Source organism: Ornithorhynchus anatinus, chromosome X1, assembly GCF_004115215.2.
Source record: "Ornithorhynchus anatinus isolate Pmale09 chromosome X1, mOrnAna1.pri.v4, whole genome shotgun sequence".
Lineage (NCBI taxonomy): Eukaryota > Metazoa > Chordata > Mammalia > Monotremata > Ornithorhynchidae > Ornithorhynchus > Ornithorhynchus anatinus.
In genome coordinates this window covers 6668403-6740491 of record NC_041749.1, presented here as the reverse complement: position 1 = coordinate 6740491, position 72089 = coordinate 6668403, and the positions used below count along the sequence as shown (strand labels likewise).

General features: G+C 46.1%; 1 protein-coding gene and 1 long non-coding RNA gene across 2 annotated transcripts; one reads left to right on the top strand and one right to left on the bottom strand.

The window, feature by feature from the left end:
* Positions 1-25800: 25800 nt before the first annotated feature.
* LOC114806331 lies at positions 25801-27432 on the top strand. Its single transcript, XR_003754359.2, has 2 exons — positions 25801-25972; positions 27271-27432. It is a non-coding gene; the product is annotated as an uncharacterized LOC114806331 (long non-coding RNA).
* A 7062-nt stretch (positions 27433-34494) lies between these two features.
* FAM110C (family with sequence similarity 110 member C) lies at positions 34495-47799 on the bottom strand. The gene is made up of 2 exons (XM_007666023.4): positions 46376-47799; positions 34495-35351 (listed from the first exon to the last, which is right to left on the bottom strand). Exon 1 carries the CDS (start codon positions 47483-47485, stop codon positions 46409-46411), a length of 1077 nt encoding a protein of 358 aa, XP_007664213.1. The 5' UTR covers positions 47486-47799; the 3' UTR covers positions 34495-35351; positions 46376-46408.
* Between the last annotated feature and the right edge of the window lie 24290 nt (positions 47800-72089).

The following is a 72089-nucleotide window of genomic DNA, read 5'->3' as shown; positions in this document are numbered from 1 at the left end:
GTTATCCTTGAGACCGTGAGCTCATTGTGAGCAGGGATTGTCTCTCTTTGTTGCTTACTGTACTTTCCCAAGCACCTAGTACGGTGCTCTAGACCCAGTAAGCGGTCAATGAATACAATTGAATGAATGTATGAATATCCAAGCTCTTAGTACAGTGCTTTGCGCGTAGTAAACACAATAAATACGACTGAAAGAATGAATTCAAGATTTTCTCATCCATGCAGCCTGGTGTGAAAACCGTAAGCCTAAGAGTCAGAAGAGGTAGGTTTGACACTCAACTCTGTAATTTGGCTGCTGGGCGATCTTGAAATCATTTCATTTCTCTGGGCCTTAGTTCCCTCATTCGTAAAATGGGGTTGAGAGATTGTCAGCCCCATGTGGAACAGAGACCGTGAGTCTGATCTCATAATTTATCTATCCGAGTGCAAAGCACAGAAAAAGGACATAATGAATGTCATGATCAAACAGGCAGATATTCTAGTCTAGGAAGAATGTCTACTGTAAACATTATCTTGTTTCCTAAATAGACCTTTATGACTAAGCAACACTTTGTACCTTTAAAAGTTAATCCTATGACTGTCCCTATAATTCTGTCATACAATTTATGCATTTATTTGTTTTCATTTATTTCAAATATTGAAATATGATTTGGAGGAGTTAAGGGTATGATAGGAGTCAAAAAAAAAGAGAAGAAGGGGACACAAAATTTGGAACAAGACTAAAGAATAGGCTTGCAGATTAAGACCATGGCAAAATGTGTTAGAAAATAATTCATATTTCTTTTTTCTCTTGAAATTCCTTGAAATCCTCTTGATCAACACCTACCTTCAGTTGTTTTCTGAAGGAAATTTGATGTGTGCTGTGTGCTCTTGCATCAAACTTCCAAAGCAGGAGACAATAGCAGGAGTGTCAGGGAATGTGAGGCTGAGGTGTGTCCAGGACAGTAGCTTCTTTTGAGGAAGCCAGAGTCTGTAGGCCTGGTCTAGCCAGATCCAGAAAATGACAACGGAGCCTTGAGTCAATCAAGACATTCTGATGAAATAAGCTTATAGAAACATGTGCCTGATGCCTTTTCTTCTGGAGAAGTATTTCCTCTTCAGAACAAAGGCTGAGGGGTGAAGCCCTCTCTTCTAAAAATCACTCATCTCAAGCTTTACTAATTTGTCGGGTGGGATTTAATGATCATTCAGTAACAGTCTACTTAAGCCAGAAGCAGTCTGTTAAAGAGAAGCAGCTTGATTCTATTCAGTCTTGATTCTATTTAGTTGCCATTGTTTTTACGAGATGTTCTTCCCCTCGACTCTATTTATCGCCATCGTTCTCGTCTGTCCGTCTCCCCCGATTAGACCGTAAGCCCGTCAAACGGCAGGGACTGCCTCTATCTGTTGCCGACTTGTTCATTCCAAGCGCTTAGTACGGTGCTCTGCACATAGTAAGCGCTCAATAAATACTATTGAATGAATGAATGAATAGCAGAAGGAGCACAGGCCTGGGAGTCTAATTCCAGCTCTAATTCCAGCTCCGCCACTTGTCTGTTGTATGATCTTGGGCAAGTCATTTCACTTCCTCTGTGCTTCAGTTCCCTCATCTGTAAAATGGCGATTAAGAATGTGAGTCCCATGTGGGACATGGACTGTGTCCAGCCTGATTATCTCTACCCCAGCGCTTAGAACAGTACCTGGCACATAGTAAGGCCTTAACGAATGCCATAAAAAAATTGCCGGAGACAGTTGGGAGACAACAGAAGCAGCGTGGCTCAGTGGAAAGAGCCTGGGCTTCGGAGTCAGAGGTCACGGGTTCGACTCCCGGCTCTGCCACTTAGCTATGTGACTGTGGGCGAGTCACTTCACTTCTCTGGGCCTCGGTTACCTCATCTGTAAAATGGGGATTAACTGTGAGCCTCACGTGGGACAACCCGATTACCCTGGATCTACCCCAGCGCTTAGAACAGTGCTCTGCACATAGTAAGCGCTTAACAAATACCAAAACATTATTATTATTATTAACAGAAGCAGTGTGGCCTTGTAGAAAAAGCACAGAACCATGAGTCTGGAGATCTGTGCTCTAATCCTCATTCTGCTACTTGCACGACTTCACAAATTTATGCAGCAAGTCACTTAACTTTTCATTCAATTGTTCATCATTCAATCATATTTACTGAGCACTTACTGAGTGTAGAGCACTATACTAGACACGTGGTATAGTACAACTCAACAATAAACAGTCACATTCTCTGCCCTCAGTGAGTTTACAGTCAGAGTGGGGGAGACAGACATCGATACAAATAAATAAAATGACAGATGTGTACATAGAGAAGCAGCGTGGCTTAGTGGCAAGAGCAGGGGCTCGGGAGTCAGAAGTCGTGGGCTCTAATCCCGGCTCCACCACTCATCAACTGTATGACTTTGGGCAAGTCATTTAACTTCTCTGTGTCTCAGTTACCTCATCCGTAAAATAGGGATTAAGATTATTAGATCTATGTGGGACAACCTAACTACCTTGTATCGACCCCAGTGCTTAGAACAGTGCTCGGCACATACTAAGCACTTAACAAATACCGCTATTATTATTATTTATTACATATGTGCTGGGAGTTGGGGGTGGGGAGAGCAAAGGCAGCAAGTCAGGATGATACGGAAGGGAGTGGGAGATGAGGAAAAGTGGAGCTTAGTCTGGGAAGGCCTCTTGGAGGAGATGGAACTTCAAGAAGGCTTTGAGGGTGGGAGGAGAGTCACTGTCTGCCGGATTTGAGGAAGGAGGATATTCCAGGCCAGAGGCAGGCCGTGGGCTAGAGGTGGGCAGTGAGACGGGTGACATGGAGGGACAGTGAGAAGAGAGCAAAGTGTGTGGGCTGGGTTGTAGAAAGAGAGAAGCGAGGTGAGGTAGGAGGGCACAAGGTCGTGGACTGCTTTAAAGCCAATAGTGAGGAGCTTTTGTTTGATGCAGAGCTGGATGAGCAACCGCTGGAGATTTCTGAGAGTGGGGTGACATGTCCTGAACGTTTTTGTAGAAAAATGATCCAGGCAGCAGAGTGTAGTGTTGGACTGGAGTGGGGAGAGATAGAAGGCTGAGAGGTCAGCAAGGAGGCTGTTGCAGTAATCCAGGCAGGATAGGATGAGTGACTGTATTTCTTCGGTTGCAGTTTGGGTGGAGAGGAAAGGGCGTATTTTAAGCGACGTCGTGAAGGTGGGACCGACAGGACTTAGCGATGGATTGAAAATGTGGGTTGAATGACAGAGAGGAGTCAAGGATAAAGCCGAGGTTATGGCTCGTGAGACAGGAAGGTTGGTGGTGCTGCCTGCAGTGACGGGAAAGTCATGGGGAGGACAGGGTTTGGGTGGAAAGATAAGGAGCTCTCTTTTGGACATGGTAAGCTTGAGGTGAGGGGGAGGACATCCAAGTAAAGAGGTCTTGAAGGAGGGAGGAGATGCAAGACTGCAGAGAGAGAGAGAGAGAGATCAGGGCTAGAGATGTAAATTTGGGTATCATCTGCATAGAGGCATTATTTGAAGCCATGGGAGCGAATGAGTTCTCCAAGGGAAGGAGGTGTCATTGGAGACTAGAAGGGGACCCAGAACTGAACCTCGAGGGACCCCCACAGTTAGGGGGTGGGATGCAGAGGAGGAACCTGTGAAGGAGCCTGAGAATGAACAGTTGGGGAGATGAGGAGAACCAGGAGAGAGCAGTCAGTGAAGCCAAGGTTGGATAACGTTTCCAGGAGAAGGGGTCGGTCCACAGTGTCGAAGGCAGCTGAGCGGCTCGAGGAGGATCAGGATGGAGTAGAGGCCGTTGGATTTGGCGAGGAGATCCCTGGTGACCTTTTGAGAGGATGGTTCCTGTGGAGTGAAGGGGACAGAAGCCAGATTGGAAGGGGGAAAGGAGAGTATTGGAGGAGAGGAAGTTGAGACAGAAGGTGTAGAAAACTCGCTCAAGGAGTTTGGAGAGGAATGGTAGGAGGGAGATGGGGTGATAAGTGTTGGGAGCCATGCAGTGAAGGGGGGGTTTTTTTAGGGTAGGGAAGACACTGGCATGTTTGAAAGCAGTGGGAAAGAAGCCCCTGGACTGAAGATGGCTACTGAGGGAGGGAAAAAGGTAGGAGGTGAGAGTTTTGATAAGTTTCTCTTTCCTCATCGATGAAAATGGGTGTTTAACACCTGTTCTCCCTCTTCCTAAGACTGTGAGCTCCCCGTGAGACAGGGCAGAGTAAGATCTGATTATCCTTTATCAACTCAAAGGCTTGTCTTATAGCATTTGAAAAGTACCACAACAGAAGAAGGCAGGCTGGCCTGATGTTTGGGATTCAGAAACTTTTAGAGTAAAGGGAAGATTATGACATAAAAAGGGAGAAATGAAAATCATTGGGTGTTAAATGCCACTATGAAGTCAAGGGCATTTTACGCAGCTTGAAGTGAAAGCGACTGTCGGTCACAGATTGATCTCAAAATTGCACTCTGGCATATGGATGAAAACTTCTCACAGTAGGTAGTGTTATCTTTTGAACCTAACTCTCTGTAAAACAAGCTCACAAACGTATATGCGATGCAACTGAAGGTTAAAAGCTGGAAATGATGTCATATGGGAAAGGAGAAAGTCCAGCAGAATTTTGAAGAAAAACAAATGAAGCAGTAGGGAAAGGGAAATGAGAGATGTCAGAAAAAATGACGAAAATATTCTGAATTGCTTATAAATTTTGAGGTGGCAGCCTGATACCATCCTAATTTTTCTTCTCCCATTGAGTCTTGCTTGAGCAGAGAGTCGGAAGACAATGCCCAGGTTGTTTTGGTGAGGAAATATCCCAAAGGATTTATTTCATTGAGAAATATCCGTCGGATAATCTCACATGAGACTAGACCTGAAAAGAATTCCAATTTGATGCCAATAAATGCAGATTCACGTTTAAAGTTTCATTAAGTTTTATCATGGTACAGTGTAAATCATTCTTTAAATCAATCAATTATATTTATTGAGTGCTTACTGTGCATGGGAAGTTCAATTAAACAGAGTGGGTAGATATATTCCCTGCTCACAACGACCTTACAAGTCTAGAGGACTGTCTCTAGTTTGTAGCTAATTATTTAGACACGGATTGGTAATTCGGGATCCTAAGCAATGGGGTTCATTCATTCATTCAATAGTATTTATTGAGCGCTTACTATGTGCAGAGCACTGTACTAAGCGCTTGGAATGTACAAATCGGTAACACCTTCGTTCACCAGCTAGGTACAGAGGTGATGTCTGACCTGATTATCTTGGATCCCCTTCCCACCGCCCAGACTGTAAACTCGTAGTGGGTAGGGACTAGGTCTGTTGGTTGTTTTATTGTACTCTCCCAAACGCTTAGTATAGTGCTCTGCACACAGTCAGTGCTTAATAAGTACAATTGAATGATTGAATCTACTCCAGCACCCTAGAAAAATGCTTAGCGTACACTGAGCACTTAACAAAGAATAATAATAACGATGTTGGTATTTGTTAAGCGCTGACTATGTGCAGAGCACTGTTCTGAGCGCTGGGGTAGACAGAGGAGAATCAGGTTGTCCCACGTGGGGCTCACAGTCTTCATCCCCATTTTACAGATGAGGTAACTGAGGCCCAGAGAAGTTAAGTGACTTGCCCACAGTCACACAGCTAAGTGGCGGAGCCGGGATTCGAACCCATGACCTCTGACTCCAAAGCCCGGGCTCTTTCCACTGAGCCATGCTGCTTCTCCAATTCCTCCAACTCCAAATACCACAACTGTTATAACTATTACCAGTGCTTGTTGTTTTTCAGCTTAGCTGGATGGAATGGTGTGTGTGTGTGTGTGTGTGTGTGTGTGTGTGTGTGTGTGTGTGTGTGTGTGTGTGTGTGTGCGCGCACAGTGCTTGGCACATAGTAAGTGCTTAATAAATGCCATTATTATTATAGCAGTCTGTCTTTAAAAACTGTGCTTCCATCCAAGCAGTGTTTCATGGCGAATTGGTTAGAGCAAGGGCCTGGGAGTTATAAAGTCACGGGTTCTAATCGCAACTCCCACACTTATCTGCTGCGTGACCTTGGGTACGTCACTTTATTTCTCTGTGCCTCAGCTGTCTCATCTGTTAAATGGGGATTAAGATTTTGACATGTGGAACAGGGACAGTGCCTAAACCGATTAGCCTGTAATAATTATGTTGGTATTTGTTAAGCCCTTACTCTGTGCAGAGCACTGTTCTGAGCGCTGGGGGAGATACGGGGAAATCAGGTTGTCCCACGTGAGGCTCACAGTTAATCCCCATTTCACAGATGAGGTAACTGAGGCCCAGAGAAGTGAAGTGACTTGCCCGCAGTCACACAGCTGATAAGCGGCCGAGCCGGGAGTCGAACCCATGACCCCTGACTCCGAAGCCCAGGCTCTTTTCACTGAGCCACGCCGCTTCCCCCACCCCAGCCTGTATCCACCCCAGTGCTTAGTACGGTGCCTGGCACATAGTAAGCGTTTAACGAATACCATAATTAACTATCATTATTTTCTTCAAAGCAACCTTTCATTAGCAAGGGCTCTAACAGTTCAAACATTTCATCACCACCAAAGAAACTTTCCAAGTCCCCAACCCCCCCCCCCCCAAAAGCCAGTGTTATCGAGCACCTTTATTATCCCTTCGTGTTTCGATAAGGAGGGGACGTTCAGTTGGTGAGCTTTCATATCTCAAGTTTATGAAACATCCAGATATGTAACCAATTTACAAGTTTGTTTTTGCAGGGCATCTGTAGCTGAAAGCTTTTCACATTTTTGCTCTTGACTTCAAACTGTACCCAGCCACTCAGAACATTTTAGAGATACCCTGCCAGTTGGATTTTATTGCTTAATTATTATTTATTTTTTTTTTTTTTTGCCCGTCATTAATTAGATGGATCTAGCCTGTGCTTGTTCCAGGGCTGTTAGGAGCGGGTGACTTGCCAGGGCCCTGCTATCACATTTCTCCATTAATGATAAATTTGTTTTTAATGCTAATGAGGCTTGCAGAGAAGCTGAAGTGCAGAAAGGGCTGAGATGGCCCCAGAAGCGGCAATGGGATGGCAAAATTCTGAATCCTCATTTCCTATTGGGTGAAGGAGAGTTTGAATAAGGTGAGGCTTATTCTCACCAACGTCTGTGATTTCATTTTATTTTTTATGGGTGTGCTGGTGCCTCTCATTCATTCATTCGTTCATTCAATCATATTTTTTAAACATTTACCGTGTATTAAGGACTTGGGAGAGTAAAATACAAAAATAAAGAGACACATTCCCTGCTCACAGAGAGCTTTACAGTCCAGAGTCTTGTACAGTCTTGTACTCTCCGAAGCGCTTAGTACTTCTCTGGGCCTCAGTTCCCTCATCTGTAAAATGGGGATTAAGAGTGTGAGTCCCATGTGGGGCAGGGATCGTGTCCAAACTAAATAACTTGTATCCTCCCCATTGCTTAGAACAGTGCTTGTCACATAGTAGGAGCTTAACAAGTATCCTAATAATAATTATCGTTGCTATTATTACAATGCTCCAAATGCAGTAAGTGCTCAATAAATATGATTGAATGAATGGATAAATGAATATAGCAGACAAGGCCTTTTCATGGGGTGATAGTGAGAAGCCAAGCTTCTTTTCTTTTTTGGATTTTTGTTTCTCATCTCTTGATTCACCCATCAGAGTCATCCTTTCCTCAGACCTAAGGTTGAGCAATCTCTCTTCTCAGAGATAGTAATTTTGGGCAGAAATCCCCACATTTATCCCATTAAGTTTCTTTCACTTCAGGACTTAGGGGGAAACCCGTCCTAGACTTCAATGGATTCCCCATCGCATTAGCTGAGAGAAGGCCTTAAATCATCCTGAGGTGAGAGCCTGTTGCTATTCACTGATACATCTTTCTGCGGCAAGGAACATTCCTGTCTGGGAAGAGCATCTGCCTTTGAAATTCAATCCCCTGAATAACCCATCAAAGTCAGAAATCTTGATCCTTGAGGAAGAAGGCAGATCGCTAAAATCAGGCTAGCTCTGACTATTCGGTTTGCACGCAGGAACCCTAAGTGAAATACAGAGGGGCAGAACATAACGGGGCAATGGGCGAAAAAAGGAAAAGATGCAAATTTCCAAACCTTACTCTCCCCACCTTCAAAGCCTTATTAAAAGCACACTAGATCCTCATTTCCTCTCCTCCCATTCCCTTCTGCATAGCTTTTGCACTGGGATTTACATGCCGTCTTCACCCCTCCCTCAGCCCCACAGAACTTACGTCCGTATCTGTGATTTATTTATTTATTTATATTAATGTCTGTCTCCTACTCTAAACTAACTGTTAAGGTTGTCGTGGACTGGGAACTTGTCCACCAATTCTGCTTTAGTGCATTCTCCCAATCACATGTCTACCGATTCTGCTTTATTCTGCTTATTTCATTCTCCCGACGAATCACTCATATTGATTGCGTGCTTACTGCGTATAGAGCGGCGTACTAAGCGCTTGGGAGAGTACCGCTTAGTACAGTGCTCTGCACGCAGTAAACGCTTAATAAGTTTGATTGACTGATCCAGAAAATGGAAAAATGGCTAATTTTTTTCAGAGGACCCTTTCTCGCAGAAGGATCGGAAAAGGCTAAAGGAAGTAGGAAAACTGAAAAGAACGAAGTTGAAGCAATCTAGCTAAATAAAATCCATAGTATTTATCACGGTGGACCGTATTTACTGAGAACCATTTGTATACAGAACACTCTCTGAATTAGGTGCTTATAGGATGCATGACTGTGCTTGAAAAAGATCTGCCAAGGATACTTCAAGGGCACACGGGGGGGAGGGTAAGAGAGAGGAGAGAGTGGGAAAGACTTAGAAGTTACTGGGAGTTAAGCTTATATCTGAAATTAGTCTTCACACAGAGGCAGGGTGGCCTATTAGTGAAGTGACTTGCCCAGGGTAACGCAGCAGACGAGCAGCGTGGCTTAGTGGATGATAATAATAATAATAATGTTGGTATTTGTTAAGCGCTTACTATGTGCAGAGCACTGTTCTGAGCGCTGGGGTAGACACAGGGGAATCACGTTGTCCCACGTGGGGCTCACCGTCTTAATCCCCATTTTACAGATGAGGTCACTGAGGCCCGGAGAAGTGAAGCGACTCGCCCACAGCCACACAGCTGACAAGTGTGAACCCAGGACCTCCGGCTCCAAAGCCCGTGCTCTCTCCACAGAGCCACGCTGCTTCTCCTAGAGCCTGGGAGTCAGAAGGTACTGAGTTCTAAATGCAGCTTTGCCACTTGTCTGCTGTGTGACTTGGGCAGATCACTTTATTTCCCCGGCCTCAGTTCCCTCCTCTGTAAACTGGGGATTAAGACCGTGAGCCCCATGTGGGACATGGACTGGTCCAACCCGATTACTCTGTATCTAGCCCAGGGCTTAGAACAGTGTCCGGCGCATAGTAAGCACATAACAAATACCGGAAAATAAGGTCCGGTACTATATTCACTAACTAAGATCTGGTGCAGAGGGCAGGTGAATGAAAGGGAAGCCGAAGAGGCAAAGTGGGGAAGAATAAATTTTGAGCGGGCATTTGTGTGGATACATAACATCACCGCACAAGAAGAAAGGCTAAATGGCTTTGGTCCTTAATGGCATAGATTCCATAAAGGTGGAGAAAATGGGGCAATTCCTCTTGACCCTAACTAGCCCAGCCGGGCCCTAATTCTCATCACCACTCGGCAGGAATCCTGTAATAGACTCCTTTCTGATCTTCCAGCCTTTCTCCACTTCGTCTATATAAAACAACTAAAGGTATCATCTAAGAATGACCGTCGCTACCAGCTTTCCCTCACTCTCGCCTCACTCGCTGTTGAAACCTTGCGCAAACCCTCCGTCCCGCCCGGAGCTCCCTCCCCCTTCAAATCTGACAAACCAGCACTCTCTTCGTATTCAAGGCCCATGGGCAAGCACTTGCCCTCTTTATTGCCGAATTGTATTTTCCAAGAGCTCAGTACAGTGCTCTGTATACAGTAAGCGTTCAATAAATACGATTGAGTGAATGAATGAATAGCGAAAGCCTACCCGAGAAGCAGCGTGGCTCAGCGGCAAGAGCCCGGGCTTGGGAGTCCGAGGTCGTGGGTTCTAATCCCGGCTCTGCCACTTGTCAGCTGTCTGACTTTGGGCAAGTTGCTTAACATCTCTGTGCCTCGGTCACCGCGTGTCTAAAATGGGAATTAAGACTTTGAGCCCTACGTGGGACAACTGATGATCTTGTAACTACCCCAGTGCTTAGAACAGTGCTTGGTACATAGTAAGCGCTTGACAAATACCATCATACCTTCTCCGGGAAGCTTTCCCCTATTAAGCCTTCATCTCCCCACCCATTTTTCCCTCCTTACTGCTTCACCCGGCGTGATGAAGTGCATGGGAAGCAGCACTGCCCTTTGAATAGTGCACGGGCCTGGGTGAAAGAACGACCCGGGTTCTGATCCCAGCTCCACCACTTCTCTACTGCGTGACCTCGGGCAAGTCACTTCAGGTCTCCAGAGCCCAGTTACCTAATCTGGAAAGTGGGGTTTGAGACCGTGAACCCCATGTTGCTTAGACTGTAAGCCCATCAGTGGGCAGGGGTTGTCTCTATCTGTTGCTGAATTGTACATTCCAAGTGCTTAGTAGAGTGCTCTGCACAGAGTAAGCGCTCAGTAAATACTCCTGAATGAATGAATGTGGCTCAAGGACCGTGTCAACCTGATTCACTTGTCTTATTATCTACCCCAGCGCTTAGGGCAGTGCTTGGCACATGGTAAGAGCTTAACAAATATCATTCTTCTACTTCTTCTTATTTACCTACACACTTTGTTCCACCTCTAATCCCTTAGAAACTCACTCCACCCTCAACTGCACATCTCTATATAATGATTGTAGCATTTACTAAGTGCCTACTATGTGCCGAGGATTGTACTGAACACTGAGGTAGACACGAGAGAGTCAAGTCCCACGTGGGGCTCACGGTCTAAGTAAGAAGGAGACTGGGTATCAAATCCCCATTGTGCCGATGAGGGAACTGAGGCACAGAGAAGCGAAGCGACTGATCTACCTGATTAACTTATTTGTAACCCAGTGCTTAGTAGAGCGCCTGGCACATAGTAAGCGCTTAACAGATACCATTAAAAAAAAAAAAAGACAGAGAAGTTCGGTGACTTACCCAAGGTCTCACAGGATTTCTCCTTATCTTAAGGAGCCGCAGTATTAATTTGAGTGATATTCCACTTGGGGAGAGCGTAATACAACAGCGAACAGACATGTTCCCTGCCCAGATCATCCTATATCTTCTCCAGCATTTAGAACAGTGCTGTACTCCCCAAGTGCTTAGTACAGTGCTCTGCGCGTAGTAAGTACTCAATAAATACGACTGATTCATTGGCCGACACCCGGTAACTGCTCAACGAGTTCCACAGTTATTATAAAGAACTCTTCATATTGTTTCTGGACAAAATTAAACTTACCCACTTCCATTCATTCATTAAGTGTATTTATTGAGCACTTACTGTTTGCAAAGCACTGTACTAAGCACTTGGGAGAGGATGATATAACAATAAACAGAGACTTCCGTGGCCAGGGAATGTGTCCGTTTACCGTTATATCATCCTCTCCCAAGCGCTTAGTACAGTGCTTTGCACAGAGTAAGTGCTCAATAAATATGATTGAATGAATGAATGATGATGCAGTATAGGCCATGAGAAGCAGCATGGCCTAGTGGCAAGAGCCCGGGCTTGGGAGCCAGAGGATGTGGGTTCTAATCCCGGCTCTGCCACTTGTCTGCTGTGTGACCCTGGACAAGTCACTTCACTTCTCTGGACCTCAGGTACCTCATCTGGAAAATGGGGATTAAGACTGTGAGCCTGTGGGACAACCTGATTATCTTGTATCTACCCCACCTCTTGGAACTGTGCTTAGCACATAATAGGTGCTTAACAAATACCATATTTTTTTTAAATATAGGATTATTTTTGCTGGCTCTGATGACGGGTCAGAGACCATTCATTCATTCATTGCATTACTTGGACTTCTCCCACTCTAAATCTATCTGACAGTCATCATCATCCAGTCATTCAATCATATTTATTGAGCCCTTACTGTGCGCAAAGCACTGTACTAAATACTTGGAAAGTACAATTCGGCAGCAGATAGAGACAATCCCTACCCACCAACGGGCTCACAGTCTAGAAGGGGGAGACAGACAACGAAACAAAACAAGTAGAAAGGCATCGATAGCATCAAAATAGATAAATAGAATTATAGCTATATACTCATCATTAATAAAATCAATAGCATAGTAAATATGTGCAAAGATTTACAAATGCTGAGGGGCGGTGAAGGGGGAAGAGCAGAGGGAGGGAGTGGGGGCAGTGGAGGAGGTGAGCTCTCAGGAGGGTTTTGAAGAGGGGAAGAGGGTTAGTTTGGTGGATGTGAGGAGGGAGGACGTTCCGGGCCAGAGGGAGGACGTGGGCCGGGGGTCGACGGCGGGACGGGCGAGAAGGAGGCCCGGTGAGGAGTTTGGCGGCGGCAGAGGAGCGGAGTGCGCGGGCTGAGACGGAGAAGGGGAGAAGGGAGGTGAGGTAGGAGGGGGCCAGGGGACGGACGGCTCGGAAGCCAAGAGTGAGGAGTTTCAAAGCATACTTGGAGAGTGGCTTTAGAAGAGCAGGTTTCTACTATCATGCTCAACAAATCATCTTCTCGAAACTGTGTAATTCAAGGGTGCGTACAGGTACAAACCCACACTCAAAAGTGTTTCCTGATTGGCTGTTTTTGGAATTTTTGTTTGTGGTAAACAGTCATGGAGTGATTGGATTATTCCTTATCCGCCGCTCAGTGACTCTGTTTTGGACCCACAGTTTCAGCGAGGCCTTAATTACCCACATTACGGCACTTTATTGATTGCCGTTTGCCCCACAGCGCTTACCTACGTACCCGCCATTTCATTTATTTGCATTGTCTGTCTCCCCCACTCTAGACTGTAAACTCATTTTGGCCAGGGAATATGGCTGTTTATTGCTGTAATGAACTCACCCAATAATAATAACAATAATAATAATAACGATTTTGGTATTTGTTAAGCTCTTACTATGTGCCAAGCACTGTTCTAAGCGCTGGGGTAGATATGTGGCAATCAGCTTAGACACAGTCCCTGTTCCACATTGAGGCTCACGGTCTTAAACTCCATTTTACAGATGAGGTAACTGAGGCCCAGAGAAGTCAAGTGACTTGCCTAGGGTCACACAGCAGACGAGTGGCCGAGCCAGGATTAGAAACCCTGTCCTCTGACTCCCCAGCCGACGATCTTGCCACTGAGCCATAGCACGGTGCTCTACACACAGTAAGAGCTCAATAAATATGATTGAATGAATGAATAAATATAATTGAATGAATGAATGTTTTTGAAGGCGGGATCACCATTGCTTTTAGTGGTGGTATTTGTTCAGCGCTTACTATGTGCAAAGCACTGTCCTAAGCTCTGGGGGGATACAAGGTGATCAGGTTGTCCCACGTGGGGTTCCAAGTCTTCATCCCCATTTTACAGATGAGGGAACTGAGGCCCAGAGAAGCGAAGCGACTTGCCCACCGTCACACAGCTGGCAAGCGGCGGAGCCGGGATTCGAACCCATGACCTCCGACTCCCAAGCCCGGGGTCTTGCCACTGAGCCACGCCGCTTCTCTGTTTTTGTTGCTTGGTGGAAAGAGCAAGGGACTAGGAATTAGGAGACCCCGGGGTTCGGTGTTGACTCTGCCACTTGTCTGCTGTGCGATCTTGGGCAAGTCATTTGATCGGGCTGTGCCTCAGTTTTCTCATCTGTAGAATAGGGATAAAATACCTGTTCTAACTCCCTCCTAGACAGTAAACTCCATGTGGGACGGGGACTGTGTCCAATCTGCCTATCTGGTGTCTACCTCAGAGTCTAGTTCATTCATGCACGCGGTCAGTCGCATTTATCGAGCCCTTACTGTGTGCAGGGCACTGTACTAAGAGCTTGGGAGAGGACGATAGAACAAAAAATCAGACACATTCCCGTTAGTACGGGTAACGTTAGTAAGCACTAAACTAGTACCTTAGTTTTTATTATTAAAAAAAAAAATAGGGGCAAGATTATGCCTGTGTATCAGGAGGGAAGAAAGTGAGAGAGATGATCGAGGGGCGTGGAGATGATTTGAAAACATCCGTATGTTAGCCTGAATGATTCTTAAATATTATCCTAAAGGCATGGCATACATACCGGTATTCTTTCTTTCCTCATTTTATAGTTATCGACTGTTTCAGTCCCCGAACAGGTTTTTATCCGTGCGACGAACTGACTTTACCGAATAATCTTTCACGAAGTCCTTGGAAACCCAGCCGATAGAATCAAGAAGCTTCTGAGCCCTTTTCGTTATTTGTAAGGCTGGTGTTTAAAATGCTAGCAAACTTCGGGGAGCTGAACAAGAGTATTATGTTTTTGAGTCTCCTCAGCATTTTTGCCTGCTATAATTTTCTAACTGATGCGGGTTGACTGATCCGCAGCTCAATCTGATTTCTTTCGGAAGCTAAGACTGCGGTCCCCTGCTTGTTTTCAACCCGTAATAAAAGATTTCCTAAAAGCTATTATTGTCTCAGTATCGGCAAGGTTTAGTGGGAGTTTCTGGCTTTTTGATCAGTTTAGCGGGCGTTTCTGGCTTCTTGATCGGTTTAGTGGGAGTTTCTGGCTTTTTTTTAATCAGTCACTGATATTTATTGAGCAATCACTCTGTGCAGAGTGCTGTTCATTTATTGAGCAATCACTCTGTGCAGAGTGCTGTTCTAAGTGCTTGGGAGAATACAATAGAGAAGTTGACACCCTCAAGTAGCTTACTTTCTAGTGTAGTTTAAGTAGTAATAATAATGATAATAACACCAGTGTTTATTAAGTGCTTACTATATGCCAAACCCTGTTCTAAACTCTGGGGTCGATACAAGGTGATCAGGTTGTCCCACATGGGGCTCACAGTCTTAATCCCTATTTTACAGATGAGGTAACTGAGGCACAGAGAAGTCAAGTGACTCGACGAAGTCCCACAGCTGACAAGTGGCGGAGCTGCGATTAGAACCCGTGACCTCTGACTCCGAAGCCCTATTAGTAGTAGGTAATGGTAGTCCTCGTAGCGGTGGTGAAGCAGAGTCCTATTGGAAAGGACATAGGGCCTGGGAGACAGAGGACCTGGGTTCTAATTCTGGCTCCAGCAGATCTGATGGATGGCCTTGGACAAGTCACTTAGGTTCTCTGTTCCTCACTCTCCTCGTCTGTAAAACGGAGATTAAGACTGAGACCCCCTTGGGGGACAAGGAAGATGGCAGTTGTCAGTGTGCTTTTCTCGGCAGGAACGGAGGAGTCCAAGAACGTCCAAGACCATCACTCTCCCCACCTACGAAGCCCTCGTCAGATGACATCTCCTCCACGAGGCCTTCCCCAGCTGTACCCCAACTAAGACCGATAGAGTGGAGAGTGAGAAGCGGCTCAGTCTAGCGGCTAGAGCCCGGGCCTGGGAGTCGGAAGGACCTGGGTCCCGATCCCGGCTCTGCCACTTGTCTTCTGCGTGACCCTGGGCAAGTCACTTGGCTTCTCCGGACGTCAGTACCCCCATCCGTAGAATGGGGATTAAGACCGCGAGCCCCATGTGCGACACGGACGGGGTTCAACCTGACCAGCTTGGATCTATCCCAGCACTTTTAGAATAAACTAAAATGATGGCATCTGTTAAGCGCTCACTATGAGCAAAGCACTGTTCTAAGCGCTGGATAGTGCCTGGCACATAGCAAGCGCTCGGTAAATGCCACAGTGATTATTATTATTACTCTGACTGTTCCGGACCGGTGGGGAGGGAGGCACGGAGAAGCAGCGTGGCTCAGCGGAAAGAGCCTGGGCTTCGGAGTCGGAGGTCATGGGTTCGACTCCCGGCTCTGCCACTTGGCAGCCGTGGGACTGTGGGCGAGTCACTTCACCTCTCTGTGCCTCACTTCCCTCATCTGTAAAATGGGGATTAAAAGCGCTCAGAACGGTGCTCGGCACCTAGTAAGCGCTTAACAAATACCGACGTTTATTCTGAGCCACTGCTGAAACTGGGGTGGACATAAGTGGACATGGGTGAGGGGTTTGGGGTCCGACTGCTGCTCGTGCTTGCCCCGCATCCTGGAAAGGGTGAAGGACGCCCCTCCAAGGACCGCCAGCCGTCCTGTCGGCCCCGGAGGGGACAGTGGAATCACAGGCCGGTTCCCTCCCCTCTTCCGCCTGCCCTACCTCCGAGTGACCCTACCCCTACCTCCCGCATGCCCCCTCCATCCCACCGCACATCATCTGCAGCCGCTGAAGGAAAAGAAAATAGCCAGAGTTGTCGTATTTGGGAAGGGCTTACTGTCGGCTGAGCACTGTAATAATGTTGGTATTTGTTAAGCGCTTACTAGGTGCCGAGCACTGTCCTAAGCGCTGGGGGAGATACGGGGGAATCAGGTTGTCCCGCGTGAGGCTCACAGTTAATCCCCATTTGACAGATGAGGGAACTGAGGCCCAGAGAAGCGAAGTGACTCGCCCACAGTCCCACGGCCGACAAGTGGCAGAGCCAGGATTCGAACTCACGACCTCTGACTCCCAAGCCCGGGTTCTTTCCGCTGAGCCACGCACTGTACTAAGCGCCAAGGTAGATACCAAGGTGTTCTCGTCTGTCCGTTCTCCCCCGATCAGACCGTAAGCCCGTCAAACGGCGGGGACCGTCTCTATCTGTTGCCGGCTTGTTCATTCCAAGCGCTTGGTACAGTGCTCTGCACATAGTAAGCGCTCAATAAATACTATCGAATGAATGACCAGGACCCACGTGGGGCTCAGAATCTAGGTAGGGGGGAGAAGAGGTATTGAATTCTCATCTTTCCGATGAGGGAACAATAATAATAATAATAATAATAATTATGGAATTTGTTAAGTACTTGCTAGGTGCCAGGCACTGTACTAAGCCCTGGGGTGGATACTCGCAGACTGGGTCGGGCACAGTCCCTGTCCCACGTGGGGCTCACAGTCCCAAGCCTCATTTTACAGATGAGGTAACTGAGGCACAGGGATGTTAAGTGATTTGCCAAAGGTCACCCAGCAGATAAGTGGTGGAGGCGGGTTTAGAACCCTTGTCCTCTGACTCCCAGGCCCGGACTTTATCCGCTAGGCCGTGCCGCTTCTCAAGCAGTGGCTTGGAAATCATCCAAAGAGTCATTCCCCACCCCCTAGACTGTAAGCTCGTTGTGTGCGGGGAACGTGTCTACCGATGTGTTCTAGCGTACTCTCCCAAGCACTTAGTACCGTGCCCTGTGTACAGAAGCAACGTGGCTCCGTGGCAAGAGCCCGGGCTTGGGAGTCAGAGGTCATGGGTTCGAATCCCGGCTCCGACACTTGTCAGCTGTGTGACTGTGGGCCAGGGATTGCCCTGTATCTCCCCCGGCGCTTAGAATTGTGCTCTGCACAGAGTAAGCGCTTAACAGATACCAACACTGTTATTACTATTAAGTCACTTCACTTCTCTGGGCCTCAGTGACCTCATCTGTAAAATGGGGATTTACTGCGAGCCCCACGTGGGACAATCTGATCACCCTGTATCTACCCCAGCGCTCGGAACAGTGCCCCGCACGTAGTAAGCGCTTAACAAATGCCAACGTTATTATAAATACCACCGATCGAGCCAAATGCCCGTCTCCCCCTCTAGACTGTAAGTTTGTGGCGGCCAGGAAATATATCCGTCATATTGCTGCGTGACACTCTCCCAAGCATTTTATTCAGTGACCATCATTGAGAGGCAGCGTGGCTCAGTGGAAAGAGCCCGGGCTTTGGAGTCAGAGGTCATGGGTTCGAATCCCCGCTCGGCCACATGCCAGCTGTGTGACTTTGGGCAAGTCACTTCACTTCTCGGTGCCTCAGTTCCCTCATCTGTAAAATGGGGATGAAGACTGGGAGCCCCACATGGGACAACCCGATTCCCCTGTGTCTACCCCAGCGCTTAGAACGGTGCTCGGCACATAGTAAGCGCTTAACAGATACCGACATTATCATTCGTTCCATCGGATTTACTGAGCACTTACCGTGTGCACGGCGTGGTGCTGAGCACTCGGCGAGTACAACAGAACAATCGACGGACACATTCCCTACCCACGGCGAGCTTACAGTCTAGAAGGGGAGAAAGACATTAATAGAATTAAATGAATTACAGATTCGGACATAACTGCTGTGGGGCTGGCAAAGGGGCCGGCCACGTCAGCGGCGATAACGGATAGATTCCCATCCCTGGTTGGCATGGAAAGGTTAGGCAGCATGGGTGGAAAGAGCCTGGGCTTCGGGGTCAGAGGTCATGGGTTCGATTCTTAATGGGGATTAAGACTGGGAGCCTCACGTGGGACAACTTGATTATCCTGTATCTCCCCCAGCGCCCAAAACGGTGCTCTGCCCATAGTAAGCACATAGTAAGCGCTTAACTAATACCAACGTTATCATGTGCAAGGCACTATACTAGAGTGCTCCCTAATAATAACGTTGGCATTTGTTAAGCGCTTACTATGCGCGGAGCCCCGTTCTAAGCGCTGGGGGAGATACGGGGTCATCAGGTTGTCCCACGTGAGGCACCCAGTTAATCCCCGTTTTCCAGATGAGGTCACTGAGGCCCAGAGAAGTGAAGTGACTTGCCCACAGTCACAGAGCTGCCAGGTGGCAGAGGCGGGATTCGAACCCATGACCCCGGACTCGCAAGCCCGTGCTCTTTCCACTGAGCCACGCCGCTTCTCTAAGAAAGCGCTCAACAATTACTATTGAATGAATGAATGAATGTGCTCTGCACTGCACCTGGACAAGCAGGGTGGCGTAGTGGATAGAGCCCGGGCCTGGGAGTCGGAACGTCATGGGTTCGAATCCTGTCTCTGCCATTCGTCTGCTGTGTAACCTTGGGCAAGTCACTTCACTTATCTGGGCCTCAGTTACTTCAGCTGGAAAACGGAGATTGAGAAGTGAGTCCCACGTGGGGCAGGGACGGTGTCCAACCTGACTTACTTATATCCACCTCAGGGCTCTGAACAGTGCCTGGCACATAATAAACACTTAGCAAATATCATCAGTATTATTAGTAGTAGTCGTAGCAGTAGCAACCACTCAATAGATACAATCGGTCGGTCGATCCATCGATTGACACCTGACCACAGTCTCTCTAGAAACCAGATGGCGTCACCTCGGCCGGGGTCCTTCCTGCTTGACAGAGCCTCACTGTCGCTGACGCTCGCTGGCTCACTGGGTCAGTAGGCCGCCACACCCCGACCCTCGTCACGCCGTTTCCTCCCAAGCCAAGATGCCGCCTCACTCCTCAATAGCTGTAACCATCTTGAACGTGACCTGGAAATGGAAACCGAGTCCCCGTAAGCTCGTTCCGAGTCAGAGCCGTTGTAAGACATCCACTTTCTCAGCCTGTGCCTGAGGGCTTCTTGAGGCCGGATCTCCCTCCTCAAGTGTGGAGGAAGAAGCTTTCCAATCAAAATGTTGCAGGAAACCCTCCTTTCAAGTAGGCCAATCTCCCATCTCGGTACCGATTTTAACGACCCCTACGGCCAGTTTCGGGGCTCAAGGACCGGCACCAGTTTATTCTACGGCTCTCGGGAAGTCGAAGTACTTGAGCTGCGCTCCAAGTCTGGTTTCGAAAAAACTGGATTTAAAAATTCGAAAAGCCACAGAGGCTTATTCCGTGCTACGGTTCTGCTGTTTTCTCATTAGACCCTTCGAAAATGGGGATGTGTTTCCTCTAAGTCTAAACGTGCTCACACGTTTCTATGGGACTGCGAGGAATCCCTAAACTCGAAGATAAAAATCAAAAGTCCTCTTTCACTGTCAATATGCCGTGAATCCTGTGTAGGATAGGGATTGAGTCCCGTCTATATAGTAAATATCCTAGTTCAGTAAGATGGTCTGCACATAGAAGTCATTTCAAACTCAGTGAATCTTACAGTGGGATTCTAGGGTTTAGGCTCAGTGAAGGAGAACTTCAGATAGACAAACTTAATTTGAAAAGGGTTTCCCTCCATAAAGGAAACACAGTCAGATTCAAAACAGACTTTGAGACTCAAAATTCACTGTTAGGCTTTGCCGAGAAACTACAGATTCAGAGCCTACCATTGAGTTTTTCTTATCTTGTCTCGTCTTAATGCTGTCGAGTCGTCTCCGACACACAGCGACACATCTCTTTCAAGAGGTCTTCCCCGACTAAGCCCTCGTTTCCCCTTTCCCTCTCCCTTCTGAGTCACCTGTGCATTTATTATATCTGTACTTTTTAGGCAGATGATAACTCACCCACAGCACTTGTGGACGTATCTCGAATCTATTTTAATGTCTGTCTCCCCATTCGGATTGTAAGTTACTCGTGGGCAAGGAATGTCTCTACCAACTCTAATAATAATGTTGGCATTTGTTAAGCGCTTACTATGTGCCGAGCACTGTTCTAAGCGCTGGGGGAGATACAGGGCAATCAGGTTGTCCCACGTGAGGCTCACAATCTTCATCCCCATTTTACAGCTGAGGGAACTGAGGCCCAGAGAAGTGAAGTGACTCGCCCACAGTCGCACAGCTGACAAGTGACAGAGCTGGGATTCGAACTCATGACCTCTGACTCCCAAGCCCGGGCTCTTTTCCACTGAGCCACGCTGCTTAGTGCCCTTCACTCTCCCAAGTGCTTAGCAAAGTGCTCTACACACATTAAGTGCTCAGTAAATACCGTTGATTGATTAATCGATTGAAGTTTCCATGCTTAATTAAAATAAATGGAACTTTTAACTAAGCTATTTATGCAAATGTACAATTAAAATATTCTGGTATTTGGTGTCCCTCCCTGCCCTGCCATACATTCACTATGTTCCAGAATACCCTCCCAAGTGCTTAGTACAGTGCTTTGCAAACAGTAAGCGTTCAATAAATACAACTGAATGAATGAATGAATGAATGAGTGAAGATTCATACTTCAGTAGGCTCATTTACATTATACTTTATAGTGAATCCCTCTCTCTCTCTCTCCCCTCCCCCTCCAACCCCTCCCTTTTCACTACTTTCACAGTTCAAAGGCTACTCTGCTTTACTCCTTCTAATGCTTTGGAGTAAATATGAACTTTGTAAGAAACTCTTTATGAGTAGGAAAAGATTTTACCGTCACATAATGATATTCTCCCACTGTACTGACACAAGTTGATTCGAAATAACACCGGTAATAACAAATCAAGTTGAACAATCCAAATTTCTGAGTAACACTGGAGAGGAAATTGAGGGCAAGGCTTCCGGAAAGCAGAACAGTGACCAAATAATGAATCATTTAACAAAATCAAGCACAGAGTAACAACGCTTCCTCACTCCAACACTTCCATCCAACACTCACAGGTGAGCGATCAACTGTCACCCCCCTAGACTGTAAGCTCCTCGTTGGGCAGGAAACATGTCTACCAACTCTGTTAAAATGTCCTCACCCAAGTGTTTAGTACAGTGCTCTGCACACAGTAGCAACTCAATAAATACCTTTGAATGATCAACGAAACTTAATCGCAAGGAAAGAGCAGAACAACACTTCATGACATAAAACAGATGACAATATGTTGCCTGAAAATTACACAACTCTAGAAGTTGGTAAGGATCTGTTATTAAAAATCCCTTGTGTTTTCTCATGACTTTGGAGAATACAGACACACACTGAAAGTTTAATCCAACAGGTTCCTAGAAGGACTTTGACCAATGCCCACATAGTTTCCTGTTCATTACGGGCAGGGATGCTGTCTGCTAATTCTATTATATCGTACTTTCCCAAGCCCACGGTACAGTGCTCTGCACAAAGTGAGTGCTCAAGAAATATCATTTATTTTTACTTACTGAGTTCTCAGGTCGCATTTCTTTGGTTCTCTACTTTCAGAAAGATGGGTTCTGAACAACATGTCATGGAAGACTATAGATAACGTTGTAAGATACACAAATATTACAGTAAACCATAAAAAAACTATTACGGGGCACAATCTCTTCACAGTCTCTTAACCATCTAAAGCACTCTTTCCTTGTGCTCTGTTCTCTCATTTTTCTCTTTCGAAGTGTCATAAGCAAAGAATATGATCTGGATACATATCTCAATTTCAGTAGGATTCATCGAGCCTCTACTATCATTTAGGGAACATTCATAAAGAAGGAAAAGACACGACCCCTGGGTTCTAAAACTTTCAGTCTAATAATAATAATAATAACGGTAACGATGGCATTTGTTAGGCTCTTACTATCGTCCAGACACTGAACTGAATGCTGGGGTGGATACAGGCAAATCACGTTGGATACAGTCCCTGTCTCACGTGGGAGCTCACAGTTTCAACTCCCATTTTACAGATGAGGTAACTGAGGTACAGAGAAGTGCAGTGACTTGACCAAGATCACACAGCAGACAAGTGAAGGAGCTGGGATTAGAACCCATGACCTTCTGAGTCCCAGGACCGTGTCGTTTCCACTATATCACGCTGCTAATGTCTAGTGTCAGAGATTGTGAACGTTAGAGCCAGTCGACTTTCAACAATTGCATTACCTCTGCTTTTGGTGAATATTCAGCTGCGGTAGGCCCTAGCACGGGCCAGGGAGTCAGAAGACCTTTTTCTTTTTTACGGTACGTGTTAAGTACTTACTACGTGCCAGGAACTGCACTAAGCGCTGGAGTAGATACAAGACAACTGGGTTAGGTACAGTCCCTGTCCCACACCCGGCTAACAGTCCTAGTCCCCATTTTGCAGATGAGGTAACTCAGACACACAGAAGTGAAGTGACTTGCTGGGTTCATATCCCAGCTCCGCCACTCATCTGATGTGCGACTTTGGGCAAGTCACTTCTCTCTGCCTCAGTTTCCTCATCTGCAAAATGGGGATTCAGTATCTGCATTCCCTTCTACTTAGACTATGAGTCCCACGTGGAACCTCATTATCTTGCATCTGCTCCGGAGCTTAGAACAGTTTGGAACTCTAGTAAGTACTTAACAAATACCACTACTATTCATTATTTTGTATTAGAGAAACAATATAGCCTAGTGGAAAAAGCGTGGGCTAGGAAGCCAGAGGACATGGATTCTAAAACCAGCCCCTCTACATCTCTGCTGGGTGATCATAGACAAGTCACTTCTCTGAAGCTCAGACACTTCATCTGTAAAATGGGGATTAAATATCGGTTCCTCCCCGCTATTGGGGCCTTGAATTCCATGTGGGGCAGAGACTGTGTTTGACCTGATTATCTTCTACCTACCCCAGTGCTTGGCACACTGTAAGTGCTTAACAGATACCACAGTTACTATTATTATTATTGTTTTTTCTACTGCTAGCACTCAGTACACAGTGTGATGCACACACTGAGCGCTCAATAAATACGGTTGAATGACTACTAAGTGATGGGATGGAGGGCTATGGGCTGTGAGTTCTAATGGTACAACAGTTTGTCACAAGTGATTACACCACGGTACATCTCCTTGATTCTATTTACTGCCGCTGTTCTCGTCTGTCCGTCTCCCCCGATTAGACCGTAAGTCCGTCAGAGGGCAGGGACCGTCTCTATCTGTTGCCGATTTGTCCATTCCAAGCGCTTAGGACAGTGCTCTGCACATAGTAAGCGCTCAATAAATACTATTGAATGAATAGTAAGCGCTCAATAAATACGAATGAATGAATGAATGAATGAATAATTAGCTGCTGGCTCCATCATTGCCAAAGGAGAAGTTTCGGATCTTGGCTAATGGGGTTAGAGCAGATCAGTTACTGAGAATATGTGGTGAGAAGCTGCTCCTCTCTGAAAAAAATTACTTCCCCGGAGGATGTGAGGGATTGGGCCCAGACAAGGATACTTGAGAATTGACTGGGGAGAACGCTGGTTTGGCTAACATTAGCCACTAGTCTTAGAACCTTCAAATAACCTCCCTGTAGATAAGGACAAAGGATGCCTTCATTTGTCCCCGCTCTACTTGAAAAAGATATCTGACCTTGCACTTTTCTCAGTTCCAGATGGTTTTCTTTTAACTGTTTCAGAAATGTTAATTAGCACAAAATTCATGTAAATGAATTTCTATTTCAGAAAATCCTGGCCTAATGGCTCTTGTCTGTCCGTCTCCCCCCGAATAGACCGTAAGCCCGTCAAACGGCAGGGACCGTCTCTATCTGTTGCCGACTTGTTCATTCCAAGCGCTTAGTACAGTGCTCTGCACATAGTAAGCGCTCAATAAATACTATTGAATGAATGAATGAATGGCCTAGGAGTTAGAAGGACTTGAATTCTAGTCCCAGCTCTGCCACTCGTCTTCTGGGTGACCTTGGACAAGTCACTTCACTTCTCTGGACCTCAGTTCCTTCATCTGTAAAATGGGGATGAAGACTGTGAGCCCCATGTGGGACGTGGACTGTGTCCAACTTTACGAACTTGGATCTACCCCAGCGCTTAGAACAGTGCCTGGCTCACAGTCAGTGCTCAACAGATATCATTGGAAAAAACAAGGAAAGGAAAGAAATCACTCTGCAAGGAAGAAACCAAACGGCATACTGGAAGAGGAGGTCACTTGGAAAATTACCTGTTCACTCCTGAATTCAACTCAGCCAGGAGAAGACTGAGAGAATTGTCTTCAGGCCTGCTAAGAGAAGGCAGACCTTAGACTACTTAGAACGAGGGTCAGAAGGTCACCTTCAGCCCCTACTGAAGAAATCGGAACAACTGAAGAGCAGAGGGGAAACGCGCTGATTTGACCTTGATCAGCCAGAGATTTTTGGCAGCTAAGAGTGGCAGAGATTATTCATTCATTTCATTGTATTGTGTGCAGAACACTGTACTAAGCCCTTGGGAGAGTACAATACAACAATAAACAGACACGTTCCCTGCCCACAATGAGCTTACCGTCTAGAGCGGGGAAGACAGACATCAACCTAACTAAATAAATGGCAGACATGTCCGTGAGTGTTGTGGAGCTGGGAGGGGGTATGAACAGAGGGAGCAAGTCAGGGCGATGCGGAAGGGACTGGGAGAACAGGAATGGTGGGCTCAGTCAGGGAAGGCCTCTTGGAGGGGATGTGCCCTCAGTAAGGCTTTGAAGAGGGGGAGAGTCATTGTCTGTCAGATTTGAAGAGGGAGGGTGTTCCAGGCTAGAGGCAGGATGTGGGCCGGGGGTCGGCAGCGAGATAAATGAGACAGATGAGATCAAAGCCTAAGGTCTCTGTGAGACCCTTCTCCTCACCCTCGACCCTCAGGAAAATGGTCCACAAGCCCATGGACCGTAGGAAAACCGAAAGAAATATTCCTCTCTGCTCTGCACTGTATCGTCTGTTTAATCCTAAACTTGGTCTATCAAGGTACAACCGACCACCTTTTAATTTTAAATCCTGCAGGAGAAGTCTGTTTCATCTTTCTCGGTCCTAAACTAAGTCAGTTCTGCTCATTTGAAAACAGGATACACCGTACCAAGCACACACTCTCTGTGGACCGGGAATGTGTCTACCAACTCTGCGATAGCGTTTTCTCCCAAGCGCTTAGTTCTGTGCTCTGCCCTCGGTAAGCGCTCGGTGGCTCCGATTGACGGATGTAGAAAAACCGCAAGGCAATGAAGTATTAATAGCGAGGTTCATTCCGCTGTTTTTTCATCACCGCAGAAAGAAGTCATTTGTCAACTGAAGCACATATTTAATTTGTGAGCATTTGCGAGAGTTTAAAGTTGCCTGAAGTTATTGCCCCAATTCTCTAGTCCAAGATGCAGAGCAAGAATTTTTCCATTATTTGATTGAGGTCCTTGAAATGGCGATGGCCATAATTCCCATTTGGTCGGTAACTGACTGAGGCCTGGAGGTGATTTGCATTCTAGGTCATGTGATCCCAAGAGAGTTTGGACCAATTCTGAGTTTCTGTCCTGTTGCCATGACAACTCGTCAACATCATCTCCACAGTCAGTGCGGGGGTCGACCAACAGTGAACTCGAGTGGGTTCAAGGTGAAGTATTTTTTTTCAATTTCTCCCTTCCTGCATACCTTTATGTCAAAGGATTATATAATTTATGTATGTGTATATGCTATTTATGCAGGTTTATTTCGGGGAAAACGTTAATTTTTTGCTAAAAAAAATTTCAACTAGCTATAAAATGTAATAAATGCTATATTAGAGAGAAAAGTCAGAGTTATGAAAATTCACCTCTAAACAATTAGATTGGGTCTAAGGAGTGCAACCATCACATATTTTCTGGGTTGTCTTTCTTTTGGAGCCTATTGACGTCAGAATTCAAGGATTATTGGTCTGATCCAGTATACACTATTTTAATTACCTCCAGAACATAATAAATGCTATATCGGGTGAGACCGATATAGCACTTATCATATCCCGTCTTAACCTCTGCATCAGCTTCCTCCCTCTCCCCTGTCTCTCCTCATGGCAGTTTTTACTTCCTTCTGCTGCCCGGATCATTTTTTCTGATAAATCACTCAGGCCATATCATCTCCCCATTGCTTCAAAACCTCAAATTGGTTTCTCATCCACCTCCACACCAAGTAGACATTCCTTACCACTGGCTCACCGGGGCTCCATCAGTTTTCCCCCTCTTGGCGATTCTCCCATTACAACCCACCCTGAACAGTTCACACCCCTAACCTCGACTTTCTCACCGTAGTTATATTTTGTCTGTCTTGATACCCAACTACCTCCGTCCCCAAGACCCTTTTCAGAGTCCCATAACCAACCTGTGATCTACCTCCACGCATCACTATCTTCCTTCTTTCCCGTAAAGCGCGATTGACGAGAATAAATTATTGAACACATTGTCCACTGGTCTCCTTGCATAACATGGAAAGGCTTCTCATTCCTTTACTCTTCGGAACCGAAGACCTAGGAATGGTCAGGAGTGGATGGTCTTCCGAAGGAAACCGTAATGGCTCTCCATTACTGATTCTAGGAGCGGCTGGAAAAGTTCGGAATGTAAGCGGCCTGGCTAAGTGGAAAGAGCACTGGCTTGGGAGTCAGAAGGAACTGGGTTCTAATTCCGGTTCCTCCACTTATCTGCTCTGTGACCTTGGGCAAATCACTTCTCTGGGCCTCGGTTACCTTGTCTGGAAAATGGGGATTAAGACTGTGAGCCCCATGTGGGACAGGGACTGTGTCCAACCCAATGAGCTTGTATGTACCCTAGAGCTTAGAACAGTGCTCGACACATAGTAAGCGCTTAACAGATAGCATCGTCATTATTATTATTATCACCACTTTAAGCCAAAAGTGACCTTTCCGTCTTTCCTCTTCAGCAGCTCTTGACGGTCACAATCCAGAACGGGAATGACGGTGGGTGCGAAGAGGTGAAATGTCCATTTCTGAGTAAACCTTGTACCCTGAAGGGTGTCGGCTCAGCTCGGAGAACGCACCCTGTGTGCAAACATCTGCTTTTCCTATAATGAATCACTTTCATCTTATCAGGACTGTGCTCTTCTATATAGTATATCTGGCGATTTACTACACCAGTGACCATGATTCAGGAGGCTGGACAATCAGAATCCTCAGACAGTGCTCAACACGTGCTAGTTTTCTTTCCTTATTAAAAGGGGCTAATTCCAACCGAGAATAATCGAAGCATGAAGGAGATTGTTTCGGGATTACCCTTATGCTTCGATTAGGGATGTTTTACTTGGAGAAGACAGCAGCATGGCTCAGTGGAAAGAGCCCGGCTTGGGAGTCAGAGGTCATGCGTTCGAATCCCGGCTCTACCACTTGTCAGCTGTGTGACTGTGGGCAAGTCACTTCACTTCTCTGTGCCTCAGTTCCCTCATCTGTAAAATGGGGATTAACTGTGAGCCTCACGTGGGACCACCTGATTACCCTGTATCTCCCCCAGCTCTTAGAACAGTCCTCGGCACATAGTAAGCGCTTAACAAATACCAACATTATTATTATTATTAAAACACTGGACGCTGTTGTAGGCTAGACCTCAGATTTCTTAATCAGCGCATTATGCCTCTGATTCTTCCTTCCATCGCTTCCTGAGGGTGGGAAAATTTTCTTCTCTAGTCGTGACTGGAAATGGGAGCCGAGATGTCAATAGAAGTCAGAGGTAGACTAGACTGTAAGCTTGTCGTGGGAGGGGGAAAGTGTCTTTTATTGTCATATTGTACTTTCCCGATCATTCAGTACTGTGCTCTGCGCACAGTAAGCGCTCAAATGAACCTGACCGACAAGTAAGACAAACAGAAAAACTGCCGCTAGAACATAGATACCCTTTATGAAAAAGTATTTTAAATGGACAAATGGATAAAATGTGGCATACGGTTTTCTACCCAAGAAAAGATCCCCCTCCAGGGTGTCATGATTTATGATCAACCTGCTGCTTTCTTCATGGCCGCTCTGCCGTGCTGAAGGTTTGAAAGTGCTGTGGAGCTGGGAGGGGCGTTTCAGGGTCAAAGTGCCCTCACTGGTAGTGTTAAATGCCCAAACAACGTGATAGATTTTCCCCTATCTCCCTCCCATCCTCTCGCCCAGCTCCCCTAACAGGTATAAAGTGGGAGAGATTACCTGGGGTTTGGGTTTTTTTTTTCTTTCGGTCTTACTGTGGAAAGGTTGTAGCAGATTGGCACCGGCTGATGCTAGTTTGGCAAGCCGAGGAGTAGCAGGCCATAAAATCGCGGTGGGCAGGGATTGCGTCTGTTTATTGTTCTATTCCCCTCTCCCAAGCGCTTAGTACTGTGCTCTATACAGCGAGTGCTCTATTAATACGATTGAATGAATTGAATAAATAGTGGAAAGGGCACAGAGACTGTTAGCTCGTCTTGGACAGGGAATGTGTCTGTTTATTGTTCTATTGTACTCTCCGAAGCACACGGTAAAGGGTTCTGCACACAGTATGTGGTCAATAAATACAATTGAATGAATTGAATAAACAGTGGAAATGGCACAGAGACTGAAAGCTCGTTGTGCACAGGGAATGCACTGCCCCAACTGCTTAGTACAGTACCGTGCACGCAATTAGCACTCAATAAATACGAGCGAATGAGTGACATTGAATGGGAAATCAGGAGATCTGGATTTTGATCCCGGCTCTGTCGCTTGCCTGCTGAATGATCTTGCCCGGATCGCTTAACTTCTCCGGGCCCGTTTCCTCAACTGTAACTTCTCCTTCTCTCGTAAATTGGGAACTCCATATGGATCGGGGATTCATTCATTTATTGATTTATTTTTAATGGTATTTGTAGTAAGCGCTGGGGTAAATACGAGCTGATCAGTTTGGACACAGTCCATGACCCCCATGGCGCTCACAGTCTTCCACCCCATTTTGTGAGACATCGGAGAAATTAAGTGATTTGCCCAAGGTCCCACAGCCCAAAAGTGGCAAAGCCAGTATTAGAATGCAGGTCCTTCTGACTTCCAGACCCATGGTCTCTACACTAGGGCATGGATTCTGTCTGATTGTATTGTAATAATAATGATAATTATGGCATTTATGAAGTGCTTATTAGGTGCCAGTACCCACCCCAGGATTTAGTACAGTGCTTAGCATTTAGTAAGTGCTTAACAAATACCAATGATACCTAGTAGAAAGAACACAGTCTTGGGAAACATATGACCTGGATTCTAATCTGGACTCTGCCGACTGCTTGCCGTCACTTAACTTCTCAATGCCTCAGTTACCTCATCTGTAAAATGGAGATGAAATCCTCCTTCCTCTGACTTAGATGGTGAGCCCTGTGTGGGACAGGGACTTTGTCCAAACTGATAAACTTGTACCTACCCCAGCACTTAGCGAACAGCGCTTGACGTATTAGTAAGTGCTTAACAAATACCATTAAAAAAATTCAAACATCACAACTATAATTGGGTTATGAACTCACTAAGGGTAGGGATCTACTATTTTCTCTGTAACGCCATACTTAGTCTAAGGGAGTCATTTGTAAACAGGGAACACTTACAAAAACGCACTGTCCGGTTTTCTCTGAGTGGGGCTCTAGCTGACATACGGTCTCCTACTCCATTCAATCATTCAATCAACTAAATTTACTGAGCCAGTTACGTCCCGAGCGCTGTATGAAGTGCTTGAGGGTGGTCAGTAGAATCTGTAGACATGATCCCTGCCCACACTGAGTTGCAAATATAACAGGGAAGACAGATAAAAAAAAATATATATTTGTTAAGCGCTTACTATAGTCCAGGCACTCTATTAAACTCTGGAGTAGATACAAAGTTAGGCACAGTCCATGTCCCACATTGAGCTCACGGTCTTAATCCCCATTTTACAGATGGGGTAACTAAGGCACAGAGGAAGTGAAATGGCTTGTCCTAGGTCACACAGCTGACAAGTGGAGGACCTGGGGTTAGAACCCAGGACCTCTGACTCCCAGGACTTCGCTCTTTCCACCAGGCCACCCTGTTTCTTAAACGTTGCAAAGTAAGAAATCTCCTTTCGAAGAATTTATTTATTATTTCTTAAGCGATGCAGATAGGAGTTAGCTCAGATCTTTTGACTCTCTGAATAGAAACAAGGACGTGCTTAAGTCTACTTACCATCAACCAATGTCTTAAATTCAGATAATAATGTTGGTGTTTGTTAAGCGCTTACTCTGTGCCAAGCACTGTTTTAAGCACTGGGGTAGATACAAGGCAATCGGGTTGTCCCACGTAGGCGTCGCAGTCTTCATCCCCATTTTCCAGATGAGGTATCCTAGGCACAGAGAAGTGAAGTGACTTGCCCAAGGTCACACAGCTGACGAGCGGCGGAGCCGGGATTAGAATCCAGGACCTCTGACTCCCAAGCCGGGGCTCTTGCTACTGAGCCACACGTTTACCGGGCTCACGATGGCTTAACAAATGCCATCATTATTAATCCTATGCTTCTATGTCTCTCTGTCTGCCCAAAGCAGTCAATCAACCAAATGATCAATATTGAGCACTTACTGTGTGCAGAGCACTGTCTTACTGCGTGCAGAGCATTGTACTTATGCACTTGGGAGAGTACAAGAGAAGCAGCGAGGCCTTGTGGAAAGAACACGGACCCGGGAGTCAGAGGACCTAGGTTCTAATGCCAGCCCTCCCACGTCTGCTGTGTGACCTTGGTCAAGTCACTTCACTTCTCCGGTCCTCAGTTACCTCATCTGTAAAATGGGGATTAAATCCTACTCCCCCCTTTTTAGACTGTGAGCCCCGTCTGGGATAGTTACTGTGTCCGACTTAATTAACTTGAATCTACCCCAAAACTTAGAACAGTGTGTGGCACAGAGTAAGTGCTTAACGAGGGCCGTCATTATTATCATGATGATTATTATGCCGTAACAGACTTGGGTAGATACGTTCCCTGCCATCGACGAGTTTACGGTCCGGAGAAAACTCAAATGCACGCGAAATTTCCAGTGAAGAGGGTGAAGGATATAAAATTTGACTCTCATCAAACTCCAGCCCTTCCATAGAGTAGAACATGAAAAAGTACTCACGCTGATAATGACTCAAGTACTGATTCAATACTTTATGGGTTTGTTTGACTGGATAAATCGCTCCACCAAGATTGCTTGTGGGGGAGGTGGGGGGATGGTAATGTAACTACTTATCATGCTTGAGTATAATCCGTTTTCAGAATTAACCAGACAAGTGCTTAGTACAGCGCTCTGCACATAACAAGCCCTCGATAAATACCATCGATCGATTTACCAAACGGAGAGTGAAGTTCTTTTAGTTTCATTTTGCCCTTGCATCGGTTCCAATTTTCAACCAAGCTCGGGGAATGAAATGATAAAAAATTGCTCTCGAAATGTCCAACTTGGCGCGTTTTTCCACAGCATTTACAACCCGCAACTCCTGTAGCTCGTAGTTTCTGACATCTGTAAGTTTATAAACTCCTATAAGGAGAACAGTCTAGTCAAATGACCTCATCATTACCTGGCCACTAGATGGAATAATTGGACTTTGAACCCTTTCATTACAAGGAAGCTTTGGACATCGTAACACAGTGATAAAAAAAACCCTTTCAGTGTGCAAAACAGCTATAAATATCGTTAGGAATAAAGCTTGGAGTTACTACAGTTAAGTCCTCCATCTCAGAATGCAGATGGTGTGGGTTTTTGCATTAGTTGAAAGTTGCTGGTTTTGTCCATTTTCACAAGGGAACGTGTCTATTTCTGGTAGTTTGTACCTTCCCAAGCGCTTAGTACAGTGCTCTGGACGCAGTACGCGCTCAATAAATACGATCGAATGCATGGACTTTCTATACCAGCTTTCTCTGAGGATTTTGAAGTGCTTTTTCATAGTGTCCAGTTTGTCTTCATCCTGCAGTGGGAAGAGGGTGGGTGGGGGAAGTTATTTTATTTATTTTATTTATTTATAGTGGGTTCCCTACTCTGAAATTCAGTGGAAATCGGGGAATAAGATTTTTCAACCAACATTCAATAGTCCGATAGAAAGCCAGGTTTAGTGTCCGGGACCCAAAGCCAGTTTTCTTTCCATCTCCTCCGTTCCGTAGGATGCCGATTATCCTTCTACTTAATCCCGAGAAGAATTTGCTACAATACTTCTTTCTGAGAATAGGAGAAAGAGCTAAATCTGTTGGTGGAGAAGCATCGCTATCCCAGTGCACTTCAGGAAAAGATCACGGATCCACAGAGAAACAGCAGAGCCCAGGGAATAGAGCACAGTCCTGGGAGTCCGAAGGACCCGGATTCTAATTCCGCCTCGGCCAATTGCTTGCTCTATGACCTTGAGGGAGTCACTTAATTTATCTATGACTCAGTTCCTCTCCCTCCTACTTAGAATGTGAGCCCCATGTGGGACCCGGGCAGCATGCAACTTAATTGACCCCAGCAGTTAGAACAGCGCTTAGTGAATGCCACAGAACAAAGAAACAAACACTTTTGCAAGGATATTTGAAAATTGCTCTAGTCTTTTTGGACAGTGATTCTTTTAACAAGGTCCTCTAATGGGTAGTAACAGTAGAATAGTAATGAAATTTATTAAAGCACCTGCTGATGGAAGTGCACTGAACTAAGCACTTGGGAAAGTAAAACAGAGCAAAAGACACATTTCCTGTCCACAAGGAGTTTGCAGCCTAATGGATCGTGGTGGCACCTTTAGAGAATTAAAGTGGAAATGTGGAAGACTTAAATGAACAAGCCAGGGCAAAATTTTCAACCACGAGGGTGGCCGAGCTCTCAGAATGAATCACACAGCTACCAACTACGATCTGTGAAAAAGTGAACACTTTATACAGTATTTAGTGTAGGTGTTTGCTAAAAAATGGAATAGCTCGACAGCTGCTTTTTTAAAGTTACCTAGAAAATGCATGTTTTAAATTGCATTGATCCACTATCGGATATTCTTCTCTATGGTACAGTGGAAAAATAGATCCAAACAATAAAATGGAAAGTTACAATGATTACACACTTTGTAAAAATAAATATGCTCCAAGTCCTCTCCACATAAAAATCAATTACAAAAAATACAATATTTACAAAACACAAAACACAGATATAATACAAAACAAGTTGAATTTTGTGAGTACAGTTTTGAACGAAAAGGTTTCCTCACCAAACTCACCCTTCTCTTCCCTCCTTTTATCCTTATTTTGGTTCTGATTTTTATAAAACCCATCAAATCCTGGCTCTGCCACTCAACACTAATTGTGGTACTTGTTATGTGCATTTTCCAGAGAAGTTAGGCGACTTGCCCAAGGTCACACAGCAGAGAGGTGGTGGAACCGGGATTAGAACCCAGGTCCTTCTGACTCCTAAGCCCATGTTCTATCCACTAAGCCACACTGCTCACCTGCTGTGTTACCCTGGGCAAGTCACTTCACTAAAGCATGAGGATTTGGGCTGTGAGCCCCATGTGGGATACGGACTGCATCTAACCTGATTAACATATAGCTATCCCAGAGCCTAGTACAGTGTCTGGCACATAATAAGCACTTAAATATCACAAAAAAGAGAAAAACTTGAAAGTGCTGTTTGGTGGATAATCTCCAAAGGTTGTCACCTGCTTTCTAGTCCCGCCAACAGTCCCGTAGTAGAATCCGGCATCTTGTATGACCTAACCGGGTGATGATGACCTTTCTTTGCTGAAACGATAGTAATAATAATAATAGTGGTACTCGATAAGTGCTCATTCTATGCCAAGCACTATTCTGAGCCCTTGGGTAGATACAAGCTAATCAGGTTGGATATAGTCCCTGTCCCATATGGGGCTCACACTCGTAACCCTATTTTACAGAGGAGGTAACTGAGGCCCAGAGAAGTGAAGTGACTTGCCCAAGGTCACACAGCAGACAAGGCGTAGGGCTGGGATTAGAATCCAGGTCCTTCTGACCTCCAGGCCCTTGTTATATTCATTAAGCCAAGCCACTTCTCCAGCCCCTGCATCCCTGGATACAGATGGGATCCAGATCCGGGGCAAGTCACTTCACTTCTCTGTGCCTCAGTTACCTCATCTCTAAAATGGGGATTAAGATTGTGAGCTCTCTATACGACAGGGATTGTGTCTAACCTGATTATCTTGGATCTACCCGAGAGTTTAGAATGGTGCCCAGCACATAATAAACGCTTAACAAATACCACAGTTATTATTGTTAGATGTCTGTTTCCCCTGGAGCCGCGGGTCAGAAACAGAGCGAGGACACCGTTCACATACCCTAGATCATTCTGCTCTCCTGGACCCTTTTCGGGGGCAAAATATGAGCAAGGACACCGATGATCCTTGTTTATCCTCAGCTTCCTGGAGCTCTTTCAATGTAGCTTTTCAAAAAAAATCAGGGCTGCCCAAGAGGGTAGTGAAGAACACTACCTTAGACATTAAGCCTTATGACATTGACCTAAAAAAAAAGGGACAAGATTTTCCTGGTGGTTTCAAAGACACATATCCTGGCCCTGTACCGTAGTGGTGGCACAAAACGCTCAATGGCACTGCAGAGCGGGTACTGCGGCAATAGCTCACTTCACGCTACGGTCTGCAAGAAATCGGCAAACGTTGAGGAGCAGCCAAAGTGAGCTCTGCCAGTCTGTCGCTCTTAGACTTTTCTAGAGCAAAATCCCCCAACTCCCTCCCCACGTCTGACTCCAGCTTGCACTGGAAATGTCTTCCTCGAGCCAGGATACCATTCGAAAGGGTCATCGAAGCTTCGCCTTTGGGTCTCACTACGGTGACATCTCCACCATCTCCTCAGTAGATTTTTTTTTTTCCCCATCAATCGCTGAAGACCTTGTGGGCTCCCTTGATTTTTGACCCAAGGAAGGAGTCTTTTTCTGGGGCGTGGGAGGAAAATCACACTTTCTTCTGCACTCGCTAAAAGCCAGAGAGCTGAAAAGATTCCTGTGAGTTTTTAGCTTGTGGATCTTCTCGACGTAACCAGAATCGGGGGGATGTCTTCATTCTGATGAGGGTGGAAAGCAGAGATGTTAGTCCCCAGCTGAAATATTAAAACTTGAAATCAGACATTTCCAGGCAAGCTGGTTTCTCTTTCCAGTGCAGCCCTCACAGGCCTTTGATGTGGGCACATTCTAATTACGTTGAATCTCTTTTTAATTAAAAAAAAGAGAAGAGCTTCAGTGACTAATGATAATAATTGAAGTAAGAATAATAAGAATGAGGGTATTAAGCACTTACTATGTGTTAAGCAGGGTTGGAAGCTCTGGGATAGACTGATCTAATTCAATCACTCATACAATGAAGCAGTGTGGCTTAGTGGAAAGCGCAAGGGCTCGGGAGTCAGAGGTCTTGGGTTCTAATCCTCGCTCCGCCACTTGTCAGCTGTGTGACTTTGGGCAAGTCACTTAACTTTTTAGTGCCTCAGTTACCTCATCTGTAAAATGGGGATTATGTATGACTTGTGAGCCCCACATGAGACCACCTCATTACCTTGTATCTTCTCCAACGCTTAGAACAATGGTTGGCACATAGTAAGTGCTTAACAGATGCGATCAATCTTATTATTATTACAAGCAGATCAGGTTGGACACAGTCTATGTCTCACTGGGGGCTCACAGCCTTAAACCCCATTTTACAGATGAGGAAACTGAGGCCCAGAATAGTTAAATGACTTGCCTAAGGTCACACAGCAGGTGGCAGAGACTGAATTAGAACCCAGCACCTTCTGCCTAAAAAGCAGACCTCGATTTCCAGCAGACACAGGTGTTTTCCTCTCTCTCTAGTCCCTTCAGTGGACTTTGTTTGACTTATGTGATATTTTTCTTGCTCAGCATCCTCGTGAAAAATGGAGGGAACCTGAAATATTAATGAGGCACTCCCTGCCTTAGGGGCAGAAGCTTTCCTCAGAAGAATGGTCACGCAACGTTCCGAGAGCAGGGGAATATCAGAAGACGCACAAGAGATCTCATCACTCTCATCACAGAGAGAGTACCAGATGGACTACAGGAAAACACTCGGGTTTTCTTGGGTTTTCCGGCTTTTGGAGCTGCTGATTTGAGTCCATTTGCTGATGTGAGCTCATTACTGATAACTACGGACCCCTCTGTCTAGACAAAGGCAGGGGAAGCAGAAAAGACAGCTTCTATTTCCAGCTTGACTGGCTCATCTGGGCAGTGTTTACACTTTAGTTTTTGCAAATGCTTTTGGCAGCATTAAGGGGCAGTTCTCTATCTCAGTTGGAATCAAGACCTTAGAGGGGCAAGTCTTTAGATCACTGTCTGAGGAAGGTGGCTGGGGGATTTGCATTTGAGATATCTAGCCTTTTTTCCCCCAAGTTACCGCCCGATCCCCTTGCAACTTGATCAATCAGGATTTTTAGGAGGTAGATTTTAAAGGCATTCCTTAATAGATTTTCCTCCTAGAAAACTTTAGTTACCACAGATGTTGTATAAAAGTTGAAAAACTTGCAAAGGTAAAGCTTAACTTGGGGATTTCCCCAGTCTGACTAATGCTTTAAGTGGATTCTAGTTTAAAGGGCCAGAGAGGACAGTGGAGAGCAGCATACCAATTATCAAGAATTACAAAATATTATGGAACAATGAAATGCAAAAAATGTATATTATCAGCCAGAAATAATAGGAGTGCATGCACACGCACCCCTACACATTTTTTTCAAGCTTTGTTATGCTTTAGATGGATTGTTTCAAAATTAAACCATTGCTTTCATCAACAGAAGCATCCCAGAACAAAATACAATTGTTTCCTCAGCCTTGAAATATCTCTGTTGCAATTCCCCCAACCCTTCCTTAAAAAAAACCCCAAAACAAAAAGAAAAAAACAATCGACCAATGTAAATCAGATGAGGTGTACCCTCTTGTCCTCCTCCCTATTTCAGGTAAATGAGTTTTTCCCACTGTAATTTCTCTCAACTTTCAAAACAAGAAGACAATTCTCTGTGATCACACTGCTGCTTCTACTAAACCTGAGAAATGGCAAAGTTGAACACAAAGTTTGCTAACAGCCTAGTAAAAAGTTAAGGAATGAGTAACTCCAGAAGGGAGAGTCTATTATTATTCTGCAGGTCACAGACCATATTTTCCGATGCCCTGGATTATTACTTCCCTTCAGGAAATTTCCCAAGTTGCAGTTCAAGGCTGGAGGCTCTTGGCCCGGTTCCTGGCTTCTCCGCTGACCGCGCGGATTGCATGCTATGAATCCCTGGGGGATGATTTTGTAATTTTGCGCTATCTAAGGTCCCGAGGGAAGGAGCAACTGAATATTTCAAAGGAAACCTCCATCGTTTGCTATTGATTCTACGTGCCAAGCCCTTGGAGAGTTACAAAATCGTCAGCCCAGACGCAGTTCCTGCCCACAGTCTGAGAGGGAAGGAGAAGAGGTATCTTCGCCCCCTTTGACAGACAAGGAGGCTGAGGCACGGCTGAGTGAAGGATCTTTTTTTATAATATCTGTTAAGCCCTTACTATGTGCCAGATGCTGTTCTAAGCTCTTACAAGGTAATCAGATTGGCCACAGTCCATATCTCACATGGGGCTCACAGTCTAAATCCCCATTATTTACAGATGAGGAAAGTGAGGCCCAGAGAAGTGAAGTGACTTATCCAAGGCCAGCCAGCAGACAAGCGGCAGAGACGGGATTAGAACCCAGGTCCATCCGACTCCCTGCCCTGTGCTCTTCCCACTAGGCCACACTGCCTGAGCCTGCCTCTCTGCGGGGCTACAAGTGTGTGCATACGTGGGTCATACAGTGCACGTGAGTGCCTCGCATGTAAGAATGTGACACCAAATCCGCCAGCCACTCCTCCGTCTCTTCTTAACGTTCCCAGCTTCCTAGGGAACAGTCGGACAGTCGATCGTACTTATCGGGTGCTTACTGTGTGCAGAGCACTGTACTAAGCGATTGGGAGAATCCGATAGACTAGAACGGACACATTCCCTGCTCACAACGAGTTTACCGTTCCCTCCATCACTCTTGTTTGTGCTCTGTGTTTTTCATTACCCTCCTCTGGACTGTAAGTTCATTATGGACAGGGAATAAGTCTGTTAATTTTGGTGGGTGGTACTCTCCCAAGCACTTAGTACAGTGCTCTGCACACAGTAAGCGCTCAGTAAAAACCACTGAGTGATCGATCACTGATTGGTTGACGATCGATGGCTCGATCACCTTCCCCAAGCGGGCTAAACCTGCTTCCTCCCCACCTCCCCACTGCTACTCCTGTCTGTCCCTGGCTCACTCTCGTCTCAGCTCAAGGGCTCAGAGGTTCTGGGTTCTGGACGAAACTCTGTCACTGGCCTGCTGGGTGACCTTGGGAAAGTCACTTACCCTCTCTGAGCCTCAGTTTTCTCATCTGTCAAATGGGGATGATAATAATACCTGTCTCTCCCTACCTGAAAAAGATGTTGTGAAGTTAAGATGAGATAATGGAGGTGAAAGCACTTTGGCAAAATTAAAGGACCGCATGAAAAGCAAGGTATTATTATTCTTATTATCATTGTTATTATCTGTCTCCTCTGGGGTGACGGTCCCATTTTCTCGGCGTGCCTGGGAATCATGCCTGTGCCCGTCCTACTGCTTGCATCACCTTGCTGGTCGCCACCCTTTTTCCTGTCTCCCGTGGCCCCACGGGGACATATTGGCTACCTTCCTCATCTCTCCCCCCTTCCCACCCCTCCAATCCCTCGACCTCTCCAGCAGATCTGAGCATCTCACCACCATCCTGCTTCACCTGGAACCCTGAATCCCTCTGTAGTCTGGGATGGAATCTCTATTTTGGCTTTGTTTTTTGAAATCAGAAGAATTGGCCGACGTCAGCGTTTGCTGTGAATAATTCCTACGTCATTTAAACTAGTCTGTCTATATAATAATGGTGGTATTTGTTAAGCGCTTACTATGTGCAAAGCACTGTTCTAAGCGCTGGCGGGATACAAAGTGATCAGGCTGTCTCACGTGGGGCTCACAGTTTTCATCTCCATTTTACAGATGAGGTAACTGGGGCACAGAGAAGTGAGGTGACTTGCCCAAAGTCACACAGCTGGCAGGCGGCAGAGCCGGCATTAGAACCGATGACCTCTGACTCCCAAGCCCGGGCTTTTTCCACTGAGCCACGCTGCTTCTCTATATGCAACTTAGTCCAGGGAGAAGCAGCGTGGCTCAGTGGAAAGAGCCTGGGCTTCGGAGTCAGAGGTCATGGGTTCGACTCCCGGCTCTGCCACTTGTCATCTGTGTGACCGTGGACAAGTCACTTAACTTCTCTGGGCCTCAGTTACCTCATCTGTAAAATGGGGATTACAACAGTGAGCCTCACGTGAGACAACCTGATGACCCTGTATCTCCCCCAGCGCTTAGAACAGTGCTCTGCACATAGTAAGCGCTTAACAAATACCAACATTATCATTATTAGTGGAAAAAGCTCGGAATGGAGAGTCAGAGAACTTGGGTTCTAGTTTGGTCTGCACTGTGACCTTGGCAAGTCACTTAACTTTCACAGAATCATTCAGTCTTATTTATGGAGCACTTACTGTGTGTAGAGGACTACCTTGTACCTACCCCCATGCTTAGAACATTGCTTGGCACATAGTAAGTGCTTAACAAATACAATTATTATTATTAATAAGCGCTTGGAAGAGTATAATACTAATGGTATTTGTTAAGCGCTTACTATGTGCCAAACACTGTTCTAAGCACTGGGGTAGATACAGGGTCATCAGGTCGTCCCACGTGAGGCTCACAGTTAATCGCCATTTTACAGATGAGGTCACTGAGGCCCAGAGAAGTGAAGCGACTCTCCCACAGTCACGCAGCTGACGAGGGGCAGAGCCGGGATTCAAACTCGTGACCTCTGACTCCCAAGCCCGCGCTCTTTCCACTGAGCCACGCTGTATACTATAACATCTGTAGAATGGGGAGAAGATACAGAGCTTCTTCCCTCTTAGACTGTGAGCTCTGTGTGGGCCAGGAACTGTATCCAGCCTGATCATCTTGCATCTATCAGTTAGCCAATCAATTGTATCGATTGAGCCCTTACCGTGTGCGGACTTTGGAAATTATACTACAGTAAAGTGGGAAGACTCCATCGCTCCCCAGAAAGGAGTTTACAATCAATCAATCAGTGGCATTTATTGAGTTCTTACTATGTGCAGAGCACCGTACTAAGCGGTAGAGGAGTACAATATAACCGAGCCGGGAGGCTCGTTCCCTGCCCACAGTGAGCTTCCGGTGTTCAGTCTACAGCCCACCTCAGCACTTAGCACACAGTGTGTGCTGAATCAACGTCTTGTCGTTAGCTGTTCTCGGCGAATAGTAAGTGCTTAACTAACACCGCGATTATCAAGCGGAAACGGGAAGCAGCATGGCCTAGCGGAGAGAGCCCGGCCCTGGGTGTCAGAAGGACCTGGCTTCTAATCTCCGGCTCCACCACTTGTCTGCCCTGTGACTTTGGGCAGGTCACTTCACATCTCCGGGCCTCAGTTCCCTCCCCAAGTCACTTCACATCGCTGGGCCTCAGTTCCCTCACCTGTAAAATGGGGATTAAGACTGTGAACCCCATGTGGGACGGGGACTGTGTCCAACCCGATTTTGCTTGTATCCGCCCCACTGCTTAATGCAGTGCCTGGCACAAAGCAAGCACTTAAAAAATACCACAATAGCAATGATAACTATTATTATTAGTGTTATTTTCAGTCTGAATAGCAGAGTAGAACAACAATGTGGAACTGCTCTGAAAATAGCAGACGCATCCGTACTATGTAATCGGCACTAAGAAGAAACACCCAAGACAAATAAAGAATGTAAAGATGTTTGCGTCAAACCTCCTAAACTCTGTTACCACTGTACTTACCCAGAACAAGATTATGAGATGCTCTGGTGTTCCCTTGGCAAAGCACAGAGAAGCTCACAACAATGAATTTGCTCACCTTTACCATTACAGTGACAAGCTTCAAATACCAAGTTGGACTTTCCGTTCTTTTGTCTAGTTTAAAAAGATTCACCAAGCCTCGAAAAGGGCACTCACTTTAAAGACTAAATCATTTTAGCAGAATGCTACTTTGGCCCTAGGCTAAAAAAAATAAAAATCGTGTCACCATTCAGATGCTGGCAGATTTAATTTTTATCAGTCTGCGTGGAATTGTTTTATTTATTCTACTCAGCATCTAAATCCAATGCTTACCTTTACAGTGAATAGCTAAGCAAAAGCCAACCTGCAAAGCCTGTCTGTTTGGATCGCCAACCCACATGTCCTGCTATTATTTTCCTTATCTCTAAAACGATCTTGTTTTCCCATCACCATTTTTAAAATTGTAAAAATAATTCAAACAGCTACTACCCTGTTTCATACTTTCCAAGCACTTAATATAGCACCACGTTCCTAATGGGTGCTCAGTAAATAGTGATATTAATATCTCCTCTTCGCTGCCCTAGTTTTGCTTTTAACTCAGTGGAAGGGACAGTGACGGCTGGTATCTTTTGGTTGTAATGGAATCTGGTTTCCGTGGTAACTTCTGGATGCATCTATAGCAATAATTACAATAATAATAATCATGGTGTTGATGAGGTGCTCACAATGAGCTAAACAGTGGGGTAGAAACAAGGTTATGAGATCGGAAATGATCCCCGTCTCACACGGGGTTCGTGATCTGTCTCACCCCCCTTTTTCTGATGGGAAAACTGAGGCCCAGGAAGGTTAGGTGACTTGGCCAAGGTCACCCAGAAGACCAGTAGTAGAGAAGGGTCTCCTGACCTCTAGTTCTGCATTGTTTGCCCCAGATCTTGCCTTGTAGAAATTCACAGATCTACGGCATTAGCTCTTGAGATCAGGTCTGGTTGTTTCAGCGGTCCAAGTGATTGACAGCTAATGACTGAGGCCTTGATATTCTCCCCACCCACAATTCCACAGCACTTATGTACATACCTTTAAATTATGGATTTTAAGTGAATTATTTATTCATATCAATCTCTAATCTGTAAACTCGTAACGGGCAGGGAACGAATCGGTTTATTCTGTTCTAGTATACTTTCCCAAGCGCTTAGTACAGTGCTCTGAAGCAGCATGGTCTAGTGGAAAGAGCATGGGGCTGGGAGTCAGAGGACTTGGGTTCTAATCCCAGCTCTGCCACATGTCTGCTGTGCGACCTCACGTGGGACAACCTGATTAACCTGTATCTACCCCAGCGCTTAGAACAGTGCTCTGCACAAAGTAAGCACTTAACAAATACCAACATTATTATTATTATTATTATTACCTTAGGCAAAGCACATCACTTCTCTGTGCTCAGTTACCTCATCTGTAAAATGAGGATTAAGAAGTCTCCCACACGAGACTGGGACTGTGTCCAACCTGATTACTTTGAAATAATGTTGATATTTGTTAAGCGCTTACTATGTGCAGAGCACCGTTCTAAGCACTGGGGGAGATACAGGGTCATCAGGTTGTCCCACGTGGGGCTCACAGTTTTCATCGCCATTTTACAGATGAGGTCACTGAGGCACAGAGAAGTTAAGTGACTTGCCCACAGTCACACAGCTGACAAGTGGCGGAGCCAGGATTTGAACCCATGACTTCTGACTCCCAAGCCCGGGCTCTTTCCACTGTACCTACTCCAGAGTTTAGAATGGTGCTTGGTACATAGTAAGTACTAACAAATACCACAGTTATTATAGTAAGAGCTCGATAAGTACAATTGATTAATTGATTTGATTGATTCCTCCTTTTTCCCCCCAGCCACCATTCTCTGGCTCGAGTACCTCCCTAACCTTTCCCCTACTGTCACCAAAGTGGGGAGAAAAACACGAGGGGGAGGATACCTGGAAATACACTTTCAGAATGAATCGACGGCGTAGGTCAGCTTAAGACCATCACAGGGAGGTTGGACAGAGTAGCCTGCTAAGCTTTTTCACTGGACTAAAACAAGAACATAACTGGGAGGTTTATTAAGGGCTTTACTATGTGCAGAGCACTGGACTGAGTTGGGGGCAGATGTGAGTTGATCGGGTCAGCCGCAGAGCATGGCTCAGTGGAAAGAGCACGGGCTTTGGAGTCAGAGGTCATGGGTTCGAATCCCGGCTCGGCCACTTGTCAGCTGTGTGACTGTGGGCGAGTCACTTCACTTCTCTGGGCCTCAGTTCCCTCATCTGTAACGTTAATGTCAATGTTGGTATTTGCTAAGCGCTTACTATGTGCCGAGCACTGTTCTAAGCGCTGGAGGGGATTAAGACGGCGAGTCCCACGTGGGACAACCTGATTCCCCTGTGTCTACCCCAGCGCTTAGAACAGTGCTCTGCACATAGTAAGCGCTTAACAAATACCAACGTTATTATTATTGTCCCCTGGGATTCCCAGTCTAAGCAGGAAGGAGAACAGGTACCGAATCCCCATGTTACAGATGGGGAAATGGAAACGCCAACCTAACGAGGCATTTTCTACTGAAAATTTCAGTCGGAAATGCTGCTCCGTTCTAGGTTAACAAGATAGGTCTGGCTCGAGGCATTCATTCGAAGCCAGGAAATGGTAGCGATGTGGATGAGCAGCCTCTGACTTTTCCCGACACACTTCCCACGCCGCAAAGTTGACATTCCATCCACACCTTGACTCTGTTTAAGGAAGTGAGAAATAACACTTGGTTGACGAGATCCTATTTTCTCCATGGATGAGCTTCGCGAGAGAGATCAACATCAATCGGCTCATCATCTCAAAGAAAGAGGCCTTGCATTTCTTCCTCGCCCCACTGGTTGCCGAAAAGGAGAAGTCCTGTCTTTCGCGACCTTAAGTCACGGTTGTAACCTTCTCTCCCACCTCTAGAAAGCAGATATTGGGGAAATGGAAAAAAGAGGGAGTAGGCTAGCTCGTTCCCACAGCCTGGAATTTGTCTAATTACTTTCCCTCAGTACAGGAGTTACTGTTCTACTGGTCAGAAGGCTTATCATTATGTGCATTTTTCACATTATGGGTTGCCCCATCTTCCAGGCCTATAGGCTTTTGATTTAGGCCACTATATGTGTGTGTGTATTTAAATTATATATTATATATAATATACATAATGTATATTATGCATGCCTACATATTACCTACACATAATGTGGATAAGCATATATATGCATATTTACACATGTACATATATATATCTATAATGGCATTTATTAAACTTTTTCTGTGTGCCACGCACCGTATTAAGCTCTGGAGTAAATACAATCTAATCAGGTTGAACCCAGCCCATATCCCACATGGGGCTCCCATTTTACAGACGAGATAACAGAGGCACAGTTAAGTGGACTTGCCCAAGCTTATGAAAACTCCTCACCATTGGTTTTAAAGCACTCTATCACCTTGCCCCCTCCTACCTCACCTCACTACTCTCTTATCACAATCCAGCCAACGCGCTTCGCTCCTCAAATGCCAACCTTCTCACGGTACCTCTACCTCGTCGCCGACCTCTCGCCCACAGTCTGCCTCTGGCCTGAAATGCCCTCCCTCCTTGAATCCGACAGATGACTACTCTCACCCCTTTCAAAGCCTTCCTGAAGGCACGTCTCCTGCAAGAGGCCTTTCCTAAGTCCTCTTTTCCCTCTCCCTTCTGTGTCACCCCGACTTGCTCCTTTCAATCATCCCCCCATCATAGCGCTTATGCCCGTATCTATAATTTTATTTATATTATTGTCTGACTCCCCCTCTAGACCGTAAACTCCTTGTGGGCAGGGAATTTGTCTTTTTATGGATATACTGTACTGTCCCAAGCTCTTAATATAGTGCTACGCAGAGAGTAAGCCCTCTATAAATCTGTTTGAATGAATGATAGAACCCAGGTCTTTCTGACTCCCAGACCCGTGCTTTATCCACTAGGCCACTCTGCTTCTCTTTTGAATCTCAAAAGATCAGTGCTGTCTTTCCAAAGCCCACATTTCATAAGAGATTTAGTAGCCATGAAATTCATGCAAAAATTGGCTTCCAAATCATTTCTGCCCTTATAGGTGCCCAAGCCAGTGACCTGGGAGGGTACAAAACTTTAATTTTCTCAGCTTCCTTGTCCTTGGACAACACATTTATCACATTTCCCTCCCCACCTCAGAGGACTGAGTGCCAAAAACCAGGAGCGTAACATCTCACGAGGAAGTGCCCCTTCAGTGACGCAACCTTCATTTTCTTAAGGTTTGTGCGTTAGGGGTTTACAGAGCACACGCCGTAGGGGAAAAGGGTGTTGGCACCGCTCCTCCCACAACAGTGGACTCTTTCGGAAAGGGTCATTTTTGCTTCATTCCTGTCCCTCAAACTCCTGAACTTGAAAAAAATCTCTCCGGCTTCTTTGGCTCCCGCTGACTTTCTCCCAGAAACCGACAAAAAGAGGTTAATTACCACCCTTGCAGTTAGAGTCTCCCTGGTCACCTCAGAGTCCTAAGTCCAGCCTGGCCTAATTTACCCGAGCAATGACAGCCATTTTTGTTACTTGAAGGACATCATCATTATCGTCATCATAACGACGGTATCCCTGGAGTGCGTACAATGCGTCAAGCACTGGGGTAGATACGAGCTAATCGGGTTGGACAGGGTCTCTGTCCCACGTGGGGCTCGCAGTCCTAATCCCCATTTTCCAGATGAGGGAAGTGAGGCCCAGAGAGGCGAAGTGACTTTCCTGAGGTTTCACCGCTAAGCTCACATTTCCCAAGTAACATGCCAAGGGCTGGGTACTCACCACACGCGCGGACAGTTGTCTGCCGTGTGACCTTGGGCAAGTCACTTCACCTCTCTGGGCCTCGGTTCCCTCATCTGGAAAACGGGGATTGAGACCGTGAGCCCCACGTGGGCCAGGGGTCCGACTCCATTCGCTTGTATTCACCCCAGCGCTTAATACAGTGCCCGGCACGTAGGAAGTGCTTAAGGAATACCATCGTTATGGTTATTATCATTACGCTTTGCAAAGGCAGACCCACGCTCTAAAATCTGCACTCTCCCCACACGTACACACGCCCACTCACACACGCGCAGACTAGAGCCACGGATTCACATCGCGGCTCGAGGCGCACCTCGTCTTTCCTCCCGGAGAGAGGGTTTAGCGTTCACGCCAGCTCTTGCAACGGGCGGGGAGGATTGGCCTTGGCCTTCTTGCAAGTGTACAGCCACTTGATGATCCGAGCGTTGCGCTCGATGACCGACGGGCCCGGGGAGACCTGTTCGGCCAGCTCTTCCTCCAACAGCCCGTCTCCCGCGCTGTTGTGGGAGAAGCCGCCGTCGGAGGCGACCATGCTCACGCTGCGGATCTTGAAGGAGACGTGGTCAGACACGGCCGAGAAGTTCTCCCTCCCGAGATCCTCCACCACGTCCGGCTCCAGGCCGCAGTACTTGAAGAAGGTGTCGGACTCGGAGAAGGACTTGGAGAAGCGGGAGCTGATGTCAGAATGGGAGCGGTGTAGGCCTCGCCTCCTCCCGTCCCCGAGGTCGGCCGGCCCCTGGGCCGGGGGAGAGGGACCCTCCTTCTCGCCGGGTTGGGGGGAGGGCCGGGCAGGCCCGGGGGGACAGGGAGGGCCAGCCACGGGGTCGCTGCGGCCTCCGGCCGTGGGTCCGGCAGAGCCCGCGTCCTCGCCCTCCGACTTGGTCTCCTCTCTGACCTTTGGCATCTCCGGAGACGGCGGTGGCCTCTCCTTCACCGACCCCTGGAGCAGCCTCTTCACCAAGCTCCCCCTGGGGCTCTCCGCCCCTTGACCTTTGACAAACTCACATTTCTGGCGATAGATCACCAGGGAGTCCGGCCTCATCGGTCTCCTGGTCAAGGCCCGCCGGGCGATGGGGCAGCCTTTCGCCGGAGGGCTCGGGCCGAGATGTCCTCTCTCTGGGTCCGGCTTCCCACGTGGGTCCCTGTGGCTCTTCCCGCTTTCCCAGGAGCAGCTCTCGGAGCTGCTCTCCGAAGAGGAGACGAGCAGGGTGGCTTCCTGCTTGGCGTCGATGACCCGCTGGCTCTTGACATACTTGGCCTTGTCGGCTGCCAGCCTCTCGACGGCACTCATCCTGGCCGGCCCGCTCCCTTCCATCTGCCTGCGCAGGTAGTCCGGCCCCTTGTTCAGGAGCCGAGTTGTCACCGAGGAGTGGAAGTCCGAGACGGCCTGCATTCTCACAGCCCAGGCGATTTCAGTTGGCATATCAGTTTCGGGGCTCCGGCTCCCGCTCTGGGGGCAGGGAGGAGAGGCAGGCCCCGGGAGGTCGCTTCCCTATCTTCCAGTGTGAATTTCCAGGCGGATTCCAGAGTCCGGGCGGAGGGGGGAACCCGCTTGTCGACAGACTCTTCGGCCCGGGAAGAGGCCGAAGCTTGTAGCTTGTCTGCTACAAGCCCCGACTGCACACCTCCACACAGCTGCTTTGAGGCCCATTCACCTCAGAGAGCTAAACCAAGCCCTCAGACCCCGAGAGCAGCCAATGGTGGCGAAGCTGACTTCCTCCCTGGGAGAGGAGGAGGAGGAGCTCGGGCCGGTAACACTGGTGCCTACAGCCAGGACAAGCCCTCATTCAAGTATTTGTTTAGCATACGCTATCTGTAATCTCCTCCTCCTTCTTCCCTCCTTCTCCTCCTCCTCCTTCTCCTCCACAAACCTAACAGAGTCTCCCTGACAGTTGCGCATTCAGCAGAGAGGACAGAATTTCAGGGAACGGGGAGGGAAAAGCTACAGAAAGCAGCCCGCTCTCAGAATGACACCTGAGAGGCTGCACGGAGTTTGGGTCTCTCCCTGACGGGGTTTAAAACGAGATCTCCCACACACTGGCTTCACCAAACGACAGCCGGGTTCGCCTTAGCGTGACGGAACACGAAGGAAGGGCAACCGACTCCGTGTTGGTTTCCCAGTTGAACGTGACGGAGCAGAGACCTGAAACGCAGGGAGTGGGCATGGTCAAAATCCCGTCTGTTTGTTTTTAAAAAATCGGCCTCCGTGTGGGCGGAAGCATTCTAGGCATGACTGGGTCTCTAAGAGTTCAGACGGTAGTGAGACCGTAGGGTGAGTTCTGACATTTCGTCAGTTCAGAGAATCAGCCTGGCTTAGTGAAAAGAGGACGGGCTTGGGAGTCAGAGGTCGTGGGCTCTGATCCCGGCTCCGCCACTTGTCAACTCTGTGACTGTGGGCAAGTCGCTCCCCTTCTCTGTGCCTCAGTTACCTCATCTGGAAAATGATCACTTTCCTGGGATCCTTTCTGATGAAGCGAAGCAAGAGAGCAGACTGGACAGCTCTCCAACCGTTGCATTTAGTGAACGCTTAGCAGGGTGCGGAATACGGAGAAGACGATATAACAGAGTTGGTAGTCACGGTCCCTGCCCCCAGTGAGTTTACAGTCTACAGGGGGAGACAGACATTAATAACTAGAAATAAATTACCCAATTTCACAATGATCTCGCAAGATAGGTATGCTAGGACTGGGCTGAGACTTTTATCTCTGTGAATCGCATTCTTGGGAATAGGCTTGAGAAAACTAATTTCAGGGGAGATAAAGGGGGCCCTCCAAAACCGTCGACTGAGTCATCGCTCGCGTGCAACAGCCTTGAGGAGTGGACGCCCGTCTAAATGCCAATTTTGCGGCGTCGGTGCCAACGGGGAGGAGTGAACGCTCTCATACCAGCCCTTTCGGGAGGCCTGGGAAATTGACCTGGAAAATCTCGGGAAGAGAGGAGAAGTGAACAGGATGTGCCGCTCTCTCCCTCGAAGTCTGTGCTCTTTCTTATTCAGCACTGTCTGGGGATGACTGGACTCAGTGACTGTGCCACAGGAAATAGTGAGAAAAACTCCTGGAACCCGTCGCACTCGGAGAACGTTGCGCGTTTCCTCAGCCTGACGGGCTACGTTCAGTTCTGGAAGCGACCGGGACTGGATTTATAAGTGTTTGCCTCCTGCTATTTGAAATGGGAGAGAGGCACGCAAGGGTTGCGGCAAGGAAGATGCACTGGCTCATGGATAATCCCCGGAGGGCTGGGCAATCCTCGGAGGGGGGAGGCGGTCTTCGATTGCCTAGAATAATAATGATGGTATTTGTTAAGTGCTTACTATGTGTCAAGCGCTGTACTAAGCGCTGGGGGGGGATACAAGCAAATTGGGTTGGACACAGTCCCTGCCCCACGTGGGGCTCATAGTCTCTCGATCCCCTTTTTACAGATGAGGTAACTGAGGGCCAGAGGAAGGGAAATGACTTGCCCAAGGTCACATAGCAGGCAAATGGCAGAGGTGAGTTTAGAACCCATGACCTTCTGACTCCCAGGCCCGTGCTCTATCACTAGGCCATGCTGCGTCTAATAATGTTGGTATTTGTTAAGCGCTTACTATGTGCAGAGCACTGTTCTAAGCGCTGGGGTAGACACAGGGGAATCAGGATGCCCCACGTGGGGCTCACAGTCTTAATCCCCATTTGATAGATGAGGTAACTGAGGCACAGAGAAGTGAAGTGACTCGCCCACAGTCACACAGCTGACAAGTGGCCGAGCCGGGATTCGAACCCATGACCTCTGACTCCAAAGCCCGTGCTCTTTCCACTGAGCCACGCTGCTTCTCACGCTCCCAGATGACCCTCCTGTCACCTCAGCCCCCTCCCAGGAGAGAGGAATCTGCTTGGAACTACCTACCGGCCTTTGGGGTTGCCAACTGCTGAGATTGATTTTGACCAATGTCATGAAAAAAACGACGACTTTCAAACATTTCTACGGACCTAACTTTATATAGGTTTACATAGTAGGAACCGCGTGACCAGTTCAATCTCTCGTATTTATTGGTCTCTTACTGCGAGTAGAGCACTGTACTAAACCATTGGGAGAATACGATAGAACAATACGGCAGAGTTGGTAGACACATTCCCTGCGCACAAGGAGTTTAGTGGGAAAAGCATGGACATGGGAATCAGACGTCCCGGGTTCTAAGCCGGGTTCTGCTAGTCGCCTGCTGTGTGAACCGGACAAGTCATTTCACATCTGTGCCTTAATTTGCTCGTCTGTTAAATGGGGATTGAATCATCCTTTTCTCCCCCCTACTTAGAGCGTGAGCCCCATGTGAGACAGGGACCGTATCCAACCCGATTAATTTGTATCTGCCCCGGCACTTAAACTATGTTTGACAATAGTAAGTGCTTAACAAAAACCATGATAACAATAATATAAGATAATAAGAAAAAAAATGAACAATATTTAATATTTTCTCATCTCCAACACCGCCCTGAAGTATTTCAGTTCCTCTGACGTCCTCGTTTTCAATTTCTCTCTTTCAGCTTGGAGTGCTCTATTGATTCATTACATCATAATTATTGAGTGTCTGCTGTGTGCAAAACACTGCACTAAGCACTTGGGAGAGTACCAGTCTAACCTCCCCCCGATTAGACCGTAAGCCCGTCAAACGGCAGGGACCGTCTCTATCTGTTGCCGACTTGTTCATTCCAAGCGCTTAGTACAGTGCTCTGCACATAGTAAGCGCTCAATAAATACTATTGAATGAATGAATGAATGAACCATTTAATGATAAACAGACACATTCCCTGCCCGCAACAAGCTTTCTGTCTAGAGATGAACTCTACTGGAAAGAGCACAGGCTTGAAAGTCAGGAGAGCTGGGGCGATCTTGGGCAAGTTGCTTCATTTCTCTGTTCCTCAGTTTCCTCATCTGTAAAAATGGGGATAAGACACCTGCTCCTTAGACCACGAATCCAATGTCAGGCTGGAGCTGTGACCGACCTGATTATCTTGTATCTCCCCTAGTGCTTAGTACAGTGCTTGGCACATAGCAGCCGTCTGCATACAGTGACCACTAAATACCACTGACTGATAGTAAGCATTTAAATACCACTATTATTCTCATAAGGATAGAATGGCAAGAAGGCAAAAGGAAAAAAAAAAACAGCGCAAAATGGTACAAATATTAAGCATGACAACAGAGCAAGGGACAACCTGTCTGTTTTCCCACTGTGACTGACACTGGGGATACTGCACTGGCCTTTTCAGCTATACGTGCACTCTTTTTTTATGGTATTTGTTCATTCAATCATTCATTAATTCAGTAGTATTTATTGAGCGCTTACTACGTGCAGAGCACTGTACTAAGCGCTTGGAATGTACAAATCGGCAACCGATAGAGACAGTCCCTGCCCATTGACGGGCTTACGGTCTAATCGGGGGAGACGGACTGACGAAAACAATAACAATAAATAGAATCAATAATAATGTTGGTATTTGGTATTTGTTAAGCGCTTACTATGTGCCGAGCACTGTTCTAAGCGCTGGGGTAGACATAGGGGAATCAGGTTGTCCCACGTGGGGCTCACAGTCTTAATCCCCATTTTACAGATGAGGGAACTGAGGCCCAGAGAAGTGAAGTGACTTGCCCACAGTCACACAGCAGAAAAGTGGCAGAGCTGGGATTCGAACTCATGAGCCCTGACTCCAAAACTCGTGCTCTTTCCACTGAGCCCGCTGCTTCTAGGGGATGGACATCAAGGGGATGGACATCTCATTAAAACAATAGCAATAAATAGAATCAAGGTGATGTACATCTCATCAACAAAATAAATAGGGTAATAAAAAAATATATACAATTGAGTGGATGAGCACAGTGCTGAGGGGAGGGGAAGGGAGGGGGGAGACTAATCACTGTGATAGATGCAGCGTTGCTTAGTGGAAAGAGCGCAGGCTTTAGAGTCAGAGGACATGGGATCTAATTCTGGCTCTGCCATTTGTCTGCAGTGTGATCTTGGTCAAGCCACTTCTCTGTACCTCATTTACCTCACATTAAAATGGGGACTGGGAGCCCCATGTGGGACAACCTGATTACCTCATATCTACCTCAGTGCTTAGAACAGTGCTTGGCACATAGTAAGAGCTTAGTAAATACCATTATTATTATTATACAACATAAGCAGGTTGGACACAGTCTATTTTCCAAGTGGGGCTCACGGTCTTTATCCCCATTTTACAGATGAGGTAACTGAAACATAGAGAAATGAAGTGACTTGCCCCAGGTCACACAGCAGATAAATGTCAGAGATGGGATTAGGACCCAGGTCCTTCTGATGCCCAGGCCTGTGCTCTATCCACTAGGCCAATCTGCTTCTCCATCATAGGGGAATTTCACCATCAGCGGTGTCTTCTTCGAATGCGATGGAGAACTATGCAAATATCCAGCAGTAATTTAATTATGCACACTGTAACCTACTTAACTTGTCAGCTGTGTGACTGTGGGCAAGTCACTTAACTTCTCTGTGCCTCAGTTCCCTCATCTGTAAAATGGGGATTAAGACTGTGAGCCCCACGAGGGACAACCTGATTCCCTTGTGTCTACCCCAGCGCTTAGAACAGTGCTCTGCACATAGTAAGCACTTAACAAATGCCAACATTATTATTAACAAGGTTAGAGCCACCCCCAGTTCCACCAGTGTTTCGTTGTTTGCAATCAAATATTGCTACAAACTACCAAGAGTGACTCTATTAATTTTTCCAAGGACATTTTTGACAGCATTTTCTGCACTGTCGTGCACATTTTATTCTGTACTAGCTGCCTCTGCCAGTTTCACGGCTGAGAAAACGCTCTCCACGCCTGCAGTTTCATATGAAAGAGCTAATATTGTTTCGATAAATCTTGAACGGCATGGAAATTTAAGTTGGTTTCCAAGTTTGGTCGTTTTTCCAGTCTGATATCTAGGTATGCCATAGGCTCCTTCAATAACACTAGTAATGGAGTTGAAGTCTGCAACTAGATAATCAATAAATTCAATCTCTAAGAGTTCAAAATCTCCTGGAGACATTTGGAAGGCTTTTAGCCAATTCCAAAAGGTTTGATGCTTCTGCTGATATTCTCTTTCCAGGTGTATACGCTTCAGTAAGCTTTAAAGCTTAGTTTTGAATGGGTATTCTCTTGTTTTCTCATTGCACTTTACTTTTTTTACTGTGGAAGGCTGGTTCATAGGCCTTGAAGTCGTTTACCACAGACGAGTTCTCTTCCTCGGCTAACCGCTGTCTTGTTTCATACCCAATAAAAACGCTGTCATGCTGACTAAAAATTTTGCTGTCCCACTGATCAAAATCAGCTAGTGACATCTCTTCAAGCAAAGTGATAGCCTGTGGTTGTCCATCCCATCCCATTAGACTTTTGAGTCTCTGACCAGCTTGGTAAAACAGGAGAATTGATCTGAAAGAGTTGGTTGAATAACAGGAAAATGGGCCAAGGTGCATGATGATGTTGGTATTTTGTTAAGCGCTTACTATGTGCCGAGCACTGTTCTAAGCGCTGGGGTAGACACGGGAATCAGGTTGTCCCACGTGGGGCTCACAGTCTTAATCCCCATTTTACAGATGAGGGAACTGAGGCCCAGAGAAGTGAAGTGACTTGCCCACAGTCACACAGCTGACAAGTGGCAGAGCTGGGATTCGAACTCATGAGCCCTGACTCCAAAGCCCGTGCTCTTTCCACTGCGCCACGCTGCTTCACGCTGCATGAAAGGAGAAGTAACGTTTCACGACTAGATCTGGCAAATGGCCGCTAATTCCATCCACTGGTAACGAACACCCAAGTTCAAGTGACTGAAAATCTATTATTATCACATCAAGCAATCAATCAATCAATCAACGGATGGCGTTTTGTTGAGTGTTTACTCTGCAGAACACTGCACGAAGTGCTTGGGAAAATACAAAGTAGATGTGAACCTTGCCCTAAAGTAGCTTACTATCCCAGACTAAGCCCCCCTTTTCCTCTGCTTCCCCTCTCCTCCCATTCACCCTGACTCACTCCCTTTGCTCTACCCCCCTCTCCACCCCACAGCACTTATGTATATTATGTACATATTTATAATTATAATTCTATTTATTTTTATTCATTATGTGTATATATCTATAATTCTTTTTATTTGTAATAATGCTACTGATACCTGTTTACTTGTTTTGATGTCTGTCTCCCGCCTTCTAGACTGAGAGCCCGTTGTGGGCAGGGATTGTCTCTCTTTGTTGCTGAATTGTACTTCCCAAGCACTTAGTACAGTGCTCTGCACACAGTAAGTGTTCACTAAATACGATTGAATGAATGAATAAATATTACCTAGCAGAGGAGGGAGATATTAAAATAAACACTTGGACGAATAAGTAATATTATCTCCCCATGACCTTCTCTTCCCCCTCCTCCCCCTCTCTTCTTCGTCCTCCTCTTCTAATTTCTTTCTCCCCCTTCTCCCCTTCTTTCTCCTCCTTCTCTTCCTCCCCCTCCTCCTCTTTGTCTTCTTCTTTCATTCCTCCTCTCAAGAAGAAGAAGAAGAAGAAAGAGAGGAAGGAGAAGAATTGTGACAATATTCTATGTGCCAAGCACTGGGGTACACAGAAGATAATCAGGTTGGACAGAGTTCCTGCCCCACATGGGACTCACGGTCTTAATCCCCATTTTACAGATGAGGTAACTGAGTCACAGAGGAAGGGAAGTGACTTCTCTTCCTCTTCCTGCTACTCCTCACTTTCTTCCTCATCCTCCTTCTCCTCACCCATTCCCTCCCCATCCCTGCTTCTCCTCCTTCCCACCTCTTACACTTTGTCTTTTTCCAATCAATCAATGGCATTTAACGAGTGCTTACTGTGCGTAGAGCACTGTTTGTCCTCCGCCTTCTCCTCTTTCTCTTCTTTTCCTTTTCTTTCCTTTCTCAGCAGGGAGTGTAGAACTGGGGTTTGTCTGGTTTTATATCCTAGAGGGCAGGTATCATGTTCGCTAACTTTTTATAGCACTCCCAAGCATTGCTACAGTTCAGTACACAGAGGAAGCACTCAATGCTACTGAATGCGACTGATTGAATCAAATGTCCTTTTTAGACTCAATTATCGAACCCAAACCTCCATTTGAAATGTATCCATCTAATCTTAAAAGTTAGGAAAACTAAGCTAAGGAATCTCTCCTTCCATCCCAAACAAAAACGTTCATTGAAAGCCTTAAAATAGGTGTTCAAGAAAGACATGGCATTAGTAAGAAGTACTAATGGTTTTTCAAAGTACAGGGGGACACACATTCACCTAAAGAAAAATCTAGGAAAAAATGCATTTGGCAAATATCTCTCTTGTTTTCCCCGCATTTGAACAATATTCCCTGAGAGCACTTGATAAGCTATCGAGGAAAACATTAGAGACTAATAGTAATCGATCAATCGGTCATGTTCATTCATTCGTTCGATCATATGTATTGAGCGCTTACGGTGTGCAGAGCACAGTACTAAGCACGCGGGAAAGTACGAGACAATATTCATTGAGTTCTCACTCTGTGTAGAAGCCTGCGCTAATCTCATGAAAATGTACACTAGAGTCAAAGGACACAATCTCTCCCCTGAAAGATTTTACAGTCTAGCAGGGGACGTCTTAGCGCTGCTTGACTGTAGAATGAATGTAATTTACTGCTAGAATGTAGAAGGTAGACTGTAAGCTCACTGTGGGCAGGGAGTGTGCCTACCAATGCTGTAATATTGTATCCCCGATTAGACCGCAAGCCCGTCAAACGGCAGAGACCGTCTCTATCTGTTGCCGACTTGTTCATTCCAAGCGCTTAGTACAGTGCTCTGCACATAGTAAGCGCTCAATAAATACTATTGAATGAATTCTCCCAAGAGCTTAATGCGGGGCTCCACACAGAGTCAGCACTCGATAAATATGATCGATTGACCGATAGTATAAAGATCTGTACATCTGTCCAACCGGAGGGCTTGAATACCCAAGTCCTTAAGTAATAAGGAAGTGCTGAAGTGTGGTGGGAATATGAGAGGTTATAATTAATATTATTATTTATAATTAGTATTAGGATCATTTTTGTGACTAATAACACTAATAACGGCAAGACTTACCACGTGTCATGTGCTGGGGTAGCTATGAACGAATCAGACATAGTCGCCGTCTCAAATTCTCAAATGCTCAGCTCGCAGTCTGGTGGGGAGGGAGAGCAGGTATTTAGCCCCCATTTTACAGGGGAGAAAACTGAGAGGCAGACAAGTTAATGCCACATGGCCCAAGACCACACAGCAAGGAAGAGGAGGAGCTGGGATTAGAACCCAGAATTAGAATTAGAATTAGAACCCGTCTCTCAGGCCCGCAATCTCGGTGTCATCCTTGACTCGTCTCTCTCGTTCACCCCACGCATCCTATCCGTTACCGAGAGCTGCCGGTTTCACCTCTACAATATCGCCAAGATCCGCCCTTTCCTCTCCACCCAGACGGCTACCTTACCGCTACGGGCTCTCGTTATATCCCGGCTAGACTACCGTGTCAGCCTTCTCTCTGACCTCCCTTCCCCCTCTCTCGCCCCGCTCCGGTCTATTCTTCACTCCGCCGCCCGGCTCATCTTCCCGCAGAAACGATCTGGGCCTGTCACTCCCCTTCTTAAACACCTCCAGTGGTTGCCTATCGACCTCCGCTCCAAACAAAGACTCCTCACTCTAGGCTTCGAGGCTCTCCGTCACCTCGCCCCTTCCTACCTCTCCTCCCTTCTCTCTTTCTACCGCCCACCCCGCACGCTCCGCTCCTCCGCCGCCCACCTCCTCGCCGTCCCTCGGTCTCGCCCGTCCCGCCGTCGACCCCCGGGTCGCGTCCTCCCGCGGTCCCGGGACGCCCTCCCTCCTCACCTCCGCCAAACTCATTCTCTTCCCCTCTTCAAAACCCTACTTAAAACTCACCTCCTCTGAGAGGCCTTCCCAGACTGAGCTCCTCTTCTCCCTCTACTCCCTCTACCACCCCCCCTTCACCTCTCCGCGGCTTAACCCTCTTTTCCCCCCCTTTCCCTCCGCTCCTCCCCCTCTTCCTTCCCATCCCCTCGACACTGTACTCGTCCGCTCGACTGTATATATTTTCATCACCCTATTTATTTTGTTAATGAAATGTACATCGCCTCGATTCTATTTAGTCGCCATCGTTTTTACGAGATGTCCTTCCCCTCGACTCTATTTATCGCCATCGTTCTCGTCTGTCCGTCTCCCCCGATTAGACCGTAAGCCCGTCAAACGCCAGGGACCGTCTCTATCTGTTGCCCACTTGTTTATTCCAAGCGCTTAGTACAGTGCTCTGCACATAGTAAGCGCTCAATAAATACTATTGAATGAATGAATGAATGAGCCCAGGTCTCCTGACTCCCAGTTTGGGACTCTATCTACCAAACAGTACTGAATTTCAGGTAGAGGCATTATTACTATTATTATTATCATTTTTATTGTCAGTGCTTAGTACAGTGCCTGGCACATAGTAAGTGCATACCAAATACCATTATTATTATTACAGTGATGATCATTTTATTATTGTTATCACTAATGATAATCAGCAGGGTAGGGTTATGGGAGTATGAGAGATTAATCCACAAGAGCAAAAACCCACTGGCCTCAGAAAATCAGGTCTATTATCCGGGAACCCTGAGGTTTCATTCTGGGAACGACAGCCGGTCCCCTCTAATCAGAGAAACTACTTGAAGATTAAATAACATTTTGGAAAATGAGAATATAATGGCTCAATTCTTCCCCATAATTGTTCCATTTCTAAAGTGATATAATGCAAGGAAGCCTAAAACCAAGACTTCAAGCCTCATTAGGTTTCTGTTGCAAAAAGTACACCGAAAAAGCACTGCAGATGGTTTCAGAAGTTGTCATCCCAGAATCGGCTATCACCTCTCCGGACAGGACTTTCACATCCTACCTATCCGGGTGAAAGCAAGGTTTAGGAAGTTTCCGGAATTCTCGTCCGACCCTTTATGTAGTACAGGTTTCTGCCTTCAGTCGTATGTAGATGAGGGACATACTGTCTGTTCTTTCTTTAAAGAAAAGTAGTATGGTCTGATGGCTAGATTACAGGCACAAGACTCAGGAGACATGGGTTCTAATCCCACCTCCAACACTTCCCTGCTCTGTGACCTTGGGCAAGTCATTTTACTTCTCTGTGCCTCAGTTTCCTAGACTGTGAGCCCGTCAAAGGGCAGGGACCTTCTCTATCTGTTGCCGATTTGTACATTCCAAGCGCTTAGTACAGTGGTCTGCACATAGTAAGCGCTCAATAAATACTATTGAATGAATCTGTAAAATAGGCATTCCGTGCCTGTTCTCCCTCCCGCTTCGACTATGACCCCCATGTTGGACGCAGGCTATGTTGGACCTGATTGTCCTGTATAAGAATGATAGTCATTCGTATTTGTTGAGTTCTTATTGTGCGCAGAGCATCACAAAACATTTAGGAGAGTACAATAAAACAATAAACAGACACAATCCTTGCCCACAGTGAGCTTAGGGTCCAGAAGAAGATAATAATAGTGATATTTGTTAAGCACTTACTCTGTCCCAGCAAATCAATCAATGGTAATAATAATAATGGTATTTGTTAAGTGCTTATTATGTGCCAGGCACTGTACTAAGCGCTGAGGACTTATTGTGTGCAGAGCACTCTATTACGTTCTCGGGAGAGTACACTACAACAGGCTTGGTAGACACATTCCCTGTCTTCAACATGCTTACAGTCTAGGGGGGAAGAAGGTTATTAATATAAATAATTTACAGATAGGTACATAGATGTAGCGTGGCTAAGGATGGGGCGAATACCAAATGCTCACAGGATGCAGATCCAAGTGCACAGATGGTCCAGAAGAGAGAGGGAGTCGGGGAAAAGCAGGCTTAATTGGGGAACGCCTCTCGGAAGAGATTACAGTGCCCGACGCATACTAAGCGCTGAACAGATGCCATAATTATTGTTATTGCTAATAGGGCTTCAAAGGTGGGGAGAGTGGTGGTCTGGTGCATATGGAGGGAGAGGGAGTTCCAGGCCAGAACTGTTAAAAGGGTTAACGGTGAGATAAACGAGGTTAGGGCCCAGCGAGGAAGTTGGCACTAGAGGACTGAAGTGAGCGGGCTGGGCTGGGGTAGGAGGTAAGTGAGGGAAGGTAGGAGGGCCGAGCTGATCGACTGCTTTAAAACCTACGCTAAGGACTTCCGGAGGTTCTTGAGGAGTGGAGAGACACGGACTGAACTTTTCTGTAGAAAAATGATCCGGGCAGCAGAGTGAATCGGGGACCGGAGTGGGGAAAGACAAGAGGCGAGGAGGTCGGAGAGGAGGCAGGTCACCCGATTATCTTAGTCAAGATGGGATAGGATAAGTGCATAAGTGCTTGCAAGGATCGGCATAGTAGCAGTGTGGTTGGAGAGAACTGGGTGGGTTTTCACAATATCGTGAAGGCAGAACTGCTAGGATTCGGTGACTGATTGAATACGTGGTTGTATGAGAGATCACTCAAGGACAATGCCAAGGTTATAGGCTTGTAAGATTGGGAGGATAGTGGTATTGACAGGCAGAGGAAAACAGGGCCAAGCACTGTTCTCAGCGGTTGGGTAGACACTGTACCTGCCGATCGGACACAGTCCCCGTCCCCTTTGGGTATTATAGGGTTCCATGAGGGGTTAGCACCTTTTGCTCTGTGAGATGTTTTTCATGTGAAGTCTTTCAAGATGGCAAAATGATAATTAATAATAAATATGATATTTGGTAATATTGGTAATTACTCTATTTGGTAAGCGCTTACTATGTGTCAAGCACTGTTCTAAGCACTGGAGTAGATACGGTAATTTGGAAAGAGTCCCCATCCCACATGGGGCTCACAGTCCTAATCTCCATTTTACAGGTGAGGTAACTGAGGCACAGAAAAGTAAAGTGACACACCCAAGATCCCACAGCAGACAAGTGGCAGAGCTGGGATTTGAACCCAGGTCCTTCTGACTCCCATTCTCTAGCCACAACGCTTTGAACTGAGGGAAGCCATGTGATCAAGGATGGCTTTTTCTTAGGACAGGGGATACTCGAGTATAGCCGAAGGCAGGGGGGATGGAGGTGAAATGTTTGAAGACGGCAGTTAGGGACGGAAAAAGCGAGGGGGCGAGTAATTTGATAAGTTATGAAGTTGCAGGTGGAAGGGATAGATTTTTGAGAGGAGGAGAGAGATCTCCTCTTGAAATACTATCGGGAATATTGGGAGAGTCGAAGAAGGCGAAGAGGAGGGAGGGACTGCGGAGAGGAGTAGAGGGAGATTTTAGGAAGATTACTCCTGATGGTTTCAATTTTGTCTATAAAGTATGAGGCTAGGTCATTAGGAGAAAGAGATGGTGGGGGGCAGGATAGGAGTTTCAAGGAGGGGGAGTTAAACATCTGGAATAGCTGGTGGGGGCAAAGGGTATGGGAATTAATCAGGATGGAGAAGGATTGTCATCAGGCAGAGGAGCGGGCAGAATAAAAACAGGTTAGGATGAATTGAGAAAGGTGAGGTCAGCCAGATGTCTGGATTCCTGCCAGCAGTGTTCCAGTGGAGGAAGTGTACTGAGGAGGAGATCCAGGGTCGCGGGTCAGTGGTGTGAGATCGGAGGACGGACGGGAGAGAGAGGGAATTGAATTCAGTGGAGAGGGCAGGGTTGAGGGTGTCAATTTGTGCCAGGAAGAAATAGAGGGATGGAACAATAAATTTTGAGAGCAAAAGGCAGAGAGGATTCGAGAACAAGCTTACAGGCTGCTGGGGCAGAAAGGATGATAGTGTTCACTTTCTCCAAGGTCATTGGTGACCTTTCCTCCTTGCAAAATCTAAGACTCTAAATTTTCCTCGACCTCCTGGCTGCCTTTGATACTGGACTATTTTCTAATTCCTGGAAACACTATCAAACTTTAGTTTCCCTGATACGATTCTCTCCTGGTCCTCTCTATGCCCAATCATTCACAGTCTCTTTCAAAGACTCCTCCTTGATAACATTCCCAGAATCCAAACCTTTCTCCCCATCGACAAGGCCGCCATGCTGGTCCAGGAGCTTGCCAAATGCCCATTTAACTAGTACAGCAGTCACTCCCAGGTTTCCCTACTTCCAGGCTCTCACCGTTCCGGGCTCCACTCCATTCAGCTTCCCACAATATTTTGCTAAAACACTGTGCCGTATGTCTTCCCACTTCTCAAAAGCCTTCAAGGTTGTCCATTCTTTTTGGCATCAAGCTTTAAAGGTTTCAACAAGCAGTCTCCTTCCTATTTAATGGCTACTCTCTTCTCTCTCTCCACCCCAGCTCACACTCTTTGCTCCTCTCAAACTAGCCTGCTCACCTTGCCTTGTTCTCATCTCTCCCACTCCTGACTTCTTATCTGTGAGCCCCGTGAGGGACAGAACCAGGTTTAATTCCCACCTGTGTATTTTGTCCCGGCCGTTAGTTCAGTGCCATGCCGCACGGTAAAGGACTTAAGAAGCAGTGGGTCACAGCTGATAGAGCATGGCCCCCGGAGTCAGAAGGTCATGGGTTCTAATGCCAGCACCACCAGTCATCTACTATGTGATCTTGGGCAAATCACTTCACTTCTCTGGGCCTCAGTTACCTCCTCCGTAAAACGATGAGTGAGACTGGGAGACAGACACTACGTCCAACCCGATTTGCTTGTATCCGACCCGGCCCTTAGGAAAGTGCTTGGAACTTAGTAAGTGCTTAACAGATGCTAAAGTTATTATTATTAGTCTTAAAACTGTTCACAACCTCCTCACTGCCTAGAAAACTCCCTCCCACTATATATTCGATAGACCACATCTCCACAGCTTCAAAGCCCTTCTGAAATCACGTCTCCTCCGAAAGCCTTTCTCCAAATTATCTGAAATCTCTCAATCCCCCCTCACCCCTGATTTACTGCAATAAAGCAGCAGTGCCTTTTGTTTCCTCTCCTCCGTCATTTAAGAAAAGCACTTAGCAAGTATTTACCGATCGAAATATTCTCCCATCATCGTCACATGGGGACGGTAACTTTAAAAAAGTGATATTTGAGTGAAGGAACTGATGCTTTCAAAGAGTGAGATTTCAGTGAGGGAACTAATGCATTTGGAAAAGGAATTGGCCAAATTAGACAGATTACCTGGACACATGCAGACAAAAACCAGAACTGATCTGGTCAAGAGAAGCATCACGGTCTAATAGATAGAGCATGGGCCTGGGAGTCAGCAGACCTGGGTTCTAATCCTGGCTCCACTACTTGTCTGCTTTGTGACTTTGGGCAACTTACTTAACTTCTCTGTGCCTCAGTTACCTCATCTGTAAAATGGGGATTAAAACTGTGAGTGCCTTGTGGGACAGGAACTGTGTCCAACCTGGTTATCTTGTATCTACCCCAGAGCTTAGTACAGTGCATGGCACATAGTAAGTGCTTAACAAATGCCATAAAAAATGCTATTTATACAACAGGAATTTTCAGGGAAACAAATGTTTTGCAAAGAAAGCCAATCCAAAACGTTCCCTTTCTACTTCATTTTTACGAGAAGCTTCTCTCGGATTTGACTTCAGATATGTTCACAGTTACTAAACCAAATGTGACTCATTTTCCACTTGTAAAGGCATGCTAAGAATAAAATGTTCTCAACAGATCTCTGGCCTAATAACTTGTATTCCATGTGAGTGAGCAAGGGTGTGTTTTTGTAGAATCAGAACTACATTTCAGGCCACATTGTTTTTGACTAACCAAGATGGTCATAGATACAAGGGAACTGTGAATGACTGGAATTGAGCAACTGTTTTACCTATTTCTAAAAGGGCACAAATAAGTCATGGCAGGAGAGATTTTAGTTAAATCCTTGTGACACTTGCTGGAGCTTGTCAATTAATCAGTCAACCATTGCAATATATTCATTCATTCAATCATTCAGTAGTATTTATTGAGCGCTTACTATGTGCAGAGCACCGTACTAAGTGCTTGGAATGTACTAATCGGTAACAGATAGAGACGGTCCCTGTCATTTGACGGGTTTATAGTCTAATCGGGGGAACATATTGAGCACTTACTGTGCGCAGAGCAATATACTAACTGCTTGGGAAAGTTCAATGAAGTAGAGCTGGTAAATGCGATCCCTGCCCACACGGAGATTATAGTCTACAGGGGGAGACCGACATAATAATAAATTACAGATATGGAGAAATGGTGAAGTTTAAGGGTATGCACATAAGTGCTGTGGGGCTGGAGTGATTCTAGGGGTTGTGCAGCCCTGAACATGTTTTGTAGGAAATCCATAGGATTGTCTTCTCTGGAGATGAGCAAGAACAAGACAAGTAAGATCATGAGGAGCACACACTCAGACAGTCTTCATAGACCTAGAAATTCTATAAATATTGTTTTTTTTTTAACACCACTCCCCATGGTCGATAGACTCCTATCATTCTGTGTTGCTCAATCCCGGCAGGAAACAGAAAGATCATTCAATAGTATTTATTGAGCGCTTACTATGTGCAGAGCACTGTACTAAGCGCTAGGAATGTACAAATCGGTAACAGAAAGAGACAGTCCCTGCCCTTTGACGGGCTTACGGTCTAATCGGGGGAGACGGACAGACGAGAACAATGGCAATAAATAGAGTGGAGGGGAAGAACATCTCTGCTCTGCACACAGTAAGTGCTCAATAAATACGATGGAATGAATGAATGATGATGGCTGTCGGATGGATTTGGAGATTTGGAGAATCCCAAGTAATGCAATATGTTAGCCAGAGATTCGCTTTACTGAAATAATAAACCCTCATCTCGCCCACTAAAGCAACTCATTAAACCCTAATGGCCCAAGAACCTTTTCAAATTGATTAGCAATAACTTTATTCAATTTTCAGTTAAATAAATGACCTTTAGATTGTTTTTATTCCAGAGTAATTTCTGGACTCAATAATTATTTCCTCAGAGAGGAATCATGTCTAAGTCCACCGTAACGTTAGCTATAAGAGACTGGGCTTTTTTGAATACCAGTGGTTTAGTAGCCATGAATTCATTCATTCATTCAATAGTATTTATTGAGTACTTACTGTGTGCAAAGCGCTGTACTAAACACTAGGGAGAGGACAATATAACACTAAACAGACCCATTTCCTGCCCACAATGAGCTTAATTCTGGAGGGGGAGACAGACATTAATACAAATAAATAAAGATATGAACATAAGAGCTATGGGGTTGGGAAGGGGGGATGAATAAAGGGAGCAAGTCAGGATGATGCAGAAGGGAATGTGAGAAGAGGAAAGCAGAGCTTAGTCAGGGAGGGCCTCTTGGAGGCTTTGAAGTGAGGGAGCGAAATTGACTTTTGGGTATTTGATTTGAAAAGATATGATAGGATATGGTACGATAACCTTGATACCCACCATTGGAAAAAGTTGGAGCCTTTATCACAAGGATATGGTTGAAATAATAACGATGAAGTTTATTAAGCCAAGCACTGGGGTAGAACCAAGATAATCAGATCCTTGTCCCACAAGGGGCACACAGTCTAAGAGGGCAGGAGAACAGGAAGCTATTTTTATCCCCATTTTAAAGACGAGAAAACTGAGGCCTAGAGAAATGAACCGACTTGCCCATGGTCACACAGCAGGCAAGCGGCAGGGCCTGGACTAGAACACAGATCTCCTGAATCCGAGGCCTGTGGCTCTTTCCACTAGAACGTGATTTTCCTTAAAGTCATTTTGCAGTCTTGGCTCCCCTTCTAGCCTTGACCCTCCAAATGCCTAGGATCATATTTATTTATTTACAATTTATAAATTTATTTATTTATAATTTATTTATTTATTTGCTTGATGGTACAGTTGAGGAGATTGAGGCACAGAGAAATTAAGTGCCTTACCCAAAGTCACATAGGTAGCACTTGGCAGAGCAATTGGCGGAGCTGGGATTAGAACTCAGGTCCTCTGACTCTCAGGCCCGTATTCTTTCCACTAGGCCAAGCTACTTCCCTACTTGTGACATGGTGGTTGAGAGGCAAACAACGGCTAGCATGGCTCAACCAGCACTCTCAAATAATCTGGCAGAGCTTTTCTTAGACTCCCTTCCTTCTCTAGACTGTAAACTTATTGTGGGCTGGGAGCACGTGCACCGTCTCTGGTTCTGTGTTTTCCTAAGTCCTTTGCCACAGTGCTCTATAAGCACACTGTGCACAATAAATACCACTGATTGATCGATGAAATAATTTCATATACTTCTAATACATCTAGAAACAAAAGGATCGGGATTTCCAAAATTTCAAGCTCAAATTTACTTCAGGAATGTTACGGCCATTTAAACGGGTTTTCTGTGGTGTTTGTTACGCCGTTACTATGTACCAGGCACCGTACTAAACACTGGGGTACATACAAGCGATTCACGGTGGACACGGTGCAGATCCCACATGGGACTCACAATATCAATCCCCTTTTTAAATATTAGGTAATTGAGGCCTAGATAAATTGCCCAAGTTCACACAGCAGACAGGGCTTAGATTGGGAGCCCTGTGTAGGAGAGGGACTGTGCCCAACCTAATTAACTTGTATCCACCTCAGCGCTTAGAACAGTGTTTGACTCATGGTAAGCTCTTATCAAGTACCACACAAAAAAACAGTCGCAGAGGTGGGATCAGAACCCAGCTCTTTCTAACACCCAGGCCCTTGCTCTATGCATTAGGCCATGCTGCTTCTCAGTTTTCAGTGCAACAGTCAATATCAAGCTTATGTCTTTGGAGAGTCGCCTTTGGGTCGCTTTTTTAAGAGAAGCAGCATGGCCTAATGCATAGAGCAAGAGCCTGGGAGTCCGAAGCACCTGGGTTCTAATCCCGGTTCTGCCGCTTGTCTGCTGTGACCTTGGGCAAGTTACTTCACTTCTCTGTGCCTCGGTTACCTCATTTGGAAAATAGAGATCAAGGCTATGAGCCCTGTGTGGAACAGAAACTGTCCAATCCAATTAGCTGGTATCTACCCCGGTGCTTAATACAGTACCTGGCCCATAGTAAGAGCTTAACAAATATCACTATTATTATGTATCGGGGCATCATCCAGTTGATACATCAGGTGTTCCAGGACTTCTTTATCGCATCGTGCTTTTCATTCATCTTTAAAACTGTTCTCACAGTGGCTGGCGTTATTTTCTAGTCCTTTTCACTTGCTCACTCTGTGCTTCATCAGCTCTGCTTCTTTGGCCTTGCCTGCCAGAGAACCTCTCTTTCACCTCTTTATTTAGTCATCAGCGGGGATGAAAAGTTCAAGACGACGACACCTGCATTCCAACTGCCCTTCTCCTGTGCTCACTGGTCCTAACCGAAATGTTCACGTCTCAGAAAAGCAGGATATATTTGCCTTCGCCCCCGTTCTCTTTCCTATCACAGCCTTTGGAGAAAGCTGCTCTCTTTGTGGGTGAAACGGTTCTGAATATAGAGATTCTCTTAATAATGTCACCGCTCATGAATACCATCGATTGGTCCATACGTATATTCGGGTTTGGGTGAAATCTTTAAATCGAAATTTAAAGGACTACTTAAGATGCAAAGATTTCTCTTTTATCTTCCGATGTCTTCTGCCTAACCGAGCCAAACTGATTTTTTGATCAGTTGTTAATGGCAGAAGGAATTACAGTGTCACAGCTCACTTTCAGAGCATAACCTGAGAAAAGCCAGTGGCCATTTTATTGATCAATGTACCTGGTTTTATCCTTCAAATTAAATTTAGGTTGTTATTCTTCTTAGTTATAAACTCCTCTTTTGTGGAATATGAATGGGTTCATCAAGGTTTTTTTTCAATTAAAATAAGAGGGCTTAATGAAGTTAATATTAACTCCAGTTCTGTTTTTATTAAAAAGGGGGTTTATTATTTCGGTTCAATGCATCCATTATTTATTCTCTTTTAAAGTATTGTATATCTACTAAAAAAAAAAAAATGTTGGTATTTGTTAAGCGCTTACTATGTGCAGAGCACTGTTCTAGCGCTGGGGTAGACACAGGGGAATCAGGTTGTCCCACGTGGGGCTCACAGTCTTTATCCCCATTTTACAGATGAGGTCACTGAGGCCCAGAGAAGTGAAGTGACTTACCCACAGTCACACAGCTGACAGGTGGCAGAGCGGGGATTCGAACCCATGACCTCTGACTCCAAAGCCCGTGCTCTTTCCACTGAACCACGCTGCTTCTCAGGTAATGGAGGCACAGAGGGGAGAAGCAATTTGCCCCAGGTCACACAGCAGACAAGTGGCGGAGCTGGGATTAGAATCCATGGCCTTTTGACTCCTAGGCCTGTGCTCTATCCACTACACCATGCTACTTCTCAAAGCTGCCTGTCTGCTCGGTGACCCTGAGCAACTCACCTCACTTCTCCGTGTCTCGGTTACCTCATCTGTAAAATGGGGATTAAGACTGGGAGCCCCATGGGGGACCAGGACTGTGTCCAACCTGTTTCGCTTGTACCAACCCCAACCTTTAGTATAGTGCCTGGCACATAGTAAGCGCTTAACAAAACCACAGTTATTATTATTATCTGATGCTGATTCTACTACAAGTACTTTCCCACTCCCTCCAGCAACACCCTTGCACCTGGATTTGCTCCCTTTATTCACCCCTCTCAGTCCCACAGCGCTTACCTACATAACAGTAATGTACTGATTTAATAATAATAATTATAATAATGGCGGTATTTGTTAAGCGCTTACTATGTGCAAAGCACTGTTCTAAGCTGCTGGGGGGATACAGGGTGATCGGGTTGTCCCGCGTGGGGCTCACAGTTTTAATCCCCATTTTACAGATGAGGTAACTGAGGCCCAGAGAAGTTAAGTGACTCGCCCACGGTCACACAGCTAAGTGGCAGAGCCGGGAGTCGAACCCATGACCTCTGACTCCGAAGCCCAGGCTCTTTCCACTGAGCCACGCCGCTTCCCCAATATTAATTTATAGTATTGCCTGCCTCCCCCCTCTAGACCGTCAGCTCGTGTAGGCAGGAGATGTGTCTATCAGCTCTGTTGTATTGTACTCTCCCAACTTCTAAGTACGGGGTTCCGTACTCAGTAAGCGGCTCGATAAATATGATTGATTGATCGATTGAAATTCATAAACAAATTTACTGTGGGGTCAAATTTATGTCTCAGGGAAGGTAGGACTAGTGCCCAGGACTAAGAGCTTAATACAGTGCTCGCACATAGTATGATTGAGAAGCAGCGTGGCTCAGTGGAGAGAGCATAGGCTTGGGAGTCAGAGGCCGTGGGTTCTGATCCCGGCTCTGCCACTTGTCAGAGGTGTGACCTTGGGCAATTCACTTAACTTTTCTGGGCCTCAGTTACCTCATCTGTAAAATGGGGATGAAGACTGTGAGCCCCACGTGGGGCAACCTGATTACCTGTATTCCCCCAGCACTTAAAACAGTGCTTTGAACATAGTAAGCTCTCAACAAATGCCATCATTATTATTATTATTATTATTGAATGAATGAATAGATGACTATGAAGGCCCATCTCCTCCAAGAGGCCTTCCCAGACTGAGCCGCACTTTTCTTCATCTCCCACTCCCTTCTGCCTCACCCTGTCTTGCTCCTTTTGCTCTCCTCACTCAGTGCCCCAGCACTTCTGTATATATATACATATATCTGTAATTTCATTTTTTTGTACTGATGTCCATTTATTTGTACTGAAGTCTGTGTCCCCCGCCTCTAGACTGTGAGCTCGTTGTGGGCAGGGAATATCACTGTTTATTGTTGCATTGCACTTTCTCAGGTGCTTAGTACAGTGCTCTGCGCACAGTAAGCGCTGAATAAATACAACTGAATGAATGAATGCTGCTTTCTAGAGACTCAGCATTCTTAAGGTACTCGGTTCGAACTCACCGCTTTGTGCTCCGAATTGATGACCTTGGGTTTTAACGAGCCAGTCGCTTAGAACAGAATTCAAGCCGCAGCCAAGTGAATGCACAATAGCCCACTTTATGCTTTCATTTGATCAGCGTGCTGTGTGTCTGACATTTATTACTAGATGCTGATAGGGAAACACCTGCACAGCTCAGTGCTGAACAGAAGTGCGATGAGCCCATGAATGTAATCGTTTCTCGTAGAGGTTTTGGAAGCAGGGAGCATAATGTGAAAAGCAGACTGCCATAAACCAACATAAGGAGGAAAAACAATCTCCATCTTATTATATTTCTCATGGGCAAATGCAGTCCTGGAGGTGGTGTGAGAAAAATAATGCTTATCTCCCCCTCTAGATTGTAAGCTCAGTTTGGGCAGGGAATGTGTCTGCTTAATGTTATAATGTACTCTCCCAAGTGCTTAGTACGGTGCTCTGCACACAGTAAGAGCTCAATAAATACAATTGAAGGAATGAATCCTAGTGTATTTCTTTACAGAGGACTGAAAATCCTGTGGCATCTTCATTCAGGAGCAGTACATACCTGTGAGCCTCACATGGGACAACCTGATTACCCTGTATCTCCCCCAGCACTTAGAACAGTGCTCTGCATATAGTAAGCGCTTAACAAATACCAACATTATTATTATTATTATTATTCTAGGCTTGGGGTTAAACCATCTTCTTTGCTTTTTTCCCAATGTTCAAGGTATCCAAACCATCGAAATCAAAGCGGTGTGGACTCACAGGCCTGAGAGTCAGAAGGATCTGGGTTCCAATCCCAGCTCCACCAGTTGCCTTCCGTAGGACCATGGGCAGGTCGTTTCACTTCCCTGGGCCTCAGTTACCTCATTTGTAAAATGGGGCTAAGACTGTGAACCCCACGTTTGACAGGGATGTTGTCCAACCTGATTGGCTTGTATCTGCCAAGTGCTTGTAGAGTGCCTGGCACAATAATAAGTGCTTAACAAATACTCAAAAAAACCTGTTTATTCTCAAAGTCAAGCCCTGGACAAAGCAATAGTTTGGAGAAATCCAGCAATCCCTTCCTCGTGAATCAGTAATAGTTCCAAGAATGGAACCCCATCGTTATGGAATGAGACCCAGATTCCCGATTCCCATTCTAACCTATATTCATTCTTGCCAACCAATTTCTAAAATGAAAAATGAATAGTATCCAAAGCCACATGGTTATGACTGGTCCAATAAATTAATGGTCAATCAATGGTATTTATTGAGTTCTTACTGTGTGCAGAGCACTATACTAAACACTTGAGAGAGCACAATACAGTTCGGATCTGAAGCAGCATGGCTTAATGGAAAGAGCACAGGCCTCAGAGTCAGAAGGTCATGGGTTCTAATCCCAGCTCCCCCTCTTGTCTGCTGTGTGACCTCGGGCAAGTCACTTTGTTTCTCTGGGCCTCGGTTACCTCATCCGCAAAATGGGGATTGAGACTGTCAGCCCCACATGGGACAGGGACTCCAAATCGATCTTCTTGTATCCTCCCCAGGTCTTAATAGAGTGCCTGGCTCATAGTAAGTGCTTAGCAAATACCATTATTATTATTATTATCCTTGAGCTCCTTCACGAGAATACGTTATATGCGTAATCCTTCCATTAATCCATCGGTATTATTGACTGAGCACCTACTGTGTTCAGAACACTGTGCTAACTGGTTGGAACGAGTAACAATCAATCCCATTTATTGAGAGCTTATTGTACTAAGTGTTTGGGATGGTATAGTAGAACGGAGTTGGTAGACATATCCTCTGCCTTCACTCGAACTCTATCTATTACTGCTGAACTCCCCTTTGACAATAGAGATATCTCTAGGCCAGTTTATATATATAGATTTACAAGGAGAAATAGTGCACTGGTCGCTACATCATAAATGAACTCTTTTTGGCAAGGTGTGAGAAGCTACTCTCCGAGTTTTGTCTCCGGTGTGAGGGATAATGATAATGTTGGTATTTGTTAAGCGCTTACTATGTGCAGACCACTGTTCTAAGCACTGGGGGAGATACAGGGTAATCGGGTCATCCCACGTGAGGCTCACAGTTAATCCCCATTTTATAGATGAGGTAACTGAGGCCCAGAGAAGTGACTCACCCACAGTCACACAGCTGACAAGTGGCAGAGCCGGGAGTCGAACTCATGACCTCTGACTCCGAAGCCCGGGCACTTTTCCACTGAGCCACGCTGCTTCTCCTAATAAGTTCTACTGGAATTCACAAAGCACTGTTGTAAATGGGATAATTTGACAGTGTGATCTACTGATCAACGAAATCACGTCTCTATATACACCACTTGTTTATCGTGGAGGTAAATGCTGGATTATTGAATAGCAGGGTTGATAAGCCTGCCTGGGATCTTGCTATAGCCAACATTTGGAGCCTGTTATGACATATCTCCTAAAGTCTGAATGTCTCCCATGTTTATCCTTGGACTTGCGCTTTCGTCTGTCACACTGATCTCTCTGAGCTGTCTATTCTTTGTTAAGCCGATGACCGCAAGAATAGTGTTGAACATTAAACAGAACCAAGAAAGCAGAGTTTATAGGAAAAAGAGAAGACTGCGACGTTGAAAATTAGCCCTTGCTAATTCTTGCTCTAGCTTCTAGCTCTTCCCTTAGACACCGAATCTAGTCTTCTCTCTAAGCTTACGGACTGAGTTTTTCAAAACCCATTTGGGATAAGGTCCCTGGTCCAAGAGATTACTCTTCTCCCTTGGCAAGGACATGGACTTCCCAGCCTAATATTCCTTCTCCAATTTCAATCCCTGGAAAATATACCTGATTATAAAATGAGAACAAAATCTTTCATTTGTCAAAAGGAGAGTGACCTTTCTGCAACTCTGGACTTTGAGCTTCTGTAAGGTAGAAGAGACAAAAGGCAAAAGAGAAAGCAGAGCCAGGTGCTGCAAACTTTGTCTGTAATTTATTGATTTACATTAATGTCTGTCTCCCTCTCTAAACTGTAAACTCGCTGTTGGCAGGGAATGTGTCTGTTCATTGTTACATTGACCCTCCTGAGTGCTTAGCACAGTGCTCTGCACACGGTAAGCGCTCAATAAATACGTTCAAATGAACGAATGAATGACAACACGGCGAGGGACATGCACCCTGATAGACGGATTTCACCTTCAGTGGTTTCTCCGT

Excerpts from the sequence above, each read along its gene's own strand:
- FAM110C (XM_007666023.4), bottom strand. The coding sequence starts at position 47,485 with ATGCCAACTGAAATCGCCTGGGCTGTGAGAATGCAGGCCGTCTCGGAC.